The following is a 72,089-nucleotide window of genomic DNA, read 5'->3' as shown; positions in this document are numbered from 1 at the left end:
CTTTCATCGAAAATCAACCGATGAAAAGCCATGTCATGCTTTGTGTCCACCTCCACCACGCACTTGGTGTAAATATAGGCAAGCTGAATTTTCTGTCACCCTGCATGAATTCACACATAAACATTTTCTTCCTGTTGCAGTAATGGAGGCAATCAAACCTCTTTACAGAGATTTGGCAAATCCTGAGCTACTAAAAAAGTGTTTACATGGGAAGACCCTGTATGTGGATGAGTCCTTCGATAATGTTCTGTGGTGCTGTGTGCCTAAAAATGTATTTCTTGGATTATGCCTCTAAAGTTAGCAGTGTCTGATGCAGTAATAAATTTTAACAATGGGAACTATGAAAGACTTAAGGTTCTGGAGAAGTCAGGCGTAAGATTTGGACAGAACACAGCTAAAGGACTAAGGGAACTGGCTGAACTTCATGTACATGAAGCAGAGATAGCTGCTCAGCAAATGACAAAACAAGCAAGAAAGAGAAGGAGGTGGTAAGCAATGGGCTGTTGTGACACCGATGAAGACACAGACTAAGGGCCAAGACAATTCTAGTGCATAAAAGACATAGAAATGAAAGTCTGTGTAAGAATTTGTAATAAAAAGTTTTGAACTTCTATATCTCTGAACTACATTTTTTGCACTAAATGATCTGTTTTCTAGAAACGTACTGATGATACAGACATGAGATTTTCACAGCACGCCAAGTGTGAGAGTCAACACATATGGAACTAGAAGAATTAAAGTATCCTAAGCTGGTTTGTTTTTATGTTCATTTATTTACAAAGTTCTGTCAGAAAAGTGAATATTTGAAAAAAAAAAAGAGATATCACGCCCCACAATACAATTTTAGTAATAATTCTAGTTCAGTCTATCTAGAAAGGTGCACAAAATAATTATGGAAAATTGTAGGTTAATGTCTTAAAAAGTTTCCAAGATAATTTAACATTGGCAGCATAGGATATACAATGTCCCCTTAAAGGCTTCAGACTCCATCACCACGCAACAGATGGGGTGACATCAAGGATGTCATATATAATAAGGAGCAAGAAGTAGGAAATCACACAGTTTCATAGCATGTGACAAACAGAATGCATCGGTTGTTGATGTGATAATCTACTTGACTACCAGTAGAACTCGATATTCCTATAGAGGAGATATTGGCATGGGCAGTGTATTGCAGCATTAGTAGTTAATAAAATAATATGTGCAATGTCAAACTGGTTGCTACAATAAAATTTCAGCGAGCTATTAATGTTGCTCATTGTCCAACAAAACGTCAAGAGAGTGTGACAACATGTCTTCTCTCTCTCTCTGACAACAGTTAAACAAGTCATAAAGAAGAAAAAAGGAAAACACAAGTTAAATCACATCGGGTTCTACAAATAACTAAATCATCAATGGAGTGTTTCCCACAGCCAAACTTACGTTAGCAGGCCTTACAGCCTTAGCGTTTTTTGCATGGAGAGTCTCAGCAGTCGCTTGGACAGTTAAAATGCAAAAGGCGCAAGAGGGCGACTTGATAATCACCAGTCACCAGCACAGGACAAACAATTATACAGAAAGAACTTGTAAACCATTCCACAATGGAACCTTAAGGTTGCAGACACCTTAGTGTTTAGTGGCGAAAATTGTGAATTTACCACGAAAAACATTGCCTTCATGACATTTCGAACTGATGGGTGTTTTATTAAAACTTCTAATACGAATGTTGCACTGAAAAAGTAGTTCAGAGATGTTCAGTGTCACAAGACTAGTAGAAGTGCCATGTGGTTGATGAAAAACTGTCATGAATTGCACTAGTATGATACAGGAATAAATTACACTGATATTCTATACACACTTAGTAACTTTGAACATGTGAACACTATTATGTGTGTAAAGATGGTGAAAAAGTGACTCTGATGAGAGCAGTCCACAAAAATGTATCAACAAAAAACCTTGAACGAGAAGACTAAATTTATGAATTCATACGAAAATGTCTTGTTGTAATAAATTTGGATGATGAATAAATGATTTAGTCATTACTTGATATGCAATTTAATAAGGTCAAAGAAGAAATGTATTGTTGTTATTAGTGAATAAATTGTTTCAATATTATATGTATCTTTTTATTCAATGTTGTATACCTTACAGTTCAATATGGACTCTTTCCTTGTTCCATGATTGTTATTTTTGCAGCTAGGAATTCAATGACATCATATGAGGATGTATAAGCAAGCTGCAGAGGTGGCTATGGTCTCGTATTTTCAGCCAGCCGGATAGTGAGTCAATCCTTTTTGAAAAATTCACCATCAAGAAATTCTAAATGCAGCAATAGTAAGCTTGTGGGGTTACATCAGGATTTGTATTGTCAGTAATTGAAATATATTTTAAATATTATGTGTGGATGCGATTTGCTCATTGTTTGATGATTCTTTCCATGTATGTTACAGTTGAGATGCTGATGGACAGTGAGAATTCTTTTCAGTTTGTATTTGCAGATGTATTTGTGGGATCGTTTCCACTACAAACGACAGTGGTGCCTGAAGCCAAAATTTCCATTTCACATTAGTAATAAGACAGCTCTTTTATCTGAAACGAAGTGGACTGTAGTAGTATTTACAAACTGAAAAGTCTCTATTCATATCTTACATTTATAGCTATGGACAATGGCGAGGTCGCATGTCCATATCCGTTTGTGACCACATCCATTGATGAAGGGGTAATGTTCCTTAGAAGTACTGACAGCATTTTCTCAACTCATGTGTTTGTGGATGTTAATTATCTACTATTAATCCTATCTATGTTACAGTTGACATGGTGCATGGAGATGAGAATGAGGCTTTTGCTTCCAGTATCCCACTACTGCAAGCAGTTGTTGTTGAGCCCAATCAGAGCATCCGAAAGCCCAGTTCTGGTTGTTGGGGAGGATAGGTAGTTTTCTATGTAAGTATCAATAATATGTTTCTTCCATTCGTGTATGTGCATGTGTGTATGTATGTATGTGTGTGTGTGTGTGTGTGTGTGTGTGTGTGTGTGTGTGTGTGTGTCTGTCTCTGTGTGTGTGTGTGATTTGTCCGTTTTATGTTACAACTGAAATGCTGGAAGTGTTGATGAGGCTTTTGTGGCGATTGCTTCTCCACCACAACCAGTCACAATGAACAGTATATTGAGGGAAGCATTATTCCAAGTAAGATCTAGAAAACGGTCTGCTACTGTTGCATATATGGCTAAACAGAGCTCCATATAATCTAAGTATCAATTCTATATAGTTCATAGTGAAGAGCCACAAAATGGCCTCCTACTGTTGCATAGGCAGCTAAACAGGACTCTCAGCTCTCATTTGAATATAATTAGAGAAAACTTGGCAGTGGTGGGTGGTGAAAGGTGGTAAGTGATGGATAATAGTTTTTAAATTCATGTTCCATTTTTTATTTATAGTTTAAGAATTGTTTTCTCATACATCACAGATGCAAACTACAAGACATGAAGATCCAAACTCCAGGACCATTAATGGAGACATAATATTCTGTATTTATAACTCTAAAAGATGTTTTTCATTCACTACACCTACCTCACCATCTACAATTTATTCAATTTTATTTTTTCGGTTCATGTGTATGTAAAATTTACAGTCTAATACAATGAATCGTTTTGTAGATGTCAATGATCAGACGATTACTAAAGATGCATCTGCTGGTATCGAGTGACATGTAGAATCGCTGCAGTAAAAGCTACCTGAATTGAAAGACGATCACAATGTGTTAGAATTGTTATTTCGGTCATTGGAAATGGGAAAATACTCCTAAAGTACAGTTTGTATCAGACTATTTACTACTGCAGATTATAAGTTGGTATATTGCTCGGAGGTGGTGTGGACAGAGTGGATAGGACTTGATGCAGGGAGAGGTGGGGTACATGAAGTAACGGGCTCATCAGTTATTGATCAGAATGAGGAGTCTGTTTGCCAAGTTATAGTTCCTGTGTAGTACAAACGCAATGAATGTTGTTTATACAATACTATATTGCATACTTTTTTCCAGAGATGTCACAAGCAGTACAACAATCCAACTGACCAGCAGGCTGCTCAGTCTGGTCACCACTGCTGCTGTCACCTGCTGAGTCTCTAGTCCAGTGCCAATGCAACAACCTATAGGGAATCCAATTCAACACCCAAATGCTCGTTCTGGTCAACATCACCATCACCACGTATCAGTGTCTTCAAGGATGCTTAAATGCAAATCTTTTCAATCAGCCAGCAGCATCTTCTCAGCATGCTCTACTGAAAATAAGCATAACAATAAAGTAGACAAGTGTGATGCTACAGGCCTACCATTTCTAGTAATCTGGGGGGGATTTGAAAATAGCAGCAATGATGCACACTTCAAGAACTCGATTTGGATACAAATCTAATCATGGTCCTGAATGCATATCAAAGTGTTTGGGGTTTGACATTTCCTAAATCATTAATGATCTGTGATATCCCACTATAAAGAGCCACAATTCCCTTTCCTGTGAATTTATCGTGGAAAACAGGAATGGTGGCATTACTGCTGTCCACATACATTTGTGATGGAAAACTGATGTGATATTGTACGGCACCTCATTTGCTACATGATATATCAATCTTAAACAGCGATCCATTTCTCCCAATTTCAGGAGACACAGTCCAGAAAAGTGTTAGTTTGTATCCTATGGCACAACACATACGTGTATTTGATACTATGTGTGGAGGTTCTTCATATATCCATGTTTCAAGTGATATAGCTAGTAAAAAGGACATTATGAATGTGAAGAATAACGATAATGCATGCTTTTCTTGGTCCCTTCTGGCTTGTGAGAGAAATATTGGCAATACCCAGGGCATATCTGTAAATATCATGTGCATGATATTTATGAATTTTACAGCTTTACTAGTAATGATTACTCTGTAAAACTCCAGGACATTTCAAACTGAGAGGCAAAACCCCCAAGTTTCAGTTCACATGTACAGCCTGCAAAAACTAAATCTTGAAATGAAACTAAACATAAAATTGTTAGTCCACTCCATTTCTTCTTATGTGTATGTCAGCACATAAAACTTGCTAATCTGGTACTCACAGCTAACAGTTCCTTACAGCATTACTGGTGGATCAGAAGCATGTCTGAACTAATGTTCTCCCAACTGACTAAAGACATTCATCAGCAATGAATCTGAGCTAGGAGCCTCATCGAATTTTATCCTAGTGGTCAAATGACTGCACAGAGGATTTGATCTATCCAGGAGCTGGTACATGTTTATATCCCTACCAAAGCTAACAAGTTACTAGAATTTAGGAAAATTCAACACAAGGAGTGAGCAGCTTTTGTAGTTTATACTGATCTTGAACGTCTTCTCATTCCTGTAACGGGATGTGGGAATAGCGCCACCGTCACTCACATAATTCTCACAATTTGGCATGTACCTTTCGTCACAGCACCTCATGTTACCCTTGTGTGTAACTGTGATTGTAAATTGCATAGATCATATATCTGGGAAGACTGCAAAAGGGTACTCTCTGAGCTTAAATCGCTTCCAGAGGAAGGTGATGCGGCTTATCACTCCATGATTCCTCTAATGTAAACTCAAGAAGTTTTGGAACTGTATAACAATGACATAACTGGTCTTTTTGTGAGCTGCCACTATTTCAGCCTATCGAGACACTGGTGATGGATCAGTGCCATCTCACCAGCAAATTTCATGGGGCAGTGAACAATCCATACCACGTGAATTATCAACCCGTTCATTAAATATCAGTTTTCATCCATAATATAAATGGAGACTCCGCTTCAGAAACTTTTTGAATCTATATATTTGGAACCATGGACCTTGCCATTGGTTGGGAGCCTTGCGTGCCTCAGCGATACAGATAGCCGTACCGTAGGTGCAACCACATCGGAGGGGTATCTGTTGAGAGGCCAGACAAACGTGTGGTTCCTGAAGAGGGGCAGCAGCCTTTTCAGTAGTTGCAGGGGCAACAGTCTGGGTGATTGACTGATCTGGCCTTGTAACACTAACCAAAACGGCCTTGCTGTGCTGGTACTGCGAACGGTTGAAAGCAAGGGGAAATTACAGCCATTATTTTTCCCGAGGGCATGCAGCTTTACTGTATGGTTAAATGATAATGGCGTTCTCTTGGGTAAAATATTCTGAAGGTAAAATAGTCCCCCATTCGGATCTCCGGGCGGGGACTACTCAGGAGGAAGTCGTTGTCAGGAGAAAGAAAACTGGCGTTCTATGGATCAGAGCGTGAAATGTCAGATCCCTTATTTGGGCAGGTAGGTTAGAAAATTTAAAAAGGGAAATGGATAGGTTAAAGTTAGATATAGTGGGAATTAGTGAAGTTCAGTGGTGGGAGGAACAAGACTTTTGGTCAGGTGAATACAGGGTTATAAATACAAAGTCAAATAGGGGTAATGCAGGAGTAGGTTTAATAATGAATGAAAAAAGAGGAATGCAGGTAAGCTACTACAAACAGCATAGTGAACGCATTATTGTGGCCAAGATAGACACGAAGCCCACACCTACTACAGTAGTGCAAGTTTATATGCCAACTAGCTCTGCCAATGACGAAGAAATTGAAGAAATGTATGATGAAATAAAAGAAATTATTCAGATAGTGATGGGAGATAAAAATTTAATAGTCATGGGTGACTGGAATTCGGTAGTAGGAAAATGGAGAGAAGGAAACGTAGTAGGTGAATATGGATTGGGGGTAAGAAATGAAAGAGGAAGCCGCCTGGTAGAATTTTGCACAGAGCACAACTTAATCATAGCTAATACTTGGTTCAAGAACCATAAAAGAAGGTTGTATACATGGAAGAAGCCTGGAGATACTGACAGGTTTCAGATGGATTATATAATGGTAAGACAGAGATTTAGGAACCAGGTTTTAAATTGTAAGACATTTCCAGGGGCAGATGTGGACTCTGACCACAATCTATTAGTTATGAACTGTACATTAAAACTGAAGAAACTGCAAAAAGGTGGGAATTTGAGGAGATGGGACATGGATAAACTGACTAAACCAGAGGTTGTACAGAGTTTCAGGGAGAGCGTAAGGGAACAATTGACAGGAATGGGGAAAAGAAATACAGTAGAAGAACAATGGGTAGCTTTGAGGGATGAAGTAGTGAAGGCAGCAGAGGATCAAGTAGGTAAAAAGACGAGGTCTAGTAGAAATCTTTGGGTAACAGAAGAAATATTGAATTTAATTGATGAAAGGAGAAAATATAAAAACGCAGTAAATGAAGCAGGCAAAGTGAAATACAAACGTCTCAAAAATGAGATCGACAGGAAGTGCAAAATGGCTAAGCAGGGATGGCTAGAGGACAAATGTAAGGATGTAGAGGCTGATCTCAGTAGGGGTAAGATGGATACTGCCTACAGGAAAATTAAAGAGACCTTTGGAGATAAGAGAACCACTTGCGTGAACATCAAGAGCTCAGATGGTAACACAGTTCTAAGCAAAGAAGAGAAAGCAGAAAGGTGGAAGGAGTATATAGAGGGTCTATACAAGGGCGATGTACTTGAGGACAATATTATGGAAATGGAAGAGGATGTAGATGAAGATGAAATGGGAGATATGATTCTGCGTGAAGAGTTTGACAGAGCACTGAAAGACTTGAGTCGAAACAAGGCCCCGGGAGTAGACAGCATTTCATTGGAACTACTGACAGCATTGGGAGAGCCAGTCCTGACAAAACTCTACTATCTGGTGAGCAAGATGTATGAGGCAGGTGAAATACCCTCAGACTTCAAGAAGAATGTAATAATTCCAATCCCAAAAAAAGCAAGTGTTGACAGATGTGAAAATTACCGAACTATCAATTTAATAAGTCAGTGCTGCAAAATACTAACGCAAATTCTTTACAGACGAATGGAAAAACTAGTAGAGGCCGACCTCGGGGAAGATCAGTTTGGATTCCGTAAAAATATTGGAACACGTGAGGCAATACTGACCTTACGACTTATCTTAGAAGCTAGATTAAGGAAAGGCAAACCCACGTTTCTAGCATTTGTAGACTTACAGAAAGCTTTTGACAATGTTGACTGGAATACTCTCTTTCAAATTCTAAAGGTAGCAGGGTAAAATACAGGGAGCGAAAGGCTATTTACAATTTGTACACAAACGAGATGGCAGTTTTAAGAGTCGATTGGTATGAAAGGGAAGCAGTGGTTGGGAAGGGAGTGAGAAAGGGTTGTAGCCTCTCCCCGATGTTATTCAATCTGTATAATGAGCAAGCAGTGAAAGAAACAAAAGAAAAATTCGGAGTAGGAATTAAAATCCATGGAGAAGAAATAAAAACTTTGAGGTTCGCTGATGACATTGTAATTCTGTCAGAGACAGCAAAGGACTTGGAATAGCAGTTGAACGGAATGGATAGTGTCTTGAAGGGAGGATATAAAAATGGCTCTGAGCACTATGGGACTTAACATCTATGGTCATCAGTCCCCTAGAACTTAGAACTACAAGGATAGCACACAACACCCAGCCATCACGAGGCAGAGAAAATCCCTGACCCCGCCGGGAATCGAACCCGGGAACCCGGGGGAGGATATAAGATGAACATCAAAAAAAGCAAAACGAGGATAATGGAATGTAGTCGAATTAAGTCGGGTGATGCTGAGGGAATTAGATTAGGAAATGAGACACTTAAAGCAGTAAAGGAGTTTTCTTATTTGGGTAGAAAAAAAAACTGATGATGATCGAAGTAGAGAGGATATAAAATGTAGACTGGCAATGGCAAGGGAAGCCTTTCTGAAGAAGAGAACTATGTTAACATCGAGTATAGATTTAAGTGTCAGGAAGTCGTTTCTGAAAGTATTTGTATGGAGTGTAGCCATGTATGGAATTGAAACATGGGCGATAAATAGTTTAGAGAAGAAGACAATAGAAGCTTTCGAAATGTGGTGCTACAGAAGAATGCTGAAGATTAGATGGGTAGATCACATAACTAATGAGGAGGTATTGAATAGGATTGGGGAGAAGAGAAGTTTGTGGCACAACTCGACTAGAAGAAGGGATCGGTTAGTAGGACATGTTCTGAGGCATCAGGGGATCACAAATTTAGTATTGGAAGGTAGTGTGGAGGGTAAAAATCGTAGAGGGAGACCAAGAGATGAATACATCAAGCAGATTCAAAAGGATGTAGGTTGCAGTAGGTACTGGGAGATGAAGAAGCTTGCACAGGTCAGAGTAGCATGGAGAGCTGCATTAAACCAGTCTCAGGACTGAAGACAACAACAACAACATTTGGAGAATATGAATATGCAAGCTGCACAGCCTTATGATCGAAAGTTCCAGCTTATTATGGAGAAGTGAGTTTCTTCAACGAATATCTGGATTCGATGGAGAAACGCAATGAAACCACGCTGCCCAATGTATTTGCATTTACCTGTGATACCATAATGGAGGCAGGATGCAGGAATGTGGTGAGAGTTTGGTGGGAATTTGATTCTTGCAGCTTGGGTTAAAGGGCTATGCTTTACATGGACACAAAAGTACACTTCCTAGCTGATGTTTGAAAAATTACAGAGTATGCCTGGAAACGTACAACTTGAACCTGTTTTTACTACACCACACCTGAGTTGGTCTGGGATGCCATGCTTAAAGACACATATGAAACCTGAACTTTTAAATGATGTTTCTGTTCTATGGGTGAGGGTGTTACGTATAACTAGACACACTAAGCCAAATAATCTGCGAAGAAATCACCCATGTTTCAAGTTAAATCCTATACTTAGATGATAACAATATGTATGGACATACCATGAAACAGTGTTTACTTTAGAGGGTTTCGATCGCTGTCTGAAGATGAAATCGCCTGCTTACCTTATTTCTCAGCTCTGGAAGGTGATGATTGTGAAGGATATATCTTGGAGGCTATACCTGATGTGTCCCATTAGTTTCCATGACATGAACAGCAGTTTGCTACTATGTCCAGAGCATCAGATTCTGTGAAACTATTCCCACCACAAGCTGTAAACAATGAAGAATAAAAAAAAGAACTTCTGCACATGTAGTCAACACGCCTGAATATGAAGCTGATAATCCTCATTGCATAGATACAGCAAACAACAAAGTTATTGGCTGGGGGAAAGAAAAAAAATGGATGACAGGTTGTCGAGTTTGTGGGCCTCCAATCAAAAATGTATGCATATTGTGGACAAGTAGGTCAGACTCTATGACATGCTAAGTGTATGAGTCGTTCAGTTACATGGAGTCTTTCGACTGACAATTACCTGAAATGACAATGCAGGTGCACAACATATGATGTGACAGGTTAAGTTTCGATTTAAGAGTAATTTGGTTTATATAGTTTCAGAACTGAGAATTTATTTGTCATACTAAGAGGATAGAAGATTGATTTGTGAGGATGCAGTCAAAACCCTGCCATACTCACGCTATTCACTTGACAGTCATGATGAATGTATTCATTTTCCATGTCTGAGTGTGTGTTTGCAGAGTAGTATGAACCATTTATAACAATGTGTATAGATGCATTCATAAATTTGTGTTTGTGTGTATGTGTGTGTTGTACATGTGTGTGTGTGTGTGTGTGTGTGTGTGTGTGTGTGTGTGTGTGTGCAGATTAGCTTTTATAAAACTCTTGCACATAGGCTGCATAGAATATGTGCCAATGACTGGTCTTTATAAAGCTGTTGTATGTAGAATGCTACAATGAATGTGAACAGTTGGTGTTTAGAAAGTTATCCTATAAAAGTTTGCATGTGATCACTTTGCTTTCACATTTTTGCATACAAAGTATGCATCTCATAAATTTGAATGCTTCATATTTTCTACATACAGAGCATGTGTTTATGTATTTTTACACAAACGCTTCATGATCTAACTATGTACAGTTTTCCATACTGTGAATGTATTTTTCAGATCTTGTAGAACAGACTGTAGAAGTATTTATTATAACATCTATAGATGTGTGTGTAGTAGATTGCTTTTTTATTTAATTTATAGATTAAGATTCCTGCTGCTGGTTGAGTAAGTCAGCTGATTTTCAGGTGCCAATAATTAACTAGATAAATATGGTGTTACAATGAGTTTTTGGCAAGTTACACACTGTTCATGTTTGGTAATATTTGATATATTTAGGTATAGTAATGTATACTGACAAATATAATATATACTTAGGTGTGATAATATTTAAGATTTTTCAGATTTTTTCATATGGAGCAGTTGTTTATGATTTCAAAACGATATCATAATGATAGATGAACAATGTAATGTTATACATTATTAATATTTAGTTACAGTCCATACTACATATACTCATATTTACATCGATAAATGTAACATATAATAAGTTGTAGTAAGATACTGAGTTTTTGAAACTCTGACTTAAAAAAGAAATTACGGTTGTGTTTTCCATAATAACTCACCATGTATTAGAGAATGCATAATGTGGTTGTATAATTTTTTATAAAATTAATGTATGCATTTGTGCATGGTGAGCCGTTTTATTGAGAAAAAACGGTTTTTAAAAGTGTTTTCGAATTTTAATTTTAATTGTCTTTCATATGACATATGGTACTGCCTCATTGGCAAGACAGTGGCAGAGCCTGAGTCAGCATGGTACCAGATGTTTTGTGTAACACTCACCCTCAGTTCACGTGAACATTGTCTCAAGAATAGAGGCGCTATCTTGACTACCACTGACGGAGAAACACCCATTCAAGCGCCCTCTGCCCACAAACAGGACGACTGGGGGCATCAGGTGGTGTGCGCCAGACAGGTTGGTGAGAATGCGTCGGTACTGAGAACGCCGTCTCGTTTGCCAGCTCGGACCGCGACCGTACGTGTTTACTAGTTCCGCCCTTTGGGGCCCAATGCCTCTCATTTTAAATGCGTCAGCCTCCTGTTGCTGTAGCGAGTTTGAATTTAGTGTACCTCTTAGGCGTAGGCTTTCTGAGGAATAAAATCTCGACTGATGTCTGGAAACAGTCTTTTCTTTCGAAGGTTTTCTCCTAACACCACTGGACGACCCGCTTCCCGCTCATTTTGCCATCCGAACCAAGGTTTGCACGAACATAGGGTGTCAGCTGAAGTGGGGTTAGCTCTCCGTTAGGTCCGGTAGACACGTTTTCTTTCCAAATTACAGCCACTTTAATTTGATGGATACGAGTTGGCAGAGCCCCTAGCCTGGTAGTCATCTTGTAACCTGGCCAATGACAGAAAACTTTGGTGTCCTGTTTGGGCTCGAGACCGCGCCAAGCTGCTGTCGCAATCTTCTCGTCGTTGCGGGCGCAGTCTGGCGCGCGCTGCCGACCATGCTGCTCCTTCGTAGCCGCACCATCCTATAGCACCGCCGAGAGCGCATGCCGCCTCTCGCTGTATGTGGATGCTGCCGAAGCCGCCTTCGTCGTCTCGACGCCCGGCGCCGCAATACGGCTGACCCGTCGACACAGCCGTCTTCCCTACTGCCTCCGTCGACGCCGGATGTTAATGTAACTGCCGCTGCGATCCGCCCTTACTTTCCTTCATCGCCTGTGCTCCGAGCCTCTGCCGTGGGGACTCGTCGCTGCTTGTCTAGTATAGGTTACTGTTGAGACCCCTCTTTGGGAAAATCCTTCGTCTGCAGAAATGTTGTCCCTAATATTGCAACTATGCCTGATACACATCCGCGTACCTTACCAGAGCGGCCAGAAACAGCTTCTGCAGTTGCTGCTGCTTCAAATGCTGTGGCAGCTCGTTTCGCTCTCTTACAAAAGCAGCTTAATCAACTGGCACTTGACAAATTAAATTTATAGAGATAGCTTGATGAAGCTTTGTATGACTTCCGCCGTGAAACCCGGCAGGCATTAATAATGACTGCTGCAGAGCTCCTCCAAAGCCGCTACTTGGGATCCGTGTCATGTCATGTCAATGTTGCCAGTACTCTCACTGAAAATGTCACCACGACCCTCCTAAATGTCTGTGATGTAGGACAAACATGTTCCTGGGCGGATAACTTTCTCTGAAACAAAAAATTAAACCTTTCCTCCGATGCACACACGCATGAAGAGTCGATGAGTTACGTGACGCAGTCACTTTTGTCGTGGCGATGGAGTTAGCGGAGCGCTACTCCAACAAATGGCATGTAAGTTATTACTGAGATCGACTATCGACACCGCGACAGAAGAAAGGAAAGAATTTTGATGCATTTGCTGATCGCATCAGCACTATACTTGCCGCACTTATGCCTTAGCGAAGTACCAAACTCGTAATGACTAGCTAATCGAGGAGCCGAGGCTACAGCAGTTCATGTATTTATACGGGAAATTAATCCGTAGATCGGCAGTGAGATAAAACTAGTCTCCCCCACCTCTCTGCATAAGGCAGTTCGATTAGCCTTAATACGCGAAGAAGCATGGCGATTCGTTTCGACCCCTACACGCAGTAATGAATCGGGCCGAGAGTTTTCAGCGATGCGAAAAGTCAAAACACGTTGCAGAGCGTTGTCGCGCTTCTTGTTGCAGAAAATGCCGCACAGTCCGGCAACCAAGCGATAAATGTCTACAACACAAAAGACAAAGTTTTGAACAGAGGGATTCTCTGCAAATTGATAGAAGGAATGGGAGGCCTCAGTGGAACAATACATAATGGGGGAATGACCTAGAGGCAAGTCCTGCCATCCCCTGTCCCTCCTCCACCCCCCCCCCCCCCCACCCGCCCCCAGCCAGAGCTATCAATCCACCAATCCAGTAAAAAAGGGAAGGTGTAATGAGGTGGCGAATTTAATACCAGAAGTTAAGCTCAGAGGAAAGACTGTCCATATGTTAGTAGATGCCGGAGCTCACATAAGTGATTTATTTGTATCCCAACACGAAGGGCGTGCGTGTAATATAAGCGGATTAGGTGAGGAGATAATAATACCGGCTGGAACTCACTTTGTCGATTTGCAAATCGACGGCAAAAAAATACGGGTTTGACATGGAAGTAGTGAGGAGACACTGACGCGATTTTGATATCATTTTAGCGAATGACTTCCTGCACTGTTTTTAGGCGCTAATAGATTACAAGATGCAAACTGTTCAGTTCAGTGAAGCACCACACTGTTTTGGCAGTAAGCGCGTCTCAGTTGTGAGGAATATGAGGTACGAGGCCTCTTCCATAAGCTCCAATAGAACCGCGTACGTGAGCGTCAAAAGATACCACCCCTGTCAGACTCAGAGGAAGTACGGCAAAAAATCTCTGGATTGATGTGAAAACTCGTATACCGCCGAGATCTGACTTTCAGGTCGATCCGCTCAGCCAGAACGACGTTCTCCGCTGGTTGAAAATCAGTGTTAAGAGAGGCATAAGCAAACCGAAAGTTTTAGGCACAAAGTAAAGAGTACCAGTTTGTGTTGACAATTTCGGTCAACGAGACATCGAGATTCCACGTAGGACGATGTTGGTAGTTGGGGAAGAGGTTATGGAAACAGAAGTTCAATTTGAAGAACAGTTTAAGCAAGGTGGGAGGAATAATTCTGCCAGTAACAGAGGTTCATGCCATTACGCTTCTGTTAAGTTGCGATAGAAATTGGCTCGTTTGCCTAAGTCAGGCAGTTTTGGAGGAATATGCGTGGTTACTCGAGGGACGGCAGTATTTTCCAGCAACCGACCTTGTACAGCACACAATTTCCACGGGAGATGCTATACCGATCGCTCAGAAACCTTATGGATTATCGTATCATTTACAATCATTTGTTGAAGCAACAGCAGTTCGCTGCAGGGATAATCCAACCCTCTGCAAGCGCATGGTCATCACCTGTCGTCGTGATCCCAAAAGAAATGATTTAATGGAGAGAAATCCTATATTCGGTATGTCAATATGAGAGCGGTAAACAAAGTCACCACCCCTGACACTTACCATCTACTCCATATCGACGGAACATTGGACCTATTAGGGAATTGTAAGTATTTTACCACTATTGACATGCGCTCGCGGACCCACCAAATTCCTATTGCATCACAAGATCAACGCAGAATTGCTTTCTTGGTTGCTACTGGGCTATATGAGTTTCTCTGTATGCCTTTTGGTCTAAGGAATGCGCCTGCCACTTTTCAGAGTTTCGCAAACTTACTATTGAGAGCGGACCGGTGTGGCCGATCGGTTCTAGGCGCTACAGTCTGGAGCCGCGCGACTGCTACGGCCGCAGGTTCGAATCCTGCCTCGGGCATGGATGTGTGTGATGTCCTTAGGTTACTTAGGTTTAAGTAGTTCTAAGTTCTAGGGGACTCATGACCTCAGAAGTTGTCCCATAGTGTTCAGAGCCATTTGAACCATTTTTTTTTTTACTATTGAGAGGTTTGAAGCCTACTATGTGTCTCGTGTTTGTAGATGACATAATAATTTTTTTTGAGAACAACTGAGGAACACGCAGAGAGATTAAGGAGTGTGTTGTGTAGGTTGCAAAATCCACAACTATGTTTGAAGATAGGGCAGTGTTCATTTGGTAAGTCACAGGTCCAGTAGCTGCAGACGGAGTTGCAATCATTTCTGGGACTAGAAAATTATTATCGCCCTTTTGTGGAGGATTATGCTCTGATAGCCAAGCCACTGACGAAGTTGTTAAAAAGGGTATTGAATTTGAGTGGACAGATGTATGTGAAATAGCTATGAGAAAAATTAAGGGCGGTTTAACGAGTTCACCTTTATTAATCTACTCATATTTTGGAAAACCATTTATTCTTTCCACAGATGCGTCTGAATACACTTGGGGGGAATTCTTTCTCAGGAATACAGTGGTTCCGCCTCTAGGCAGATGAATTGAGCTGGGATTAATATTATAGCACAACCGAGAAGGACGATATCTGGAGAACCAGTCTGTTTTATTATTTGAATCGTGTATATAAACATGTATCAGACAAACAGATTCAATTGCAAAACAGATGCATGCTACCCCTCAAAATGAGAGAAGAAGATGCTTGCACCACTTTATCACACACAAGTGCGCTATGTTGCAGAATAAGTCATAGCGTTAAGGATTAGTAGCTAGAGCAGTGGAAAATGAAATGAGTTGTCTTAAAAGACAAAACGATTAAAGTGATGATCTATCGAACAGCAGAAGCTATTACAACTGTGGCAATTTGTGCTAAGCAGTCGGGGGCAAACTGTGAAGCTACTATTAGGCCTATGAGAAGATTATCCGTCGAGTCAAACGGATGGCAACTGTCAAGCTATGAATGACCTGGACTGTATTTAGCAAAACTCCGTACTAAGGAAGATGGGATATAGCAAGTTTTACTACGTTTTTTCCGTTCGATCTAAATGATTCTGAACTGAGCACAGTACAGTTTTGTGACAACCAAATATTAGAATTGATGAGTATAAGCAAAACGGATTAGCTGTTAAAATATTACGGAGTGCCTCTCATATACTTACCAATAATTAACTTCACAGCAACACTTACGGTCTATACGAGCCTCACTCAAGTGTCTGTGTGTATGCAAAGGATATGAATTACTTTCTAGTAGAAAGGTTACCAGTTTTATCTTTCCATGTGATTCACAGTGACGCTCAACGAATTCATTATAATGAGATGGTTGAATAATACTCATAGAAGAAGATATTCTACTGAGGTTTCACATTGTTTCTGCTGATATATAGAGAGCTTGACACTGTACCGCCACACAGTTATCCCTCCAGTCTCAGTCAATCTACTACATAGCTAAGCAATGACCTTTTGAATATACCAGATAGCCGATCACGACCACAGATAATGACCATGCGCTCGCAGAGGATTCATTGTTCATTTGGTGTGTTTCATTAATTGAATAATCAGACAGCCAGGTCTAAAAAGAAAAGCCAGTTACGAAGACTTATAATTAACTGAAGAACACTCACTGAAACAGCAAATGCTATGTAAGGTAACTGTATTTGTTCAAATTATTTAGAAAACCGACTCTGAAGTAGGTGGCATAATTCGCAACCATTTTGTACTCTTTTAATGAATTGTTTTGGAGGGAATTAGTCTTAATGAAATTTTCCACACGCTGTAATCCATGTCTTTGCAGTAATGTGAACCTGTTTCTGAACTACGGAGTCAACCAAAGGAAGTTTACTTTCGCCAGTGCCGAGATATGTAGTACACTACCATAAGGAATATTAGGAGAAACGTGTTGGCGCTTTGCAGCCGTGGATTACCTAGAGAACACCATAATGTTATCCCATTAGGACCCAAGAGTCTAGTTATAAACTGAGAATAACAATAAATTTTGTGATGTACGCCACATAGATACATCACAAGGAGCGTGAATTAGTGATCTCCCCTTCTCCATCGTGTGGCGGCCATCATAAAGAATGTAAACGTCACGCGGAACTTAGTCAATCCCGGCACAAAGGACGTCCCGCGTCTTCGTTCGGCCACGCCCTAAGCCGTACACTTGCAATTACGAGGAATGCAAACTGGAACGTAGCCTCCAACTCAACCTGTCGTACATTCCTAATACTATCACCCGATACGAAAAACACGGTTTCATTCCTATTACAGTTACATCGTAATGTCCTTCTTTGGAAATAATGGAAAAGAAAAGTGAAACGCAAAGATTTGATGATGAATCGATCGCTCATTTAGAGTAATGATCGACAAATTAATACCCTGTACCACTGTCGTATACCGAATAAACTATTCATGACTCCTTTCCTGGAATGTTCACTGCTCTTTCGTGGCTTTCTCGTAAGCCTTTTGAATAATAATGTCCACTAACCACGACTCTTTGAAAAGATTTTATTGGGTTATACAAGTAACATGACTTAGCCATTTAATTTCCACGAACTAATACTGTGGTAAATTTAGTTATTGGCTGAACATAATTTTGTCCACCCTGCTAAGACACCTCCTGTTGGCTTGGATTGCCTTATTTATCATCCTGTCCTAGTTGGTTAATGGAGGTCCATATACGAACAAGGGCCCTGCTACTGTATGCATATTATTGATTCGGCCGCTGCGAGGAAGATAAGCAAATATCCGAACCTGGCATGAAATATTTGAACCACAACAGCATTGCAAATAAAATTACGGTTATGATGAACTCTAATCCAAACAATCCCTGTTCCGGACTACCCTCACTATTTTTGCTATCAGACCAAGATGAAATAGGTTATTTATGTGTTAGTTTCTTAGGAAAAGTCTAAACTTTCTGAAGTGAGTTTGTGTAATCATTATACGAGATTCCTGAGGCTATTGATCTTCAAATTCAAAATTACTAAATATTGATTGAAATATTTCTATATTAGCATAAACAGGAATTCCATGGACGCCACCTGCGCGTACCACGAATCAGTGTAGGTTTTGATACTGCCTAATAAAACGGAATATTGCCGCCTACTAGTAGTGAATATTCTTCGTAACAGCTGCCTGTGGAGCCGAAGCGGGAAACCGCCACAGCCGCCAGGGCGGTTGCGCAACTCGGCGGCACTGAGATTGCACGTATCAAGCGCCGATAAGCAACACTGCGCCACGACCCATACGCTACAGAGTGCCCTAGCGACCCATCACAATCGACCTTATAAAGTTTGCTAATATACGCAGTTATACACAATTTAACACGCAAGTGACTCAATATTCCTTCTTAATATGCTTACCCTAGGCGCGTTGCAGTACATACACCGAAGTTGCTGGTAGAAACTGTGACTGAAGACGTTTTACAAACTTTGAGCCCGTAGCGGAACTACCTCCTAAGGCCGGAATTACGCAGTCCCTGCTAGACAATCACGTCAAGTTAAATCGACCTTTTGAACGAAATAACACTAGTACAACATGCGGCGGCGCGGTTCCTTCCGTCCCTTTGTAACGAACCTGCACCTACCTGTGAACATTGTCTCAGCGTATCATCAGTAGGGTGGCCGAGCGAAACCTACTGTACTTCGACGTGAACCAGGCTGCTGTTAAAGTCACAAATCTATGTTTCGGGAGAAAGTTTTCACACGAAATGAAAGGTTGGGGATTCTGTCCTTAATTAATATATTCTGAAACTTAGGTGAACAAGTATCACTGCCAAGCCCGTGCTAGTCTTAACACAGTCACTCACAATCCCTTTCACTCACGTTAGCAAGTTTATGGTGTTGCATTTCCCGAAAACGTAATAGCTACAAAAATACGGATTGTGTTTGATTGAGAAAGCTCGACAAATTTAAAGTCTGTCAGTACCTAATGCAGTCACAGTTTTTAGCCACCGACCAGCTCAATACGCCACGCGGAATTTATGTCTTTTCTTGTCACAAAATTCACTTAAAAATTCCGAAATTTCTACACACCCATCGGAATAATTATGCCGTCACTTTACAACACACCAGATCCGGCAACTTATCATTTCCATCGGAACTACTACTACACACGTTCTAACTGTTTGATGGATAGGCCCCGACTCCTCTCTAGAGTACTCTAATCTTCTCTACTAGCACAGAAAGGAGCGCGAAGAATATTGCTTTACCATTGGTCTGTTTACTCAACAGCCAATAGCAAAACAACATCCTCACGCGTCAGTCCGCACTTTTCATCAATAGCCAATCACAATACAGTAAATCTAACGATTGCACTTTTTACCGACGTAATTATCTAATATGCTGAAGTTTTGTTTATGCATAAAGTTTTTTAGCATAAATTTGCTTTACAAATCTATTCTACAAAAATCCCCTTTGTCCACATCCATACTTCTTCGAAATGTTCCCACACTAAATCCCACTACGTAACTCCTTTAACAATTATCTTCATATTAACCTTAAACCACACTCACGCATCATTCATACTCCTAAAACACGTTCATGACATTTTACATACACAAAAAGACATAATAACACTTTATGAAAATACTAGAACAGTTTATGAAAAACATTCTATTACTTTAGTGCACTCTAGTGGGCACAATCGAAACTAAATCACAGTCCCCGATGCAATACTGTCCTCTATCGGCTGATACATAACGTGCGCGTCCAGTCTCGCGTCACCATCTGCCACTCTCCGGCTCTGAGACACATCTCCCACTTAACCGCCTCCAAGGCGGGATCGGTATACGGCGCTACGCCGTAAACACACTGGAATAACGTATTTCGAGACATAATCGACCTTTACTGATCAAACTCAGTACCAAAGCTGTTACAGATTTTTGATGATTAGTACTGGTCCCACGACACTGGAGATACTCTTTGCATCTGTATGTTCTGCCCTATTGTATCGTAAAATCTCACATTGGAAGACTGAGGTAACTGGTGCGCCCAGTCGCCGCGTGGTTAGAGGCGCCATGTCACGGATTGCGCGGCCCCTTCCGCCGGAGTTCGAGCCCTCGGGTATGGGTGTGCGTGTTGTTCTTAGTATAAGTTAGTTTAAGCAGTGTGTAAGTTTAGGGACCGATGACCTCAGCACCCTGGTCTCTTGGGTAATCACATACACACACTGATCTAACTACGGCAAACGCTGAGGATGAATCACATGGGGCAGTACTACAAGTAAGCCCAATAGTGAAAATCTGATTATTATATTATTATGATTAGTGTCATGATACACTTTACACTTGAACACCAACTACATATTCTTGAGACAAGTTAATTTCATGTGTCGGTCTAAAGCCAGACACAACTTACGTGTTTCAAACCAAGTCAGTCCAGTGCTACTTTAAGAAGCCACATTGCGTTTATTACTGAACTTCGTAAGTTGAGAACATAGTGACTGAAGTGCGAAAACGCACGAGAATTCAAATTTTAGACGTAGGTACTCCGAATCAGTAACATTAACGATGACAGGAGGTTCCATAAGGAAGCATATGAGAGAGCCAGTGACAATTTAAACAAATACGAGGAAATAGTTTTTATTTATCAATGAGACTCAAGGAGCAATGATGACACGAGGTGTAAGGATGTCACGCAGTGCCCTCATGGGAGCAGATATTTTCAAAGTACCTTCACAAGTTCGAGAGTTTCGGAATTGGAAATGAAATGAGCGTATGGCATCGTTGGCCGGGAGGCCCATCCGGAAAAGCTGGGCCGCCAAGTGCAAGTCTTATTTCAGTCGACGCCACATCGGGCGACTTGTGCGCCGCTGATGAGGATGATGATGATGATGATGATGACAACACAACACCCAGTCCCCGAGAGGAGAACATCTCCAACCCGGCCGGGAATCGAACCCGGCCCCGCTTGCATGGGAAGCGAGCACTTTACCTCGCAGCTAAGCAGGCGGACAGTTCGGGAAATAAAAGACAAGAGCAAACTGCATCAGAATTACTAATGGAAGTGTTGACTACGTCCACTGCTGCTCTAGCTACTAGTAATGGTTATTGAGTTTAGCCTAAGTTTATTCAGCTCCGCCTTGCTACTTTTGCATTTGTGTACATCAGATTTTATTACATTTTTATACAAAGAGTGACAGTTTTACCCTCCCTCTGAGCTTGGCCGTGGACCTAAGTCCATTTTGAGTCATGTGTACACCGAAAATTAATGAAAGGAACTGTCTTAATGCAGCTAGGTGTTACTTAATACGAGCGAACATGTTTTGATAAAAGTAGGTAGTGTGTGTCACTTTTTATTTGCTCATTTACAAATAACACTGCTAGGGAAAAGATTCCCTCTAACTTTAACGTCACTTCCTCTGCTGTGACTTATTAAGTGATTTGCTATTTTCCCTTGTGGGAGTGCATACATTCTTAGGGTGTTCGGTTTGAAGTAGTACACGAGCACCCTAAAGAAAATTGCTTTATTGCCCAATGATTGCGGTTACGGGACACAAATAAAAGTGACCTGCTTAACTCTCTTGACAGAACACCGGAACCTACGAACGATACGATTACAGGATGGTACAAACGCAATTATATGCCTGGTTTTCCTACAAGAAAGGGATAACTAAGTCTAATTAAAGGAAAGGGTATCATGATGACGAACGAATCAATTTATTTTCACACAGTGCGTATGCCATTGTCTCGCGTAATTCCTGTACGTTATCTTATAAATTATTGCAGTCTTTTTAAAACATCAGGCCTTTTACGGCACTTCAAGGCGCATCCAAGGAATGAGCAACGGAGAAAACACCGACACTGCACCTTCTGTTTTCCATGGAAGATGACATCATTATTGCATTTGAGTCAGGCGCCTCAGGGCAGAGAAGCTTTTGAATTAGGAAATTTGCTGAAACTCCTCAAGTTATACACAGAAGAAAAGTAAAACATGTAAATGTGAAACTTTCCTCCGGTCGCCATTCGTCATCTACAAATGAGAAGCTCATTTCCAAAAGGTAGCAAATCCATAAATATGTAACTTAACAGGAGATACAGAAAACGTTTCAAAACCACAGTATCTTGGGAATATGTTTCACAGCTTCGTTTTTATTTTTATATACAGACAGATGTCGAGAAGCTCTACGCCAAATAGCTCTGTTAAATGTTTATTTGTTTAACTATTACTGCATAAATAAAAATGAGTTTGGTACCCTCTGGCAGAAAATTGTAAGTTTCATATAATATATCAGACTCCATAAATTAATCAAAAACTCACAATGAACATGAAAAGCGCCAGACACATCCTTATAACATACAGTGTCATGAAAAAATGTCGGCTATATTGTTTGTGACGTCATTACCAACAACGATTAGCTGCTGGGATTTGGTACTCCTTGGAAACGAAATAAGACTGAATTTGGTACTCTTCATCATGAACAGCAACTCTTAGGGGGAAATATATAACGGATACGTTATGTTTTGGCATAAATAACAGGTTTTTAATACATAGGTAATGTTTCTGAGTAGTACTGCCACATGTTATTACATTTTTCAATTTTTCGGATTTGGTACCTTCTGGAAAGGAGCTTGTCAAATTTTATATGACGATAAGAGGCGTGAATTCATGGGGGAGCTGAAATATAATATCCATTTGTTGCCGTATTGAGAGCTCGCAGTGACCATTTATAAAAGGAACCGCGGACTGTCGTTCGAAACCAAGGTCGGTCACAGAAGCGAATCTAGGCCTCAGACGCCCATGTTTGATGTTTTATCACCAAAGAATATCCGAATAAACTTGATTACTGAAACGATCATTTTAAATTGATGTAAAGGCGAAAGATAGCGCAGCCAAAGGAGGGAAACGTGTTGTCGGAAAGCGGGACCTGTGTTATCACCAGCGTCATTCAGTGGCTGTAGCCATGTGTACGTCCGCTAGATATCAGCCACTTCCGCTCGTTTAGGAAGGCAGTCAGTCAGGCTGCAGCTCTCGGCTGATATACTACAACTACAGAGCGGCAAGTTAAGTGTTTACCTTTCTGTGTTTTCCTTGTAACATACTTATTAAATTTCGTTCGTGTTTTTCTTTTTAAGGGGTTTAATTTCGAGTTTTTGTATTCGTAAATTCATTTAGTCTGAAGTGCAATAGTTGCTCACTGAACCGCCAGCTACACATCTCATTAGTGCATCAGCGTCCATTGGTGACACATCGGGAGTGTAGCAAGTTGCATATCTAGAACTCTGTCTTCTTTTATTGCTCACTTCTTCAGTTAGTCTTACTAGGATGGCTAAGATGAGTGCATGCTTTTTGCGGACGCAGGAGGAGCTGGCCGCAGTTTGCGAACAGCTGAATGTGTTTTGGCTACGGTCAATCACCTTCAGGCCGCTCCTTTAGAGTGTAGTGGTGGCGGAGAATCTGGCGCGTCGCGTGGGTCACCACAGGTGTCGTTTATTTTGTCCACGGGCTACGCTTCCGTGGTACCTCCTAGTGTCCCCGACATTGGATCCGTCCTCAACAGCAAGGTGAGTGGCGGGTGGTAACGCGTTCGCGTCGCTCGAGTTGGAAGGCCCATTCACCCCTTGAGTGCACAGGTGACCGGTCCTTCAGCAGGGTGCAAGCAGGAACACGTGGGCAGGGATTTGTTAATTATTGGGAGTTTCAATGCTGGCGCGTTATGGAGCCCCTTAGGAAGATATCACTCAGGACTAGGAAAAAAGCCAATGTGCACTCAGTATGTCTGCCGGTAGTTCTCATGCGAGCTGTGGCAGCGGCCTGGTCTGAGGCTATCGAGCGAGCAGGGTGCAGTCCTCTGCAAATTGTGGCTCACGTCGGCATCAGTGACGCCCACCGCATAGGTTCTGAGGCGGTCCTAAGTTCGTACAGGCGGCTGGCGGAGGTGGTGAAGGCTGCCGGCCTCGCGCAGGGGGTGCCAGCAGAGCTCGCAGTTTGCAGCGTCGTTCCCAGAATTATCGGTGTTCTTTGGATTGGAACCAAGTGGATGGTCTCAACCAAAGGCTTCGTCGACTCTGTGACGGTCTTGGCAGCTGATTTCTAGACCCTGTGTTATCGTCTGGGGATTTGTAGGACCCCCTTTGATAGGACAGGGGTGCACTACACAAAGAAAGCAACTACTCGGGTAGAAGAGTACTGTAAAGTGCACAGAGGTTTTTTTTAGGCTAGGCAGTAGTTTGCGGTGCTCTGATGAACACAATCCGCTCGATATGCAGCAAGGGAAACCGAACGGCTTTCAGAATAAAGACACCTCAGCTGTCATAATTTTATCAGTAAACTGTCGAAGTATTCAAATTCCCGAATTTACTGCCCTCCAGGGAAGTTCTCAAGCTCAAATTATTCTTGGGACCGACCTGGCTGAAACCCGAAGTGGAAAACTCTGAGATATTTAGCGAGTATATCGGAAAGGGGAGTGTTCATTGAACTTCACAAAAATTTTGTCTATATTGAGGTCGAAGTTGAGTGTAAAACTGAAGACATTTGGTCATTTGTAACAGGTGTAGGCGAAACCAATTTAATTGTTGGATGTTTTTACCGGGCAACCGATTCTGCCATGAAAGTTCTAGAGTCATTGAAATAGCACGTAAATAACCAGATCATGCAATACTAGCTGGAGGCGACTTTCAAAAATGGTTCAAATGGCTCTGAGCACTATGGGACTTAACATCAATGGTCATCAGTCCCCTAGAACTTAGAACTAGATAAACGTAACTAACCTAAGGACATCACACAACACCCAGTCATCACGAGGCAGAGAAAATCCCTGACCCCGCCGGGAATCGAACCCGGGAACCCGGGCATGGGAAACGAGAACGCTACCGCACGACCACGAGCTGCGGACGGAGGCGACTTTAATCTACTGAGTATAGACTGGGGTGTCTCTGGATTTTTTGCGTTGGGGGGGGGGGGGGGGAGGGTACAGACACACAGTCATGCGAAATATGTTCGACTACGTTTTCTAAAAACTGTCTTGTCTTGAAAAGCTAGCTCGGCAGCTCACACACAGTGGACATATCCTAGACCTTTCGGCTACAAATAAGCCGGACCTTATCGAAAATGTCTGTATAAGAAGAGGATAAGCGATCGTGATGTCATTGCAGTATTTATGATTACGAAAGTTAATAAATCAGTCTGGAGATCCGTACCACAATTGTTTTATTGCTGGTAACTGTATGGCAGGTATTTCAGTATGTTCCACAGTTCAACGTCTTAAACTGTTGTAAATGATTGCAGCTACAGTGTACCACTTTTGACTGAGCTGCAGTTACCAAGAAGTGGTTTTGGTTTCTACAAGTGTGGCCAGTCAGTTCACAGTCCTATGTTCCGTTGGTCCACAGGATAGTATATGTCATTATAAGACATACTGTAAGTGAAAGCTCTTAAACCAACTGCAATAAGTTAACATAATTAATATTTTACATGACAGGCTTGTTTTGGCTTAATTGCCATTATAAAGCACCCTACAAAAATAAGATTATCTATATGTAAATCGTGGCTGTTCAATATTGATATTTGCTTTGCTACTTTCATCTATTTGGAAGCTATGACCATACTGCATCTGTAGTAAATTTTATCTGTCAAGCAGCAGTATGTAAAATTTATGTAATACATCTTCTCTTAACCAGTGCTCATTCAGAACACAACAGAGAAGAATCAATCTGAAATGACCATTTCCAGTTCTATTCACTTTTTGCATGGTGACCGAACATTCTGGTAAAATAGCATAAAATCATTTTTCTGGATTGCTTTGTTGAGAATTTATTACTACTTTGCTTTCAGATTCCTGTTTCTCATTAAACCTTTCTACTCGCTGGTCTGATCTATCATCTTTTCTATTTTTTAAAATTATCACCACATTAACTAAAAATCCATTTGGATTTTTTTAATTTATTTTTTTAAACACAGCTGTCAATATTTTCTGCAATCTTTAGAGCCTAACTACCCAAGTGAAATTTGTCTGGTTTTAAGTTATTACTGGTAATGCATTTATTATGATTTAGAAATACTGCCCCTAAAGTGTCACCTGATATAGCACATAGTCAATTATCCTGTATGTATAGATATTGCTCACTGATTTGATGTGCATAACTGCACTTATTACCGTCTTGAATTCGCAATGGATGTTCTCGGCTTTTCTAATTGCATTTCTTGTTTCGTTTATGGCGTCGTTTTCACTCTGCTAGGAAGAGAATTCGTCCCCAAATTCGCAAAGAAACCTCTATAATTTTCTTTGCAGACATTGGAACCTCCTTTGAGGTTTGTTTGGTACTTCAAACGTTTTTCAAGTGTTTATTCATCTGATGCATCCTAATGCTATGTAGAACATGGGTTTAACAGTTTGGGGCATCGATATTTTTCGGAATAGAATTGCCAGTTTAAAGGAATTCGTTTTGTTACACTCAGTTCTGTTCATGAGCATAGGTTTTACTTACATTTCTTACATTAATCTGTTTGTACATGTCTGTCAATTTCACGTGTTCTGTATATATCTGTCGAATCCTTTTTCACTTAATTTTGATCATTTCTCTCACTTTGTATTGTCTTTTGAGAATGAGTGACGTTGTGTGCATATTTAACAGCTTGAGAATACGATCACTTTTCACAAGGAAGTTTCTCCTTTCCTTCTGTCAATGATAGAAATCCTATCTTTAGAGTTTCCATGTCACTGTTATGTTGCTTTATAATTTGGACTTTCGAGTTCACAGTTTTTATCAGATCCACTTTTTCTTCAGGTACACAAACACGACAAGACCACGGAAAATTGTCATTTATAAATTTTAGATTAGCTTGCTGGCATCTTTCATGCCACCTGAAGTTAAATGTTACGCTGGTGATGACTTTCAGAAAACATTTTTCACATGCTGAAGTATCGTCGACTGGCTCTTCTCTGGATATCGAAGTGTTACTTCACTGATGTGTTGGCACCATCCTTCAGCTGCTATTCCAGAAAGCCCAGTAAATTATCTGGTATATCTGTGACAGTGTCTCCTACATTACTTGAATATCTTTGTTTCATATTTCATAGCCCTACTTTTTTCTTGTGATAATTTTTCCTTGTCTTTATTTCTACTACAATTTAGACTTAGTTCATTTGTTTAATCGCTTTCTCTGCCCATCCTAAAACAACCTTGGTTTGTGTGCAGGATGAGCAGAAGCAGTGTAGAAAGCTTGTAAGGATGTTGTAGGGGAAGCTGTGCTGAGAAATAAATAGTAAGGAAAAAATCGATACTTTGCGTCATTTCCCAGTTATTTAACATTGAAGTTAGCCAATGAGATCGTCACGCGCCCAAATTCAAGCAGCCTGCCAGAGACAGTGCTGCCAAACTTGACCTTCGTTTGGTTTCCTCAAAGCGAAAACACTTAGTTTTTGCTCATGTAGCTTAAATTTATGTCTTCCAAAAAAGGCGTATTTTAACTGATAATGAACATTTCAACAATGTATCTCCCAGATTAACAGGTAATTATGTCTTGAAGCATTTTAACGTGTAAAAGTGCTTGAATTTGCGCGCGCAACGACCTGATTAGCTAACTTCAGTGCTAAGTAACACTGAAATTGCACAACGTATGGAATGTTTTTCTTAACAATTATTTCTCACCACACTCGTCCCTGCAACACCCTCCCGATCTTTTCAGACTGTTTCTGACCAACCAGTATTGCGGGACTTACAGCACAGTGAGTTTAGCCATCAACGTTACATGGTGACGTCGTGGCATACGTCAGTAACACCGGAACGATATTCTGGCCTTAACTTGAAGCAGTACAGCGGAAGGCGGGAGCTATGTTAGCTGAAACCAAAGTGCAAGAGATGACTGTCCTGTGATTGTAAAAGACAGGGGCAATCTAAATCTATCTGAAGGAAAAGATTCGATCTGTAGAAGTGTTTCTAGTTGTTGTCGAACGTCTTTTAAGCACTGTAGCAACATATATCTCAGGTATGTACAAACTACAACAATTCAGCACGCTCAAAATGATTTTGTAAATGTACTACTACGCATCTTACTTGTTGTGAACTTCTAAGTTTGATTACCCCTGCAACACTATTAAGACTTTAGGTTAGGTTAGGTTAATCTTGACATTGGCTTGAATTTGGCTTACTGACTACATGTATAGGACTAATTATTCTTTACTTATCGGAGTGCAAATTGCAATACCCTTTTGTCTTAAATAATTTATTAGTTCTGTGAATCAAGGACTCTGCAGTGTAAAAAAGATTCTGAATCTTGCCTTAATAACTAAACGCAATTTCTGAAATTTTTCCCACACATCTTGTCAACAACAGTGATATCACACAATACTGTACGCCTCTTATAAATTTAAGAAATTCAATTTTAATTCATGTTACAGTTTTATTTTTTGGATACTCCATTACTGCATTGAATCAGTGCTCAATCAAGTAACCCTTCAAGACTCATTTAAAACTGTTTATGTCCGTTATTACTTTTGTTGAAGTGGGTAATGCATTATACAGTTTGATGCCAGGATGAGGAATGCGATAGTGCTGTATTTGTCCTTTGTATATGTGGATAGCTTATTTCTCATGTTTAGTAGCTATTTACAGATGAATTATGGGTGCCATGTGGAGTGCTACTGTTTAGTTTTTCTTTTACAATTACAGCATTATCTGGTAGGTATATACAAAGAAGTGGTAGTATTTTATATTTCCTCAACAGCTGCCTGCATGATGACATTTGGTCCACTATTTCCATTAATTCTGTACTCAAAATGGTTTAAAACTTGTACTACTGTTTTCCAAAATACTACATGATATTTGAATACTGAGAGAGCATAAGCAAAATATGTGGGCTGGAAGTCTTCACACACAATAGAAAATGGCACATATTCACCTACAGTATCAAAAACGTCCACAGAATAGGCTATATATTGAAGAAAGAGGGACTTCAAACAGCATATAGGACAGACAATACAGCACAGAAAAAACTCAGAACATAGGAGACACCCACAGATAAGCTCAACAGATCAGGAAAATATCAACTCACATGCATCACTTTTCAATCAGTATTCGTAGGACAAACATAGTGCTCTCCGCGTTTTACGTAATAAAAAGGCGTTTATAAAGAAAGAAATTACGCAAAGTACATTAACATGTGCGCACAGTGCTCTTGGAACACAAAAGAAAAAGGATCAGTCACAACAAAACGTTAATAGTAACACATATATACACGAAACATTTGACATGCAAAAATCAAGTTTTTCAAAAATCAGGGGATGCGTTAACTCACCCAGACTTTCATCTTTTGGTTTGCAGATGACAAGCTATCAGTGCAGGAAACCATACTAGTGGTCCTGCAAAACCATAAGAAGCAAAACGAAGAAAAACTTCCTTTAGACTCACTTTGTTAAATTACTTACAACCTAAAATACGTTCACTTTTCACAGTTTTTCAATAAACAAAAACCCACTGATGATGGCCCAGACGTGCTCTAACATTTTTGGGTCAAAAAAAAACCAGTGTGTTGGCAAAAAGGCGGAACCCATAACCTATAAAGTGTGTGTTCTGTTTTTCAGAGAGTTGAAAATGAGTGACCAGGGAAGTGTAAACGACACAGACATTGAAGCTGATTTGGATGAGATGGCATCAGATTCTGCTCGTGTACACGACGAGTCAGTTGATGAGATGCACACAGCGGCCAATTCATCTGGGGCACATGTTCCCATTGTAACACGCCAGCCTTCCCATATCAGTGAAATGCTGGAGGACCTGCCATTGGGCTATCGAGACTCGTCACTTGTAAGTCTCCCTATCTATTATTTAGGTAAATTACTGGTTCTGAATACTGAATTCTATTAGTTTACTGTATTTTTAATGTTGCATTAGGCTATCGACTTTTTGCACGGTACTGAAGGATAACTTACTCCAAAAGGTCACATTTGACAGTTACTGAGTTCCTAACGAGGTACCTTTGTGACACATACCCTATCAAACTTCTTTTCTCACTCCTCCACATAACCTGATGCTGTTAATACATAGTTAGTCAGTTTCATGTTCTGCTGATCGTTTGCACATCAAACTGCAATATGTGGACTGAGTAATTTTACATATACTTCACAACTTAATTTTTAAATATGGCTACATGGTGAACATTTATAAAGTCCCTTCTTAACTATGTTTACCATTGTAAGTTAGTAATTCTTACCAACAAACTTTTACACAATACAGTAATAGAAATGTTTTTCAATGAGAAACTTTTTTAGTTTGCTTGCAAATTTTACTTTGATCAAATATTTTTATTCCACAACCGTGCACCCCTTTTTGTGTAAAGACAGCCTTAATAGGAAACACGCAATGGTATTTTTCCTTCAGGTATGGTACTTATATGCACAATTGTTTTTTGAACTGCATTGGATTATTTACAATATGCAACATGAGGAACTTCTGGGAAATGATGTCAGCATGTAGTTACTGACATCTCTCCTATCATATTTCTTAAAGAGGGGTTTGTCAATGGTATATTTCAGTCTCACTGGAGAAATGCCTTGTATTAGTGATGCATTATGTATTGAATATAAGATAGTGCTTTTTATAAGGGAACAAATCTTTAGTACTCTATAAGAACCACCATCAAAACCAGATGAACTTTTATTTTCGAGAGAATGTATAATTTCCTTAATTCATATGAGTGAATATTATGAAAGTTACATTTTCGATGTACTGCAGTGATTTTGTTCTTGAACTGTTTGTTCTGATGTTTTCTGTTATATTTAAGAAAACTATTAAATATATTTGCTACTTATGAATCATCATATATCGTCCCTCATTCAGTTCGGTAGTGATGTTATCCTGTGGCCGATTTCCCTGTCTCTCGTCTCACTAAATTTCATGTAGCCTTCAGCATGTTGTCAGAATTACTGATTTCTTACACATACGCAAATTTCTGAATTTTTAATAAATTTTCACGGTAGTTTTGAGTGGCTTTTGTAGTGTTTAACTACTGCAGAATCTCTGCTCCTTCTAGCCGAATACATTTAACATCTTCTTTCAAAAGATATGTTGATCCAGCTTGTAATCCATGCGTTTTTTCCATGGTTGTTTAAAGTTCTTTTTGATTAACTTTTTCAAAAATGCATTGAAATGATGAGAAATGTTTCTTCTAATCAGCAACAGTTTATATTAAACTCCAACTGAATTGTACTTAATGTTTAGACAAGAAAGCCCCCACACTGTCTAATGTTTGTCCACACATCAGTGCAAAGGAACAAAGGAAGTTTAGGGTTTAACATCCTGTCAAAATCGAGGTCATTAGATATAGAGCATAAGTACAGGTTTTTTTGAGGATGAGAAAGGAAATGAGCCATGCCGTTTTGAAGGAATCATCCTGGTATTTGCCTCAAAGGAATTGGGCAAATCACAGATAAATCTAAGTCAGGGTGGTCTCATCCATATTTTAAACGCTATCCTTTCAAATTGAGTCTAGTGTGATTACCACTGATGTACCATGCTCGGTGTCCTCTGTGCATCCATTGCTTTCAGTTTTCACAAGGTCACCACAAAAAATTGTCTGTTGTCTCATTTAATATAAAAATACTCATAAATCAATCATAAATGTTTGCACATATTTTCCACTCGCCAAATACGTGATTAAGCACACCTCACTCAAGTTGGGCTCACTCTGCTGACATGCAAATCATACAAAACTGACATGAGTGTACAAATATTACTGTTCTCGCCTATTCTCCATACCTCAGTGTTAGATACCAACATTATGCACCCCATGACCTGCTTGGTAGGCTAGACTCACTTATTCACACAAGGCAGATTCTGCATGTGCCAAAGCCACACCTACCTCAGATGACAGGTATCTTTGCACCAGCTGTGGGCAAATCCTCGATAAGCAATAAGTAAACTGGAAACTTAGTTAAAAGGATCCTAAAAGTGAAAATCCCAAATTCTTTCTGCTAATGATAAATAACAGCAACAGAGCTGTGTCAAATTAATTGTAGCTCCGATAATTTTAACATTTTACTGCATTTTCTTTTACAGGTTCTTTATTTACCACATAAATTACCGAAAAAAATGAAAAATCAAAACTATGAAATTGTGTAGAGTTCTATTTAACTTAAACATTCCTTAACAGATATAGCAAAACACATTGATAACATCATGACATTAAGCGCTTTTGTTAGTGTCGAATCTAAAATGAGCAAAATGTGTAAAATACCATGAAATAGGTTACATACTTGTCTGAAAGACATTCTAAGGAATTAATCTATTCACTGAAAAGAAAGACTTTATTTATTGTGAAATTAGCAGATTTGATCAACTATGTGCATAAGAATACAATAAAATTTCAAAAATTCCGTCTGCTATTAGAAAAGCATATCAATCTGTTCTCTTTTATAGCAATTGCTACAAGTATGAAAAAGATTAATGCACACAGGGGACAATGTTTCCTTTTAGGGGTTGCATACATGCATGCTTGAAAGCTGTAACATGCCACAATGTAATGCTTCTGAACGTTGTCATGTTTCTCATAATGCAGTGTCTGAGCAGGTCCCTTGTTGCTTACCTGGCACCTACTCCGTATACCTGGTTGGTGGTTTATGATATGTCAGGCAGAATTAGATCACTTGAAATTTGAACTAGCTGGCTCAAGTAGGTAAATGATCTTTGGAACTGAGTAAAGGTAACAAGCAATAGATAAAAGGAGAATAGCTCTTCACCATAATCAACGAAATAAATCTGACTTGTTACCTGACATGGGAGGGGAAGAGTGTCATCCAGCTGTAGGCCACATTAGGGTGCAGCTGACTTCTAGCAAAGAAACTTAGTGGAGAGAGTTAATTAGTTAGTTACTTGCATGTTCCATTGATCAATCTCATGCTAACAGTTATGATGTGGAATGTGTCAAGTGCATAAGAAATGCGCACATGAATGAAGGTCTTTTTTTAAAAAAATGCTTAAAATCTTTGTTACCTACCTCATGCACTTAAATGGCACAAAATACATGTATTATACCTATAGATTTATTTATTCTTATTCAAAAATTCATCTATGGAACAGAAGGAGTTGTCAAGGAGATATGATTTCAATTTATTTTTAAAACTGTTACTGCTGTCTGCAAGACATTTTATTTCATCTGGTAATGCATCGAAAAGTTGTACTGCGACACATTTTACCCATTTCTGTGCCAAAGATAAGTTAAGTAGAGAATAGTGTATTTATTTCTTCAGGTATTATAATCATGAATGTCAATGTTGTTTTTACACTGGTCCATGTTGTCGAGAACAAATTTCATTACTGAGTAAACGTACTGTGAGACTGTTGTAAGAATTCCTTATGCTTTAAAGAGATGCCTACAAGATGTGCGACTATGAGCCCCACACATTATTCTAACCACTTTCTTTTGAGCAGTGAATACTTTTTGTCTAAGTGTTGAGTTACCTCAAAATAGTATTCCGTATGACATCAGAGAGTGAAAGTATTCAAAGTATGCTAGCTTGCTAATTTCTATATCCTCAAAATTATCAATTACTCTGATTGCAAAAGTTGCTGAACCTAGTCGCTTTAGGACATTCAAATGATGAATTTTCCAATTGAGATTCTCAACTATATGTACACCCAAAAACATAGTATGCTCTGCCCCATCTATTGACTTCTGCTGATGTGTTATATTTATTGAAGGAACTGTACTCCTTGCATTAGAAAATTGTATGTACAGTATTTCTTCAAAGTTCAGAGCAAGCCCATTAAAAAAAAAACTAATCAATAACTTTCCCAAAGACATTATTTGTATCATTTTCTATTGGAGTTCCTTTAACTGGATTATTAATGATGCTTGTATCATCAGCAAACAGTGTCAGTTTAGCTTCTTCTTTCAAGTAAGAAGGGACGTCGTTCACATATATCAAAAACAGAAGGGGACCCTTGATCGAACCCTGTGGAACATCTTGTGTAATTTCACACCAGTTATATAAAGTGATAAACTTCCTTAAATTACTTAAACCATATAAAGAAACTTTTTGCTTGCTGTTAGGTAGATATGACTTTGACGACTCACATGCTATACCATTTATACCATACAATTGTAATTTCTGTAACATAATGTCATGGTTCACACAATCTAACACTTTGAGTAAGTGACAGAAAATTCCTGTTGGTGACATTTAACTTTTTAAAGGATCCATTAAGTGGGCAGTAAAATTGTATATTGCTCTCTGAGTGGGAAAGAATTTTTGAAATCCAAACTGTGATTTACTAAGTATCCCATTACTGAAACTTCCTGGCAGATTAAAACTGTGTGCCCATCGAGACTCGAACTAGGGACCTTTGCCTTTCGCAAGCAAGTGCTCTACCATCTGAGCCTCCGAAGCACGACTCACGCCCGGTCCATACAGCTTTACTTCTGCCAGTATCTCGTCTCCTACCTTCCAAACTTTACAGAAGCTCTCCTGCGAAACTTGCAGAACTAGCACTCCTGAAAGAAAGGATACTGCAGAGACATGGCTTAGCCACAGCCTGGGGGATGTTTCCAGAAAGAGATTTTCACTCTGCAGCGGAGTGTGCAGTGATATGAAACTTCCTGGCAGAAGCGTCGTGCTTCGGAAGCTCAGATGGTAGAGCACTTGCCCGCGAAAGGCAAAGGTCCCGAGTTCGAGTCTCGGTCGGGCACACAGTTTTAATCTGCTAGGAAGTTTCATATCAGCGCACACTCCACTGCAGAGTGAAAATCTCATTCTGGAAACATCCCCCTGGCTGTGGCTAAGCCATGTCTCCGCAGTATCCTATCTTTCAGGAGTGCTACTTCTGCAAGGTTCGCAGGAGAGCTTCTGTAAAGTTTGGAAGGTAGGAGATGAGATACTGGCAGAAGTAAAGCTGTGCGGACCGGGCGTGAGTCGTGCTTCGGTAGCTCAGATGGTAGAGCACTTGTCTGCGAAAGGCAAAGGTCCCGAGTTCGAGTCTCGGTCGGGCACACAGTTTTAATCTGCCAGGAAGTTTCATATCAGCGCACACTCCGCTGCAGAGTGAAAATCTCATTCTGGAAATATCCCATTACTACTGGGATGGCTAGCCACTCTTGAGCACATTACTTTCTCAACAGTTTTTTGAAATTGCAGTGAGAAAGTATGTTGTTGTTGTTGTGGTCTTCAGTCCTGAGACTGGTTTAATGCAGCTCTCCATGCTACTCTATCCTGTGCAAGCTTCTTCATCTCCCAGTACCTACTACAACCTACATCCTTCTGAATCTGCTTAGTGTATTCATCTCTTGGTCTCCCCCTACGATTTTTACCCTCCACGCTGCAATCCAAAACTAAATTGGTGATCCCTTGATGCCTCAGAACATGTCCTACCAACCGATCCCTTCTTCTGGTCAAGTTGTGCCACAAACTTCTCTTCTCCCCAATCCTATTCAATACTTCCTCATTAGTTATGTGATCTATCCATCTAATCTTCAGCATTCTTCTGTAGCACCACATTTCGAAAGCTTCTATTCTCTTCTTGTCCAAACTATTTACCGTCCATGTTTCACTTCCATACATGGCTACACTCCATACAAATACTTTCAGAAATGACATCCTGACACTTAAATCTATACTCGATGTTAACAAATTTCTCTTCTTCAGAAACGCTTTCCTTGCCATTGCCAGTCTACGTTTTATATCCTCTCTACTTCGACCATCATCAGTTATTTTGCTCCCCAAATAGCAAAACTCCTTTACTACTTTAAGTGTCTCATTTCCTAATCTAATTCCCTCAGCATCACCCGACTTAATTCGACTACATTCCATTATCCTTGTTTTGCTTTTGTTGATGTTCATCTTATATCCTCCTTTCAAGACACTGTCCATTCCGTTCAACTGCTCTTCCAGGTCCTTTGCTATCTCTGACAGAATTACAGTGTCATCGGCAAACCTCAAGGTTTTTATTTCTTCTCCATGGATTTTAATACCTACTCCGAATTTTTCTTTTGTTTCCTTTACTGCTTGCTCAATATACAGATTGAATAACATCGGAGAGAGGCTACAACCCTGTATTACTCCCTTCCCAACCACTGCTTCCCTTTCATGTCCCTCGACCCTTATAACTGCCATCTGGTTTCTGTACAAATTGTAAATAGCCTTTCGCTCCCTGTATTTTACCCCTGCTACCTTTAGAATTTGAAAGAGAGTATTCCAGTCAACATTGTCAAAAGGTTTCTCTAACTCTACAAATGCTAGAGACGTAGGTTTGCCTTTCCTTAATCTTTCTTCTAAGATAAGTCGTAAAGTCAGTATTGCCTCACGTGTTCCAGTATTTCTACGGACTCCAAACTGATCTACCCCAAGGTCGGCTTCTACTAGTTTTTCCATTCGTCTGTAAAGATTTCATGTTAGTATTTTGCAGCTGTGGCTTATTAAACTGATTGTTCGGTAATTTTCACATCTGTCAACACCTGCTTTCTTTGGGTTTGGAATTATGATATTCTGCTTGAAGTCTGAGGATATTTCGCCTGTTTCATACATCTTGCTCACCAGATGGTAGAGTTTTGTCAGGACTGGCTCTCCCAAGGCCGTCAGTAGTTCCAATGGAATGTTGTCTACTCAGGGGGCCTTGTTTCGACTCACGTCTTTCAGTGCTCTGTCAAACTCTTCACGCAGTATCGTATCTCCCATTTCATCTTCATCTACATCCTCTTCCATTTCCATAATATTGTCCTCAAGTACATCGCCCTTGTATAGACCCTCTATATACTCCTTCCACCTTACTGCTTTCCCTTCTTTGCTTAGTACTGGGTTTCCATCTGAGCTCTTGATGTTCATACAAGTGGTTCTCTTATCTCCAAAGATCTCTTTAATTTTTCTGTAGGCAGTATCTATCTTACCCCTAGTGAGATAAGCCTCTACATCCTTACATTTGTCCTCTAGCCATCCCTGCTTAGCCATTTTGCACTTCCTGTCGATCTCATTTTTGAGACGTTTGTATTTCACTTTGCCTGCTTCATTAACTGCATTTTTATATTTTCTCCTTTCATCAATTAAATTCAATATTTCTTCTGTTACCCAAGGATTTCTAAGAGCCCTGGTCTTTTTACCTACTTGATCCTCTGCTACCTTCACTACTTCATCCCTCAAAGCTACTCATTCTTCTTCTACTGTATTTCTTTCCCCCATTCCTGTCAATTGTTCCCTTATGCTCTCCCTAAAACTCTTTACAACCTCTGGTTCTTTCAGTTTATCCAGGTCCCATCTCCTTAAATTCCCACCTTTTTGCAGTTTCTTCAGTTTTAATCTACAGGTCATAACCAATAGATTGTGGCCAGAGTCCACATCTGCCCCTGGAAATGTCTTACAATGAGAAAGTATATTGGTCGGTAATTATTGACATCAGTGGTGTCCCCTATTAGTAGAGAGGTTTGACAATGGCGTATTTTGACCTGTTTGGGAAAATATCTTGAGTTAGTGATGCATTCAGATGTGACTCAGAACGTCAGCTGTAACTGCTTCACATTGTTTTAATATCTTCTTAGAGATGTCATCTACTGCAACAGAACATTTATTTTTCAAAGATTTAATGATTTTCCTTATTTAACAAGTAGTTGTTAATCGAAAATTAATCTGACCAGGGTTTCTCAAAACTGACTCTTCCATGTAATGCATGGCTTTTTCTTTTGAACTATTCTCACCAATTTATTTACCTACACTTAAGAAATGGTTGTTCAGTACATTAGCTACTTGTGTGCTCTTGGTGAAGATGCTATCATTTTCTTTAATAGTAATACTATCTACCCCAGTGGTTACTTTTCCTGTCTCTCTTCTAACAAAATTCCATACTGATTTCATTTTATTGCCCGAGTTGTTAATTTCAACTCTAATATAAATAATTTTTGATTTTCTGACAACTTTTCTCAGTACGTTGCAATAATATTTATAGCGTAAATTTACTTCTGGGTCTTTACTAATTCTTGCTGCCTCATACAATTTTCTTTTCCTTTCTAAAGACACTTTAATATCTGTAGTGATCCAAGGTTTCTTTGAAAACTGTTTGGTTTCACATTTAGTAATTTTTTGAGGCAACAGTGTTCAAAAAGGAATATAAATTTATCAAGAAATATGTTGCACTTATCATTGGCATTTGTCTCACTATGTGCAGCTCACCAATTAACATTCCTCAAACTTTCTCTGAAGTGCTCTATGATACTGGGCTGAGCAGCCTTACACTTTTACTTAATAGTTTCTGAACTGTACATCCTGCTAAGCTATGTAAGTTAATCAGTTGTGCATCATGGTCTGATAATACATTTATCACAGGGAAAACATGAGTTAGTTTTACATCCTCTTGCTGTACAAATACATTATCTTTTAGAGCTATATGTGTAGGGAAATTGATCACTGATTCTAAGTTATATGTCATTAATAATACTTCTACTAATTTTTCCTATCAGAAATGCTTAGAATGTTTACATTGAAATCACCACAGATTAATAACTTCTTCTTTTTGTCTGACAAACAAGGGAGTCAAACCTCTTTTTTTAATGAATAGCTCCCCATCTCATAATAGGGACCTGTACACTGTTGCTAATATCACACTACATTATCTAGCTGTAGTTCACATACAGAAACTTCGAAGTTCTGATTGACACAAAATTTGCTTGTACTTATACCTTTGTTTCGTGTAAAATGTAACTCCTCCTTTTCCATGCAATGTCTACAAGTGTAAGATTATACTCATTTATACTGACATCTTCCATCACCACAGATACATATTGTTAAGGCAGACAAAGTATATCAATCTCATTCTTATTTTTGAGATCATCTAAACACAGTATCAGCTCATCTACTTTATTTTTTATTCCTCTGATATTTTGATGAAGTAAATTGATACTATCCTTAGCTTTATCTCTATTTACTGTACATGAAGCTTCTTTTATTCTATTTTTCTTGATTATTGTGTGTCTTAACCATGGATTTAATCTAACAAACCTGTCTGCCTGGTCCCAGTAACCATAGGGATCATCCCTTGTGTGACTGTGCCCCCCCTTACAGTATCTGCTAATAGAGAAGCTAATTTATATTTCCCCTTCCTATTTAGGTACAGGTCATGTGTAATGTGCTCCCACCTACCAGCAGCATCAACTGGAACAACAATTATGTGAGATTTTGTGATTGTGTGGAGCATCCAGTTCGGCTCAGTCTTAACATGCCATACAGCAGTGTTACCCATGGCTGATAATGCTGCTGAGAGACCTCCACAAACCCCTCATTCATGTGTCCACTTTCTGCTCCTATTTTGTCCAGGTCACTCCTAATACTATATCTTGGATTCATAGCCAGGCTGTTTCCTGCTCTCCCAACTATAATTACCTGATCTACATCCTCAAAGTCCCTGCATAGCGTAGCATGGAGTTGGAACAAAACAGTCTTGTTCCTAGGTAGTAGTCATAGAAGGAGTGTAGCCCAGATGGTACAGGACAAAAATGAAGCTCATAGCAAGGAAATAACTGTTTACCCAGTAAGAAATACTTTTTCTGATCATGATGCGCAGTTAGGATAAATAACATAGTGCCTTACAGCATGGATACTCCTTTGTGGAAATCAGTTAGAACAACTAATGACTTCAGGACCAACTTTCTGAGAATAGTTTACAGAAGATGACATGGGACATAATTTACAATGAAATCTGAATAACTGAACATCTCCTATTCAGATATTCTGTGAACTCTCTAAAGCTTTTAACTGTATTAATCATGAAATTCTTCTAGATAACTTAAGTATTATGGTACAAGTGTGACAGTGCAGAAAGATTTGATTCATATTTAACTGGAAGAATGCAGAAGGTTTAAATTAACAGTACAGATTATCTACAAAAATCAGAAGAGTCCTCTAACTGCAGATGTATCAAGAAAGACAGGGGTCAGACTTGGGCTCATATTGTTCTTAAAGTATGATAATAATGCAAAGGCAGTTCTCTTTGCTGATGATACAAGTATAGTAATCACACTCTACAAACAAGAATCAGGTGGGGAAATTGTAAGGAATGTCTTTAAGAAAATTGACTCTGTAAATGGGTCTCTGCAAATGGACTCTGACCAAATTTCACAGAAAAGAGTGAATTATGCTGCCACAAAAATCTTCAGTCTTTTGCCAAATTGCATTAATATCTGATTGATAGCTAAACAACATTTAAAAACAAATTAAAAGAATTTCTGAATGACAACTGTTTCTACTCAGTAGATGAATTTTTAAATATGAAGTAGTAACTGCAAAAATAAATAAATAAAATAAAATAAAAAACATTCTGTAAAGGAAATATGTTAATCTGACATGTTCCATATCATTAAGAAAAATCATATTCATGATCTATGGAACAAATATTAATGTATTCTATTGTATGTACCAAATGATAACATATAATTTATTCTATTCCACAATAAATGCATACTGGTATTTCAAAAAAGATTTCTGCACAAGCTAACCAGAAAAGAGAATAAACAATCAGGTAAAAAACTGTGGATCACTAGAGGGATTGAAGCATCTCATGAAAGGGAAAGGGAAATTTACCTTTTGGTTAGAAGGAGTAGAGATCCTGCAGTAGTTGTACACTGCAAAAGGTACTCATAATTACTTTAAAAAGTTATTAAAAAATTAAAAAACATGCATATATGTAACAAATCAGTAATTCTGGCAGCGTGCTTAAGGCTATATGACATTTCGTGAAATGAGAGACAGGGCAACTGGCCACAAAACAGGATAACATCTCTACCAAACTGAATGGTAAGACAATATGTGATGATTCATAAGTAGCAAATATATTTAATAACCCTTTCTTAAATATAGTAGAAAACATCAGAATAAACAGTTCAAGAGCAAAATAACAGCAGTATGTTGAAAATGTAACTTCCATCATTGAGTGAATGTATCACGCACCATGTTGTCCGTCTGAAATTAAGGAAATTATACAATCTCTCAAAAATAAGAGCTCATCTGGTTTTGATGGTGGTTCTTATAGAGCACTAAAGATTTTCCCTTATAATAAGCATTATCTTATTTTCAATACATAATGCATCATTAATGCAAGACATTTTTTGAGAGCCTGAAACATGCCATTGACAAACCCCTCCTTAAGAAAAGTGATAGGAGAGATGTCAGTAACTACATGCTGACATCAATTTCCAAAATTTTTGAGAAAGCGATGTAGTGTAGAATAATACCATACCTGAAACACAATAACATACTCAGCAAATCACAGCTTCTATTTCTGAAGAGTTTCTCTACTGAAAATGCTATTTACATATTCCCTCAGCAAATTTTACAATAATAAAACAACAGCAGTTAGTATTTTCTGCAAACTATGAAAGCATTTCAATGCGTGAATCACAACACTCTCCTAGATAAATTGAAGTTTTATGGGATTGATAATACAGTCAACCAGTGGATAGTGTTATATCCAACAAATAGCCTCAGAAAGTTATACTTATCAGTTTAAGCAATATGGTCCAGGAACATAATTTTGACTTGGGAGAAACCATTTATGTAGGTCAACTGCTGTTTCTCATATGTGTCAACAATCTTACATTTAGTATACAACAAGCAGAATTAGTTCCTACTGCAGATGAAACTAGTATTGCCATCAATCCCAGAACATGTGCAGAAACAAAAGAAATAGTAAACAAAGTTTCTGAAAGTATCACTGACAAGTTCCTTGTATGATCACACCCTCAATATTAAAACGACACAATATATTCAGTTCCATCTAGAGCTACTACACCAATAATAAGTGTAACACCTGGTGAGGAAATAATAAATAGGGTGGACACTTCTAAATTCTCAGGTGTCCATACTGATGAGAATTTAAATTGGAAAAAAACGTAATTTGGAAATGCCAAGACAAATTAGTTCAGCCACACTTGCGTTTAGAATGATTGCAAACCTTCCTGAGAGACAAGTCAGTAAGTCGATATATTTTACATGTTTTCATTCAATAATGTCATATGGATAAACATTATGGAACAACTCATCTTGAAGGAAGCAAGTCTTCATTGCGCAAAACATGCTGCAAGTATAATATTTGGTGCTCGCCCATTGTCATCTTGTGCACAAGTGTTTGAGGTGGGCATTCTGACTATTTTTTTACCATATATTTATTCCCTCATGAAGTTTGTTATAATTAATGCACTACAATTCAAATTGAATATTGAGGTACATATTTATAATACCAGAAGGAAAAATGACATTCATTACACCGCATTAAGGTTGTCTTTAGCATGAAATAATGTGCATACTGCTGCAGAAAAAAATTTTGAACACTTGTCAGGTGATATAAAGTGTCTGGCAGACAGCAAAATAAAATTTGGTAACAAACTGAGAAACTTTCTCATTGAAAACTCCATCCATTCTGTAGAAGACTTTCTATTACTGAATTGTGTAAAAGATGGTGGGTTGGAATTACTAACTCACATCTGTATATCTGTTCCCTTTTAGTGAAAAAAGTTACTAAACTTCAGAATGTAACTGTATATACAAGTTCATTTGTGATGTGAATGTAAAATGACTTGTTCCACATCATTACAATATATCGTGCAAAATGTTCTGTGGAACATGTAAGTAACTATCTACTCACAGTGACAAATCCTTGTAAGGGCAGAGTATGCTACTCTGAGTTTGTTCATGAACTTATTTGTGTGTTGATTCCTCTTGACTTTGTTATCCACTGGAAACCTCATCAAGCTTTACATGCTGTACTTCATTTTGGGTATAATCGTTAAAGTCTGCTTCTGCAGATACCATTACTAGTTTCAGATTTGTACAACATGAGTGTTTGAGAGACTGAGACAAAATGCCTGCTATGGATTAGATCTAGACTTGATCAGCTATCATCTGAGCTGTGTCTGTTAACACTGAGTTTGGACCCTTGATTAGTAGTGGCATGCTTATGTCATCAAAAAATTAGTGCTGAAGAGGTCTATAAAGTCATTGAAAGCATGTTTGTGTAAGTTTAGAATAAGCATGGATTTAATGCAAATCTTTTAGAACCCCACTTTTTGTGATTATGCACTCTTAGGCTAGTTTCATACCTGTGGCATTCTGTCAATGAGACACTGTCTTTTGTAATGAGGGTAAGAATCCGTTCATGCAAAAACTAATGCCATAATACCTTAGTTTGCCAAGTATCATATTGTGATTTACTCAATCAAAGTCTGTAGAAACATCACAAACTATAATAACTGAAAACATTTTTTGTTTAGTTCTGCCCATAACTAATATATGAGATCATGTATTGTTTTCGTTAAGGAGAATCCTTTAAAATGGTCAAACTAAGAAGCGATTAACAAGTTATGCACAGTTAAACACGATAACTTCCTACACACATTTTAGTAGACTTTTGAGAATGAAACAGGTTCAAAGTCTGTAGAAACATCACAAACTATAATAACTGAAAAAAATTTTTTGTTTAGTTCTGTCAGTAACTAATATATGAGCTCATGTATTGTTTTCTCTAAGGAGAATCCTTTAAAATGGCCAAACTAAGAAGTGATTAGCAAGTTATGCACAGTTAAACATGATAACTACCTCAAACTCATTTTGGAAGACTTGGGAGAATGAAATAGGTCCAAAGTCTGTAGAAACATCACAAACTATAATAACTGAAAACATTTTTTGTTTAGTTGTGCCAGTAACTAATATATGAGATCATGTATTGTTTTCTCTAAGGAGAATCCTTTAAAACGGCCAAACTAAGAAGCGATTAGCAAGTTATGCATAGTTAAACACGGTAACTTCCTCAAACACATTTTAGAAGACTTGGGAGAATGAAATAGGTCCATAATTAGTGGTAGTTTCCTCATCTCCAACTAAATAGATGGGTGTTACCAAAGCATATTAATCTCAACTGGAAAATATCCCACCGAATCAGCAACAGATTTTTAAAATTGTGCTGAGATCATCATCATGTTGTCATGGTCTTCAGTCTAAAGACTGGTTTGAAGCATATCTCCATCTTATTCTATCCTGTGGAAGTACTTCATAATCAAATTACTGCAATATTGAATCTGCTTACTATATTCATCTGATCTACGATTTTTACCTCTCATATTTCGATCTATTACTTAATAGATGATTCCTTGATTTCTTATAATGTCTCCTATCAGCCGATGGCTTCTTATAGTCAATTTGTCCAACAAATATCTTTTCTCACCAATTGTATATAGTATGTCCTCATTAGTTATGCTGTCCATCCATCTTCTCTTCAACATTCTCCTGTAGCACCAAATTTTAGAAGCTTCTATTTCCATTTTGTTTGAACTGCTTATTGTCCACATTTCCCTTCTATACAAGGCTACACTCCAAACAAATACTTTCGGAAAAGTCTCCCTAAAACTTAAATTATATTCGATGTTAACAAGTTTCTGTTTCTCAAAAATGCTTTTCTTACCATGGTCAGTTTTTATTTTACACCCTTCCATTTCTCACATCATCAGTTACTTTACTGTCCAGATTGCAAATCTCATCTACTGCCTTTAATGCCTCATTTTTTAATCCAATTACCTCAGCAATGCCTGACTTAATTCGATTACATTCTATTGCCCTTGTTTTGATTTCCTTGATTTTTTCTTCCTTTTACTTTACTGTTAGCTCAATGTACAGATTCAATAATGGTGGGGGTAGGTTACAACCATGTCCCACATTCTTCCCGGCCAGTCCTTCCCTTTTATGCCCTTCAACTCATATAATTGCCATTTGGTTTCCATATAAGCTGTAAATAACTCTTCACTCCCTGTATTTTCCCCCTGCTACCTTCAGATTTTCAAAGAATGTATTTCAGTCAACAGTGACTAGGTCTAGAAACGGTATAAACGTAGGCTTGTCTTTCCTTAATCTGTTTCCTAAGAGAAGTTACAGAGCTAGCATTGCCTCGTGTGTTCCTACATTTCTCCAAAGTCCAAAATTGGTCTTCCCTAAGATCGTCTTCTACCACTTTTTCTACTCTTCTGCAAGTAATTCACATCAATATTTTGACTTATTAAACTAATAGTTTAGTAATATTTACACCCATCAACATCTACTTTTTTGGAATTGGAATTCTTGCATTCTTGAACTCTGAGCATGTTTGACCAGTCGCAAATACCTTGCACATTAGGTGGAATAATTTTGTAATGGCTGGCCCTCCCAAGGATATCAGTAGTTCTGAGGGAATTTCGTCTATGCCAGGACCCTTGTTTCGACTTAGGTCTTTCAGTGCTCTGTCAGATTCTTTTTGCACTAACATGTCTCCCATATCATCTTCATCTACCTTCTCTTTTGTTTTCTATGAAATTGTCTTCAAGTTCATTTCCCTTGTATAGCCCCTCTGTATATTGTTTCTAACTTTCAATGCTCCCCTCCTTGCTTAGTAGTGGTTTTCCATCTGAACTCTTGGCATTCATAGGTATCTTTAATTTTTCTGTAGGTGGTTTCAATCTATCCTCCAAATATATGTGCTTCTGTAACCTTGCATCTGTTCTCTAACGATTCCTGCTTAACCATTATACATTTTGCACTAGTCTGATTTTTTAGACGTTTATATTCCTTTTTGCCTGGTTCTTTTACTGCATTTTTATATTTTCTTCTTTCACAATAAAGTCAATATCTTACTGATATAGTTGTGGGGTTACAATAGTTTCAGATAGTTGAAGTTGTCCACCTGTTACGAAATTGATGAGGGAAGGTCGAAAGTTGAATGAATGTTCCATTGTTTCCTCGACCATTGGGGTTTTTGACAGCTGGCATATTATTGTTTAGGTGCAGGGAGAAGAGGTAGCTGTGGAGATATGGCCGCCCAGTGTCACAGAGCACTCAGGACTGGAGCAGCTTCTCTCACCCTGTGACACCAGCAGACCATCACATGTGTATTTCAATGACTGTGATAATGACATTTCATATAATGATGGTGACAATCACAGTGATACTGATAATTGTGACTGTACTGATATTGACATCAATGAAAGCAATATTTGTTTATTTCATTTCCACGATTTTTATATTGGTAACTATAACAGAAATAACGAAACATTATCAGTTATTGACATAGGGAATTATTCATTTTTTAGTTATAACATTCATGACCAAAACTTTTGGTTTCTTAGGTATAGTGGCTCAAACAGTATCCCATCATTGCTACCAACAGTTCATGATATTGTATTTAATATATTTTATATGTGTAGAGACACTGATAATAGCGATTATACTAATACTGTCGTCAATGAAAATGTTTGTTTACTTCATTTCCGTGATTTTTATATTGGTAGCTATAACAGAAATAATCAAATATTATCAATTCTTGACATAGGCAACTATTCATTTTTTAGTTATAACTTTCGTAACCGAAATTTTCATTTTGTTAGGTATAATGGCTCAAACAGTATTTTGCCATTGTTATCAATAATACGTGATATTGTATTTAGTATATTTTATATATATCACGACAATACTAATATTGGCACCAATGGAAACAATATTTGTTTACTAAATTTTCAAGATTTTCGTATCGGTAACTATAACAGTAATAATGAAACATTATCAGTTTTTGACATAGGCAACTATTCATTTTTTAGTTATAACTTTCGTAACCGAAATTTTCATTTTGTTAGGTATAATGGCTCAAACAGTATTTTGCCATTGTTATCAATAATACGTGATATTGTATTTAGTATATTTTATATATATCACGATAATACTAATATTGCCACCAATGGAAACAATATTTGTTTACTAAATTTTCAAGATTTTCGTATCGGTAACTATAACAGTAATAATGAAACATTATCATTCCTTGACACAGGCAATTATTCATTTTTTAGTTATAATATTCATAATCGAAATTTTGGTTTCATTAGGTTTAATGGGTCATACAGTATATCTTCATTGTTGTCAACAGAATTCGATATTGTATTTAATAGATTTGGTATGTATATTACTTACATATGTTACAATGAAATCAATATTATGTTAGTGTTACAGTTAGTATTGCTATTGTATATTTTATATATAATCCATATGCACTATTAAACTGAAAATAAAGCGATTTTTTGTTATAATGTTCGTAACCGAAATCTAGGTTTTGTTAGGTTTGATGGTTCATACAGTATCTCTTCTTTGTTGTCAATAGAATTCGATATTGTATTTAATAGATCAGGTATGTATATTTCTTATATATGTAATAATGAAATCAATATTATGTTAGTATTGCTATTGTATATTTTATAAATAATCCATATGCACTATTAAAATGAAAATAAAACGATAACCTACGGAATGAAGACAACCCTACAATATATTTTCTTTTACTGTGCAACTGCCTGTATGAGTGTCCTGAGCAAACTGCAGTTCTCTTCATGCTCCAGATGAGACTTACTTGAAGTGTAAGTAACATAACGTGCATCTATGACTATTACAAATTTCACTAGAGTCCAACAATTAAATGTAAGCATAAAATGAGAGCACATTTACAGAAGAACTTGATGGACGGATTGCAGAACAAATAAAAATATATTAGGAAGTCACCATCTCTTGAACATACAGGACAAATCAGCTAAGGTGTTCACCTCTTATACTTCTGGATCCGTACACGGTAATTCTGATTATGGCTGAATTAACTGTGAGAAAGTTCTTATTAAACAATGTATAGCCTCTTTTCATAGTTATACTAATTACAGAGATATCGGTATCAATTTCAATTTTTCATATGGAAATGTGGTCATTTCTGCTGCTCATATAGTAGTTTTAAAGAAGGTGTATTCAACGAAGATTTGTTTTACAAAATACGATTACTAGTCTTGTAGAACTAAGGATTTACTTGTTTTGAAGAAGAAACGATTTGCTGTCTTATGCGGAAAGTCGTGATTTCATACCCAAATATGGAAATAAGTCACATCAGATAAGAACACGATACTGCTCCTGTACCAGCATAAAAGGGGCAGAGAGAAATGGGTCTTTCATTCTGTCTGTGTCGTTCAGGTGTATCGAGTGAGGTTAGCCTCAAAAACCAAATTGTCTACCACAATCCAAGAGAAACTAAATGTGCTTCTTCTTTACACAGAATGAAAAAGGAACATGACTCGAACTGTTGAACTGTAGACACAAAAGTGTCCCGACAGATGTTGGAGTAGATGGTCTCCAATAAGAATGAAAATTCGACAAATTAGGAAGAAAAAGTTACTGGAATGGTTCAAAAATGGCTCTGAGCACTATGGGACTTAACATCTATGGTCATCAGTCCCCTAGAACTTAGAACAACTTAAACCTAACTAACCTAAGGACAGCACACAACACCCAGCCATCACGAGGCAGAGAAAATCCCTGACCCCACCGGTAATCGAACCCGGGAACCCGGGCGTGGGAAGCGAGAACGCTACCGCACGACCACGAGATGCGGGCATACTGGAATGGTACTGGAATACAACAAAGAGAGTAACGAAGAAGCCTGCAACAAGGCAAGTGAACGAAATAAATGTTCTGGCCTCTGTTGCTCATAAACCAGATGTACCTCAGATAAAGAGGTATACCTCTGGAAAAATCAGTCCAACATTGTTCGCATATTGCGCGCAAACAGCTTCCATCCGTAATGTGTGTCCCTTCACCTACAGATTAACCAGAGGTGATGCAGCAGACGTGTGGAATTCTGTCGCTCAATTCTGATAAGGCATCGCATCACATCACAATATACATATATAAATGACCTAGTAGATAAGTGTCGGAAGTTCCATGCGGCTTTTCGCGGATGATGCTGTAGTATACAGAGAAGTTGCAGCTTTAGAAAATTGTAGCGAAATGAAGGAAGATCTGCAGCGGATAGGCACTTGGTGCAGGGAGTGGCAACTGACCCTTAACATAGACAAATATAATGTATTGCGAATACATAGAAAGAAGGATGCTTTATTGTATGATTATATGATAGCAGAAAAAACACTGGTAGCAGTTAATTCTGTAAAATAGCTGGGAGTATGCGTACGGAGCAATTTGAAGCGGAATAATCATATAAAATTAATTGTTGGTAAGGCGGGTGCCAGGTTGAGATTCATTGGGAGAGTCCTTAGAAAACGTAGTCCATCAACAAAGGAGGTGGCTTACAAAACACTCGTTCGACCTATACTTGAGTATTGCTCATCAGTGTGGTATCCGTACCAGGTCGGGTTGACAGAGGAGATAGAAAAGATCCAAAGAAGAGCGGCGCGTTTCGTCACAGAGTTATTTGGTAAGCGTGATAGCGTTACGGAGATGTTTAGCAAACTCAAGTGGCAAACTCTGCAAGAGAGGCGTTCTGCATCGCGGTGTAGCTTGATGTCAAGGTTTCGAGAGGGTGCGTTTCTGGATGAGGTATCGAATATTTTGCTTCCCCCTACTTATACCTCCCGAGGAGATCACGAATGTAAAATTAGAGAGATTCGAGAGCGCACGGAGGCTTTCCGGCAGTCGTTCTTCCCGCGAACCATACGCGACTGGAACAGAAAAGGGAGGTAATGACAGTGGCACGTCAAGTGCCCTCCGCCACACGCCGTTGGGTAGCTTGCGGAGTATAAATGTAGATTTAGATGTAGAATATGTTCTTTCTTTAAAGGATTCCCTTCACCTTTACGAATTATGGGACGATGTATATAAGTAATATGTATTGTTGAGCCGCCGAGAATAATCACTGGCCGAGACAGCTTGAACATCAGGAGGCAGTGAAATGTGAACGTTTGGAACGGGATAATAAAAAACTACTTGATTGGTCCTTACTTCGTTGAAGAAACCTTAATAGGTAAAAGACATGCACAGTTTCTAATAGAAGTTCCAGTGCTCTCTTAGAGCAAGTATCACTTGAAATACGAGTATGTGGTACCAGCGCGATGGATGCGCAGCTCACTAGTTGCTCGTAGCTAGTGAAACGCTCATCAAGGGATTTCCTAGTCTCTGGATAGGATGTGATAGCATTATCAGTTGGCCTGCACCTTTACCTTATTCGACACTACTGGACTTATTTCCCTTGTGAAAATTCAAAGATGAATCTTATGCATCAGTTCCAATGACCCAAGGAAATCTAAGACAATACATTGTTGTTGGAACATGTTCACCGATATCAGTCTGTGTCGAAGTCTGTCAGATACTGTCAACATGTTGCATAGACACTGGTCATTTCGAACACTTGATGACAAAAATGGAATTTTTAGAATGTTTTTATGATCACATTCCTCTGCGGTCTCCATTTTATACTGTTGCAGATCTTAGTTTTCAATGTAACTGTATATCTTGAGTTTAAACTCATGAAACGATGTTATTATATGTAATTACCTTTGTGCATACGGGCATTTCCCTACTTTACAACTCCATTCAGTTTTTTACGTGCGCCTTGGAAGTTACAGTTTTATTTTTCGCCCACAATATTTTTACTTTTCACAACTCGTGAGATTATCTTCGCAATGCTTTGCGTGTTTGTCCTATAGTCAGCTTCGATTAGTCGAAACGAGTTCTTTGAGGTAACTCTTTGTGACTTCACTGACACATTTTGTACCTTTGGACGTCAGTTTAGGCAATTAGTGAATGGGAAATATTTTCGGGTGTGGAACCACAAGGTGATGTAGTTTCAAATGAGATTTCGCCATTCCGTTCCTGGTTTCAAATGGTTCAAATGGCTCTGAGCTCTATGGGACTTAACTTCTGAGGTCATCAGTCCCCTAGAACTAAGAAGTACTTAAACCTAACTAACCTAAGGACATCACACACATTCATGTCTGAGGCAGGATTGGAACCTGCGACCGCAGCGGTCGCGCGGCTCCAGACCGCAACGCCTAGAACCTCTCGGCCACCCCGGCCGGCGTTCCTGGTTTCCCGTTTGGGATACCGTCTGGTCTATTCTGCTTCTCGCTTGTCTGGGAGAATGCTAACTGTTTCCGAGCTTCTACGACTTTGAAGATCATGGGTGAGACTTTTCAGTTACTTGCTGTGGTGTCTAATAATATACTCTTATAGGTATTCTAAATAGTCCTGCAGTTACCTTGCGATCGGTCGTGCACAGCATTTTCAATGGTATCCTTTTACACATAGGAACGATGATTCATGGTGTTTTCCCTTTTCGTGAAATGAGAGTTGATTATAGAATCGAGTAATATCTTTTCAAACCACAGTTTTGTAGATACAAACTTATCATTCTCTCCTGTATTATAAATTATTTATACTCTTGCTATAAGTCGTGTGCTGCGAATATGTAACTTTGCTACTCTGTTGAAGCTCTGTTAGAGTGCTTTTGGGGTCTGTGGATCATCTATGGTGTTTTGAAAACAATATATACGGGATGTCTCACTTAACTCTGCCACCTCAAATATCTCTGGAACAACAGTAGATATTCAAAAACGGTTTTCACCAGAATGAACGTACGACAGGGGCTTAGGAAACCAAATACCATGCGAAGATTTAATACGTAAACAAATATTATTTTTAACAGAAACGTCTGTATTTTTAAATAGACACCCCCTATTATTTCATATGGAATCAATAGAATGAAAAATCACAGAAAGAATTGCGTTGGTTGCATGGCAATAAGTCTAATACCTCCCGAGAAATTGCGAAGTGAAGTTGACACTTGAAATAAATGAAGCGCATAGCTAGCGCACGTCTTGAGACTAAATCGTGCACCTCACGCTGCCTGTGTCAGGGTCTCACACAATGGGTAGGTATGCACAACCCACAAAAATAAACAAGTAACACGTCGAATGAAAAGTTACGTTTTTCAAATTGTAAATGTATGTTTATTCTAGCGAAATGACAACTAGAGCTACAATTAGAAATAACACACTTGAAATCACTTTCCTAAACACATTAGCTAGTGCTCTGTCGCCCACAGAAACTGTATTCTTGTGCATTACACCCAGCATAGAAAACACACCCACATTTTGGCCAATGAAACCTTTCACGTCAACATATATTCGAAGTGCCCTCAATTTGAATCAATACACATTTGCAGAAGGGTAACGAGAAAGTGTTGCACAGATTGTTGAGTTTCTACAGATATTGCCGCACACGCTGCTGTAATACGATGTTGCGTACTACTGTTCTTGGTGGTTCTCTGTTTCTCACTGCGCCCCAGAGGAAGAACTCTAATGTCATCAAGACGGGGGACCGTGCAGGCCATCGCACAGTACCTCCCCGCCCCATCCACCTATTTGGAAATGTCGCATGTAGAACGTCTCTGGCAACTTTTGCATTGTATGCGGGACACTGGAACACTGAATATGTATCTTTACAGTTCATCCATTCCAGGAAATGAGAATGTCGACCATTTTTGCCTTTTACCGGCATTGATACTAGCAAGACATCACTCCCAGGGATTCAAAGATTTTAGAGAATGTTTTGATTTCAGTGATATAAATGTGACAAAGATTTGTAGGAGGCAGACTAGTCTGCGAATGTTTGTTTCATTTGCAGCTTGAAACGCTATACCTACATGCAGTAATCACTCCTGGGTATCCAGTGATTGAAAAAATTCCGAAACGCGTGATATGAGCAATAAAGTAATTCCGTGCCAGGTGTCTGACTTTCACCACTGTGACCCACACTGCGTAAATACAGAAGGACTGATGGTTTTAATTTCAAGTCTGACGTCGGATAACAAATGACAAGAAATATTTTTTCATGTGATATAATCACAAATTTATAGTTTTCGTATTTTTTACTTTTGTTTTACTGTGAAACTTTCCTTTTTGCCAGATTTCATGATTCTAAGCCAGTTGGAAGTACCCTTGTGATGACTGAGGTTGCACCTATCAAAATATGTTAAATAAATTGTAAGGTGGCAGAATAAATGAAGACCAATTTCGCACCTTACATAAGAGTTCATACATAGTAACAGGAAAGTGAATGTGACATCTCATTTACTTCGGTGGTAAGGACCAGATTTGCTTATATGTATGTTGGAAGCACAGTGATAGATGAGTTTCCAGTCCTAGATCTTCTATGACGAGCTCTAGTGTGTGCTGAAGAAATGATGCATATCGTTGTCCATTCAATGTTCCACGGTAAAAATAGGGACCTACAATACAGTTAGCAATCATACCACATCAAACATTGACACTCCACTGTCGCAACTTAGCGAGTCCAGTGGGGATTTTGCACGGAACAGTAGAGCATGTTCCACAGATTCACATTACCATGATTTGTAAAAGAAGCCTCATCCGTAAACAGTTAGCCATCTGCAGCCGAGCAGTGCGTCAGCAGTGCGCAAGTAGCAGCATTCCTGCATTTACTAGGCAGTCTTGTATTTTAATAACCATTTAAATTATGTGTCGAATTGTTTGTGCTCTCTGTAGATAGGTTTGATGTTCTTTGCACAACAGTATTTAGCATGGACTGCGACTGCTGTGTTCGGATGTGGGCTGAGTTGGCACCCCTTCGCTCCCAGCTTCAGGCAGTGTTGGCTTCAGTCACACAGCTTGAGGCTGTTGTCAATGGGCATCACTGTGGGGGCCTGGACGGGGGTTTGTCAGGGACTGCCAGCTCGTCCCACGCATCAAAAGTGGTTCAAATGGCTCTGAGTACTATGGGACTTAACATCTGAGGTCATCAATCCCCTAGAACTTAGAACTACTTAAACCTATCTAACTTAAGGACATCACACACATCCATGCCCGAGGCAGGATTCGAACCTGCCACCGTAGCGGTCACGCGGTTCCAGACTGAAGCACCTAGAATCGCTCGGTCACACCGGCTGGCTCCCACGCATCCCCCGATCGGACAACGGCTGTGGCTGCCTGGGATACTGCGCACATTGAGGCTGACCTCTCACCCGTGGTAGAGTGGGAGCTCGTCTCGAGGTGTGGCAGGGGGCGAAAGACATTCCGGAGGGCTGAACGAAAGGCCTCTCCATTTTGTCTGACGAACCAGTTTGAGGATCTGTCTCTGGCTGATACTGATCTTCAGCCAGACATGGCTGCTTGTCCTGTTCCAGAGATTGCACCTCAGTCTGCAAGATCCAGGCGGTCGCAGAGGGTGGGCTTATTGGTATTTGGGAGCTCCAACGTCAGGCGCGTAATGGCGCCCCTTATAGATATGGTTGCAAGGGAGGGGAAGAAAACCAATGTGCACTCCATGTGCATACTGGGGGGGGGGGGGGAGTCATTCCAGATGTGGAAAGGGTCCTTCCGGATACCATGAAGGGTACCCATCTGCAGGTGGTTGCTCATGTCGGCACCAATGATGTGTGTCGCCTATGGATCAGAGGAAATCCTCTCTGGCTTCTGGCGGCTATCTAATTTGGTGAAGACTGCCAGTCTCGCTAGCGGGATGAAAGCAGAGCTCACCATTTGCAGCATCGTCGACAGGACTGACTGCGGACATTTGGTAGAGAGCCGAGTGGAGGGTTTGAATCAGAGGCTGAGACGATTCCTGCGACCGTGTGGGCTGCTGATTCCTCGACTAGCGCCATAAGGTCGTGGGTTTTCGGGTTCCGCTGGATAGGTCAGGAGTCCACTACACGCAGCAGGCGGCTACACGGGTAGCAGCGGTTGTGTGGCATGGACTGGGCGGTTTTTTAGGTTAGATGGCCTCGGGCAAGTACAGAAAGGGCAACAGCCTCAAAGGGTGCGGGGTAAAGTCAGGACATGCGGGGACCAAGCAGCAGTCGGTATTGTAATTGTAAACTGTCGAAGCTGCGTTGGTAAAGTACCGGAACTTTAAGCGCTGATAGAAAGCACCGAAGCTAAAATCGTTATAGGTACGGAAAGCTGGTTGAAGCCAGAAATAAATTCTGCCGAAATTTTCACAAAGACACAGATGGTGTTTAGAAAGGATAGACTGCATGCAACCGGTGGTGGCGTGTTTGTCACTGTTAGTAGTAGTTTATCCTGTTGTGAAATAGAAGTGGATAGTTCCTGTGAACTACTATGGGTGGAGGTTACACTCAACAACCGAGCTAGCTTAATAATTTGCTCCTTTTACCGACCTCCCGACTCAGCAGCATTAGTGGCAGAACAACTGAGAGAAAATCTGGAATACATTTCACATAAATTTCCTCAGTATGTTAGTCTCAGCATACAATGTCACAACTGCAGTTACATTTTTGTGAAATTCGCCAAAAATTAAAAAAAAATATCTAGTTTTTTTCATTACTGCCGGCTGGCATATCGACTAGATGACGGCAAATGTAACAACCACAAGAAAACATGTTTTAATGTGGCAATGTATGTGAATTACGTTCCAGTGTGAGAGCAGTTCAGCAGACCAGACTAGGAGACATTTGTACACTGAAGGTAGAGCGTGGCGTGGTGATATTGGTATGTTTATGGCAGCAAACAGGCGCCAGTGCAGGCAACCCCACCTCTGAACATAGTACTACAAGCGATGCATTACGTCAGAAACTGTGACGCCGTTGTTATCCTTTACAAGCCAGAACTTATGAGTTCACGTGATCAAATGCATCACTAGTTTTGTATGTATCCCTCTGGCATTCCGAAATGCAGATTTATAAAGCTTGTTTCTGTCCTTCTTCTGGTGGTCCGTTACTCTCCCTGCAGTATGTGTCACCTGTCCGCTCACTGACTCGCTGCGGGACGTGCTTCTTTAAGAGCTTTCTGTAGTGCCTCCTGGGCTGCATCCTCTGACCATTCTGGCTTCCACACAAAATGTTCCCTCTCGCTGCTTGTTTCACCCTCTGCTCATTGGAATGCATTATATAGGAGTGGTGTGTTAGTACTGTCGATCGAGTATCATCCCTTTTTCGTTACATACTTAACAGCAAATCTGCTCCTTACCACCGAAATAAATTAGATGTCATATTAACTTTCCTGTTACGACGTATGAACTCTTATGTAAGGTGCGAAATTGGTCTTCATTTATTCTGCCACCTTACAATTTATTTAACATATTTTGATAGGTGCAACCTCAGTCATCACAAGGGTACTTCCAACTGGCCTAGAATCATGAAATCTGGCAAAAAGGAAAGTTTCACAGTAAACCAAAAGTAAAAAATATGAAAACTATAAATTTGTGATTATATCTCACAAAAAAATATTTCTTGTCATTTGTTATCCGACGTCAGACTTGAAATTAAAACAATCAGTCCTGTATTTACGCAGTGTGGGTCACAGTAGTGAAAGTCAGACACCATGCAAGGAATTACTTTATTGCTCATATCACGCGTTTCGGAATTTGTCAATCATTGGATACCCAGGAGTGACTACTGCATGTAGGCATAGCGTTTCAAGCTGCAAATGAAACAAACATTCGCAAACTAGTCTGCCTCCTACATGACTTTGTCACATTTGTATCACTGAAATCAAAACATTCTCTAAAATCTTTGAATCCCTGGAAGTGATGTCCTGCTAGAATCAATGCCGATAAAAGGCAGAAATGGTCGACATTCTCAATTCCTGGAATAGATGAACTGTAAAGATACATATTCAGTGTTCCAGTCCTATTAGAACCTGACAAATTCATACACAACAAACCACTTATACCTGGACGATCCTGTTGTGGTGTATAACATGGGTTTTCCTAATTGCTTCAGTAATAATTAGTTTTTATCCTGATTCTTGAAATCATCTTCTCTGCAGTGGTTTTCAGTTTTGGCATATTTTACTATATGGAATCACAACCTGTACTGAGAGCACACAACATTACACACTTTTATTAGACGTTTTTGCAAGTAACAATACTGGTCATTAGTTATATACTCGTATAGAGTTTATGGGATTTAGTGCAATTTGGATGCATGACTTCAGAAATAGCTTACAACATTGAAAAGTGAATATATGAACGTGGCTGACTTGGGAGTTGAAAGTTCGAACACGCATGTGTGTTTTAAGGGATCATAATAAGCTTGAAGAGTGAGTGTGTTAAAGGAAGTAAAGATTACAAGTTTTATATGTGAAGGTTGATTGGTTGGTTGGGTGATTCGGGGGAGGAGACCAACCAGCGAGGTCATCGGTCCCATCAGATTATGGAATGATCGGGAAGGAAGTCGGCCGTGCCCTTTCAAAGGAACCAGCCCGGCATTTGCCAGAAGCAATTGAGGGAAATCATGGAAAACCGAAATCAGGATGGTCGGACGCGAGTTTGAACTGTACTTCCCCCGAAAGCGAGTCTAGTGAGCTAACCATTGCACTTATATGCGACGAATTATGGACAGTAATGACATTTTGGAGGATAAAGTTCCTCTTGCTTGATGTCATATTCTGAATTTGTCCGATTTTGTAAAGAAAGTACAAAATTAATTTGGGTTGAAATAGTAGTCTTACATTTTCAGCTGTACTTCAGGAATGGTAGTGGACAGTGTGGTTACGATGATTTTGTGGAATACTTTGGGTGCATATCATACGTCGACAAATGCGTATTCAACAGTCACAGGCCCTGCAGATCACGTGTTGCTTCAACAAACTGCCTACATTCTTTTCTGTTTTGTGTTCAGTCCCCGCAGGTGTTTTCAGTTCTCAGGGCTGCTAGGTCCATTGCCAGGTCGCCCACCCAACGCTGCCTTGGTCGTCCTAGGGGGCATCTAATGTTTGGTTTTCCAACAAATGCTTTCTTCACCCGTCTTTCTTCTGGCACATGGACTATATATCCCGTCCACTGGATTCTTTTGCTCTTCAGCTTCTGTAGTACTGTTAATTCTTGCATCAAGAGGTAGATTCCCTCATTCTTCCTCCTTCTCCATTCTACTTTATCTAAGATTGGTCTCTGTATCTTCCTCATTACTTTTCTCTAAAATATTAATAGCTTTCCCTATTCACATTTTGTCATGTTCCAGTTTCTGACAGCTGGGCAAATCACTGTGTTATATATTCTGGTCTTAGTATTCGCTGATATTGTGATTTGAATGTCTCCCTGAGGGAGTACATGCAATTGCCACTCTGTCATTGTTGCCCGTTTCTAAGCTGTTGTTGCCAGTAAACAAAGTATTTGAACTGGTGAACTCTCTCGAACCTCATGCTATATAAGTGCAGTGGTTAGCACACTGGACTCGCTTTCGGGGGAAGTACAGTTCAAACTCGCGTCCGGCCAGCCTGATTTCGGTTTTCCGTGATTTCCACCAATTGCTTCTGACAAATGCCGGGCTGGTTCCTTTTAAAGGGCACAGCCAACTTCCTTCCCTATCATACCATAATCTGATGGGACCGATGACCTCGCTGGTTGGTCTCCTCCCCCGAATCACCCAACCAACCAATCAGCCTTCACATATAAAACTTGTAATGTTTACTTCCTGTAACACACTCACTCTTCAAGCATATTATGATCCCTTAAAACACACATGCGTGTTCGAACTTTCAATTCCAAAGTCAGCCATGTTCATATATTCACTTTTCAGTGTTGTAAGTTATTTCTGAAGTCGTGCACTCAAATTCCACTAAATCTCATGAACTCTATACGAGTATGTAATTATTGACCAGTATTGTTACTTGCAAAAACGTCTAATAAAAGTGTACAATTTTGCGATGTATACCGCCACACTCGAAAATGGACTCTAAAATGATCGCGGAACCTCCCTGAGACACTCCACACGCTTTTGTGGGAAACAGATCCTGAAACCAATATCAGCTGCAATATCTGATTTTACACGCCAAAACAATGATATTTGGAAGTCAAAATAAATGTCTCTGTAACTCTAAACGGCAAGCTCATGACTTGTCTGAAGTCACTGCCAGAGAGAGAGAAAAAATTCTAAATCCTACAGCTGCTGGGGTGTTCATCACTTTTCTGAAATGGTGAGTGGGCTTAGTGTTATATTTGCTGCTGCTGGAGTCAGGAACATTGTTTTCCTCACTTCTCGAAGCACTGTCTAAGCACAGAGGGGAAAATCAGGACAATTTCACAAACAGAATTCGAAGACTGTCCTACAGCCGAGAAAAATGGCTGGAATTTTCGGTGAATTTTCGATATCTTACAGCTGCTGGTCTGGAGATGCTCTAAAACCACAATGATGGGGTGAGGGACAGCATTTTGCAAGAGATGGATGGTCTCCTTGGGCATGTCTCTGAACACTCGAACAAAGAAGACATCATGTTACACTCAGACGTCACAGCACTTTCTGAAGATAACTTGCTCCGCACTTGTTCGAACTAGTGTGTAGAGGCTCCTATGCCCCACACGAAGGATATCTTGGAAATAGAGGATTTTGATTAGTCCTTCCTGAATTTACCTGCCAAACTGCTGCTGCTACTGGTGTTGGAGCGCTGACCTCCCTTTTCTGAAGACGAGACTTTCAGCGGATAAACTATTTTGTACAGATCGAAAGGAAAGAAAAAAACATACAGCAGTCATAGTGCACTGACACTTAAACTCTGCAGAAGTCCTCTACAGATAATAAATTACGTAAAGTATTGCCAAAGACACTTCCTCAATTACACTGCTCTGGTACTGTCGAGGAATTCTTGAGTATTTCAGCATGAAACCGATCTCCAACTGGGCTATATCACCACATACCATGTTGATGTACTAAATACACAAATCATATCCTGCACCATACAAAATCATAACTTTTGCATCCTGCATGTAGCTATCGACCACCAGACTCATGTACAAATACCACGAAGACAGACATATCTAAAAAAAAGCACATTAACTGCATATAATCCTCACAACACTAGATGTTTCCTGTGAGGCCGGTAGATCATCCACGGCATCCAATGGTCACGACTCAAATGCCCTGCTCACATTCTAGCCCACCTGCATCCAATGGTCATGAGTCAAATGCCCTGTTCACATGCTAGCACAACGTGTGATCAGATCCACAGACAGCAATCACTGTCCAAACCGTTGTACAAAATCTGGGCTGGTTCCCATCGGCACAAAGGCGTTAGTGTTTCTGGCCCTGATCTGCTTGCTTGTTTGCTACTGCCATGCTTTCCACACACATCTCAGTACTCTGGGATTACAAGAACTCATATATTTTCGCAAGATTTGCCAGAATAGTTCTCGATATTAAGCACATAGCAATATCAACTGCATAGCAATATCGCATGCACAGTATAATTCCGAAGATAAAGAGAGGAAATTATTTTTCTAGAAACAAGAAACTTTAGCGAGGTGTAGTGAGGTGGAATGTGCTGCAAACCCCTCAGTAACTAAAAACTTATTTCGTCTACAAAGACCTTTAGGTGAGAACTGGAAAAAAATAAAGGGTACTGGTAGTTCCACTCGCGAATACCGATTTAAGTGATATAACAGATTCCAAGTCATCCACCTACTTTACAAAGTCAACTAACGTGTTTCTCATGTCTAGAGAATCAACAAACGTGTCTTCCATCTGTCTTTCACCATGTAAAGATGGGAAATATGTAGAAACAATCAACTGGACAATTTATTTGGAAGAGAATAATGGTCCAGCTTAAACACATGTCCATATAGAAGCTTGTCAAATCTCCACAGAGACAGGATCACGAAGGCTGCCCAACACATACTGAGTACTAGTTCGCTATTCATCTGCCTAGAGGGCGACAGGGTTAGGTCAGCTACATTCCTGTACCCCAACCCAATTCTACAGTTGGACGACTCTCACCGTAAGCCGGAAATGTCAATCGTTCCGGTGACAGAATTGTTCTAGGAAACCACCCACGCACATTTTATCACTGTACTTAAAGATTACGATTGCAGCCTCAATCTGATGACATTCGACAAGTATCAGAAATAGCCCCTCCTGATGGCTGCGCCTCTGGAAATAATATCTGTACTATTGTATCCCACATTAAAAATGTTTCATTCCCCTGATGGCTATTCAGTTTTCCACGTCAAATCCATACCTTCTCTATGACGCGACATAGTAATTTTCTTTGCACACGTTGTAACACACGTACGCACTTTATAAACGCTCTGATCACAGTGAATCTATCACACATGCTGCACTAAGTGTAATACTTCACCAAAAATTGAATGCTGGTGACGCCAAACAGTACTGAACAAAAATTCGCGATGGATGGATATATCTTATTTTTCTTGCGAGTGGTACTGGTTGTGTCCTAGGAAGAGAGACATAATAGTTTTATAAGCGACCAGCTATTTAAAAAACGCGATCGCAATAACTATGTGACCGTGACAAGCAGTCTGGTTCTACCGGCGCATAGAAGTATCGCTAAGAAGATCCATGTTAAAAACTATACATGCTTTAGAACTAGAGATACGGTATTGCTTCAGAATGAAGTGGTTTTCCTCACAAGTCCCGAGACATTGAATATAGACAGTGATCTGTATTAACAGACCGAAAGAGCGGGTGCACGTCACCAGCGATGTAAGCTCGCAATAAAATCACCGAATTTAGAGAGTGAATAGACAGTGAAGAGAATAGAAGTTTTTGAAACATGGGACCACAGAGCAATGTTAGAGATTAGATGAGTAGATCATGTAACTAATGAGAAAATACTCAATAGAATTGGGGAGGAATTGTGGCGCATCCTGACTAGAAGATGGAGCCACTTGATAGTACACATTCTGAGACACTAGGGGTAACAAATCTAGTATTGGAAGGAAGTTTGAGGGGGTGGGGGGGGTAAAAATCGTAGAGGAAGACCAGTTGATTACAATAAGCAGATTCAGAACGATTTAATTTGCAGTAGTTATTCGGAGATGAAGAGCACAGGATACAGTAGCATGAAGAGCCGCGTCTAAACAGTCTTCAGAAAAAAAAGTTATGTGTGAATTCCTAAGGGACCAAACTGCTGAGGTCATCTGTCCGTAGACTTACACACTAATTAAACCAACTTATGTGGAGGACTCGAACCTCCGGCGATAGGAGCCGTGCAATCCGTGACATGGTGCCTCAAACTGTGCTGCCACACCGCGCGGCCCAGTCTTCAGACTTAAGACCACAACAACATGTCCGATTTGTGTTAATCGTCGTTTTCTTCGAGATGTTTCCTAGTGTTGGTGCATACTTGATTCCCATACTGTTGGCAGACCTGGCCAGCAAAGAGAATCGCTTGAGCGCCATCAGCAGCCCTTCAAACCAGAGCCACCTGTTAGGGACTTCCCCGTACTTCCCGCCTGCTGCTCTAATGACGGAGGGGGGGATTGCGGGGGCTGGTCCAGTGCAGCCCCTCCGGGCTGCAGCTGCTCTGGTAATGAGCGGACGGGCAGCAAGCTTTGACGCGCTGCAACGCCTAAACCGGCGTCCCTCGCAGCTCTTTCATTCGGGGCGCTTTCGCCTTTTAGCGGCGCACCTGGGGTCGGCTAATGGCCTTGCCGCCCCCGCCTTAATAGACAAGCCGCAGGCGCCTAGCTCGCTCCTCTCCAACGCGAGCGCTGCACTCCTTCTCAACACACACACACTCACTCACACACTGCTCCCTGCACCATCTGCTTAATTGACTGTACCCCCAGAAGAAAGTGGAAAAACGTCGAGGAGCTGTTAATGAGGTGTTGCGGTTCTGTAGACAGAATTAATTACAACTAGAGTGCGCTGCGGGAAAAGTGGAAAGACCTGGTCTGACAAAGTGTCGGCGCTGGATCTACATCTACGTAAATATACATCGAAGTACAACGTCAGCAGGGCACTGTAAACTGCATGCACGTAGTGCCATTACTAACCATTTTCTTTCCTGTTCCACTCGAACATGGAGTGAACAGAGTTGTAACCAGCGCGTGGCACGTGACACCAGTTGCCACACCAGCTCCTAGGCCAAAAAAATTTTTCTCACACAGAACTCACACCCTCCTTTGCGAAACCGAAGAACAGATCAGTTTTGTTATAGTTCGAATGAAGCCAGACGTTGTAATGGATTGTAGTGGTTTTGCAAGTCAGAATGCTGCGTGGAGCGTTCTCTGCGAACAGGGACGGGGCGTCGGCAGTGTGCCCTCTATCTCTGACCCACACCACGGGCTGCTGCCTTTGTCTACTCTGGTGACAAGTAACGCCAAAAGTGAACGCCACATGGAATAACTGCCTCTCCCTGCCGCTTCTCATCGTAATACTTGTTGCGGATTTGCCTTATGCCAGCCATAACGTACGCTGTGGTGGCCAAGCAACCACGCAATAAAAAAAGCATTACTGAACAGTTAAAGTGGTCACTGTGTCCAAGTTGCCTATCTAAGTCAACCATCGGAGAGACGCGGCAAGTGGAGTGACACGCGGCGTGACGAAGGGTATGCACCTGTGTTACAGCTTCAGATGGAGCGCACAGACGGTCTATACTCGCTTAAAAATTATTTTGTGACTGACAAACCGAAGAGGCGAGGGCAGTGTTGCTGACGTGCAGCTAGCCATGCTAGAAAAAGCGGCACGTATCTGCAAAACTTGCAACACAGTAAGCTCATGGCACTCGAGAAAGCAATACGATTGATGGCGGCTGGTTCCTACCACTCGACTCGCTGAGACGCCAAACACACAAACATATTCAGTCATCACAGGCCCAGCAGACGATATGCTGCTACCACAGACTACCTCCTTTCCCATCTGTTTTGTGCTCCGTTCCTCCAGGTGATTTTAGTCCCCAAGGCCCCAGCTTCTTTGCCACGTTTCCATCCAGCGCTGCCTTGGTCCTCCTATGGAGCCTCAGCTGTTTGGTTTCCCCTCAAGTGTTTTCTTCATCTTTGTTCTTTCTTACTGCTGCATGGCCAACCTAGTGCGTTCTTTTGCTCTTCAGCTTCTATACGATTGTCGGTTGTTGCATCAAGAGGTAGATTTACTCATTTACCCTTCTCCCCATTCTCCTAAAAGATCAGTCCCCAAATCTTCCTCATAATTCTTCTTTCAAATATTAATACTCTTTCATTTTCTCGTTTAGCCATTTTCCATGTTTCCGAACGTCAATCACAAAGTAATTTAAATCTGATTATAATAGAGAAGAACCTACCGGACCATGCAATCAAGCTGAGTCGTGTGACAAGCCAAAAAATGGTTCATATGGCTCTGAGTACTATGGGACTAGAACTTAGAAGTACTTAAACCTAACTAAACTAAGGAAGTCACACACATCCATGTCCGAGGCAGGATTCGAACCTGCGACCGTAGCTGTCACGCGGTTCCAGACTGTAGCATGACAAGCCACGCCACTGCCAATTGAATGCAGCCTGCTCCACATTTTGCCACGCACCACGCCTGTGATACTTATATTTCATGAACTTTTCTACTTTAGCTATGCGATTGTCTTCGTACCTAGGAAAATTAGAAACGCAGAGTGGGTTAGCCGCGCGGACTAGGCGTCCTGTCAAGACATGCGTGGCTCCCCCGTCGGAGATCCGAGTCCTTCCTCGGGCTTGGGTATGTGTGTTGTCCTTAGCGTAAGTTTGTTTAAGTTAGGTTAAGTAGTGCGTAACTTTAGGGACCGATGAACTCCACAGTTTGGTCCCATAAGACCTTACCACAAATTTCCAAAATTATAAGCGCTTCTAAGTTCAATATTAATTTTTTGTTGGGTTGGGTTATTTTGGGGAAGAGACCAAACAGCGAGGTCATCGGTCTCATTGGATTTTGGTCTAGTGAAGAGTACCCATGGATTTACGATCACAATAGTGCTGAATACAGCCATAGGAAAGAACATAATAAAGTGTGGAAAAGGTTCTGTAATAATTAGCAATAAAGTAATTTGGAATTCACGTAATTTGTTTGTGTAAAAGAATAAGGATATATTACTAAATAGAATTACATGAGGTGATTTTCTACAAAACATATTTGAAAGTCTCTTCACTGATTTGCTGGATATAGCGTTATGTTAGAGCCTTTCGGCACGTAGCTACTTATGTAATTTGTTTTGAAAGACAATGCTACATTTCGGAACAGTTGTCAGTTTCATATCATTGTTTGAAGGTTGTTTTCGGCTCTTGACAGTTTAGTCTGCATTGCGCCAAAGAGATGACTTACAATATTAGACCACCATGAATCTGTGTTACGAAACAAACGAATAGCTTGAAATATCACCTCGATTTCATCCATGTCATAACTAACTCAAGCACCAGCCGTTCAAGACAACACGTTGCTGTGGCTCAGTCTGGTTAAATGGAAAAGAAACAAAAGAGAGCGCACACGTTTCTAATGTGTAGGGAAATTGGAGATACATCCTAACATGCTTCTCTCCTTGTCTCTGTCTTATCTGCTTCTTCCTCTCTCTTTGTCCATCTATTTCTCTTTCCCCCTCTCTCTTTCCATCATCTTCTCACCCTTTCTCCATCAACCTTTTCCTATCTAATCCCTCTCCATCGCCTCCTCCCCCTTTCCCCCTCCATTCCCTGTCCATCACCTCCTGCCTCTTTCTCGTCCATCTTGTCCTTAACCCCCTCTCTCCATCTCCTTCTGCCACCTCTCTCTCCACCTCTCTCTGTCCATCACCTGCTTTCCGCTTGCTATGTTCATTTCCTAACACTGTTTTGTCCATCTCTTCTTCTCCCCTCTCTCGATGGGCCTTGTTTATTGTTACTGCAAATTTATAAGCCGATGAGCCATAAATTTAATTTTCCTGTTTGCTAGTCATGTTTCATTATCATATATTGTATATATATATTTATGTACAGTATAGGTTAAAAAAGTACAGCGTTTGCCCGTCCGAGTGTCCATAGTGTACTTTGTAGAAATTTGAAGCAGATAGCTCAATAAATTTTCGAAATTTTTGGTAATAACGTATCCATTTTATGTGATACACATTTATTTGTGTATTATATATATATTTAAGAAATAGTTACCGGTATATGAAGATACGGGTGTAGTCGAATGCAACTTTGTGGCAAAATATCAAAGCAATCAGTAAAGAACTGTCGGAGATTTAAGATTTTTATGTAGATTACTTCCATAATTATTACGTATATGCATATGTATAATATGTGAGGTATATAAAAACACGAGCGTGTTCAAATGCAACGCTGTGTCAAAATTTCAAAGCAATAAGAATCTTTATATCTTTATTTATATAGATGCAAATGTTCGTTTGTTCAAAATCGTGTATCCCCCAAAAGGTCCTCACAGATTGCTTTGAAAGGTTGCATCTATATAGGCACCTGTTTTTATACAGAGTGAATCACCTAAAATTTATACCGCAGATATTATGGAACTGGGAAGTACTACTGATGTGCGCTTTTCACAGAATGCATTGGTAGCCAGGGGGTCAGCAGATTTTAATAATAAATAGTATATTTTTGTCTAATCATACATTCTTTTAAAGAGAACAATGCTCATTGTCATTAACAAACTGAACGCAGGGTAAATCAGAATGCCAGTGGTGTTTGTTGCAGGATTCTGGAACAAGTAGTTTACTAGATATCATATTTTGAAAAGTTTCCACACCGACACTTTTTTGTGCCATTCAATACGTGTAGTTCCTAGATACGAGTGCTGTTATGTTTGCTTACAGTGTGCTTGTGTTTTCCTTGAGGACATTGCGACTTGGTAGTCAGTGTGTGACAGTCCAAGCAGTAGGTCGTGAGTGGACGATGGGATTTACCAATGCAGAAAAAGCCGAGATGCTCATTGTATGTGGGGAGTGTAGGAAAAACGTTGTTTGCTCTTGTACGGTGTACACAGCAAGATATCCTAGTAGCCGTCAACCACCTCGCCAGTAACTTACCAGCCTCTTCAAGCAGTCACTTGAAAGTGTTTGTGTAACGCGTAGACGACCTAACTGAAGGAAACAAGCGACATCAGAAGAGGGGGGAAATTAATGTTCTTGCTGCTGTTGCAATTGATTCAATTGCCTGAGGAGGTGGCATGAGTCAGGCAAGTGTTCTACGAACCCTCCATCGACATAGGGTCCATTCCTGTCACATATCTCGCCATCGAGACCTGCACGGGAACTATTATGGAATCGTGTTAACTTCTGTACATGGGCATTAAGACAGGATACTCCAGATCATGTATCTTGTTTAGTGATGAAGCCACATTTACCGATCATGGCCAGGTAAACCTCCGAAACATGCGCTACGATAATCCCCGTTAACTTCGTCATATGGAAAGTCAGCGTCCATGGAGTGTAAACGTGTGGAGTGGATTAGTGATCCATCAGCTCATAGTCCCATTTTCATAGATGGAAAATTGAACGCCCACAAGTATCACATCCTCCTTACAGACCATCTTCCACGGATGCTGGAAGACTTTCCTCTCTGGACGAGGATGAATCTGTAGTATCAGCTGTTCAGCCCATAATGGACGAACTACTACTGATTTTTTTCACGAATTTTTACCAAATCGTTGGTAAGCAGCTAAAGAGGTGTTTCGCGAAACCTGCCGCGCTCTGACGAGAACTAAGGCAACGAAGTCGAACATTACCAGAAGAGAGAGGGCGGCTATTCGGGACTTGAGAGAGTGCCCTGAGATTGTTGTCTTACCTGCAGACATATGCTAGTCTACTGTTCTTCTTCCCCAAATGGACTACATTGAGAAGATGCAGAGACGGCTAGATGGCGACTCCTACAGATAGATCAACGCAGGGTCCACAATGAAAGTGGGAAAGAAGACTGGGGCTCTTCTCAAGGAAGCGGTTTTACCACAGGATTCAGCCAAAAAATTGTTACCTCAAGGAGCTGTACTGCAAAGACGTTATGGACTCTAAAGTTCACAAAGATTGGGTGCCGTTGAGCTCCATTGTCAGTAACATTAGGTCATCGACATAATTGTTGGAAAAATACTGATGGAAATATTAATCCTTTATGTTGGAAAAGGCACTCATCATAGCCGCAATTCTGTAGATATTGTAAAACGTCTCGACAACTTCAGGGTGGAAGGCTCAGGTATCCTGGTGAGTTTTGACTCCATTTCGTAATTCACTGGGAAACAGAGTCAATAGAGCTTATTGGTCAGAAATTTGACGATACGACCATCGACCTTGTTAGGCATATCCTGAGCTCCAAGTACCTTCTGTTTAATGGAGAATACTGTGAACAAGCGGAAGGAATCGGAATGTGCAGCCCACTTCCGACTGTGGGCGAGAATTTGTAGATGGAGTATTTCGAGGAGGAAGCTCTGGCATCATACAAATGAAAACCTATGTGTTTTTTCCATTATGTGAATGAAACGTACGTCATCTGGCCCCATGGAGGGATTAAATACTTGACTTTCTGAAACATTTGAGTTCCATACCTCCCAACATCAAATTCACTATGGAGACCGAAGCAGAAGGAAGATTACCATTCCTCCACGTTATGGTCAAGAGAAGAGATGATGGTACCCAGGACCACGACGTGTATCGGAAGAAAACGCACGCAGATCTGTATTTGCATGCAGACAGCTGCCGCAGACGAATGGGTTACTAAAAACAGTAGTACATAGGGCACGCATCATTTCAGACGCAGAGAATCTGCCGCATGAACTGGAACACTTCAGAACTTTCTTCCGAAAAAATGATACCCAGAATCGCGGATTAAGCGCGCTCTCCGACTCACAACAACATTAAAATCTGTGGAGGTGGAAGAAATCAAGGCGTAAGTGGCAGCCACTGCCTTTTTACCGTACACTGGCGCACTACAGGGAAAAATCGGACACATGTTTAAGAAGCACCGAGTAAAAGCCGTCTTTTGCCCGTCCAATGAAATACGAACTTGATTGGGAAGCGTCAAAAATGATCTCGTTTGCGAAAGGCCGGCGTATATCAGATTCCATGTCAATGTGTACAAACACATACTGGACAGACTGTGCGCAGCGTCGAAGATCATTGCCGAAAACACCAGAGGCACACTCAGCTGATGTATCCCAACAAGCCGGCCGAAGTGGCCGTGAGGTTAAAGGCGCTGCAGTCTGGAACCGCAAGACCGCTACGGTCGCAGGTTCGAATCCTGCCTCGGGCATGGATGTTTGTGATGTGCTTAGGTTAGTTAGGTTTAACTAGTTCTAAGTTCTAGGGGACTAATGACCTCAGCAGTTGAGTCCCATAGTGCTCAGAGCCACTTGAACCATTTTTTTATCCCAACAAATCGCGGTCGCAGAGCACTGTTTGTCCGAGAATCATGCGATGGAGTACGAACGTAACAGGAGCTTCACGCATACTTCCAAATACTGCGACAGTGTCGTTAGAGGCGCCATAGAAATTCGCACCATGGATGATGTAATCAACCGAGATAACCGCTATAATCTTAGCAAGGCTTGAGCACCAGCCTGAGTTTAATTAAGAAGACTCTCAGCAAACAAAACCATCTGGCGATCAGGGCGGACAGAGAACTTACATCAACGCTATAATCAGGAGACTGGGGAAGCCATTCCATGTATTTCACAATTCTGTGAACCTCTGGAGACTTACACTGCTCTGACACAAGCAGGGTATTTGTTTCGTGTAGTTGTCTTTCTGCAAGACGGATCTTTCCCCAATCGGATGCAAACCAGATGTCTTGACATGTCACTGGAAAATGACACGACAACCCTTTTGGATCAGTTTTTCATCTACGTTCGTCAAATCTTTGCTTAATTTTCTCCAAAAGCTATCCCATACTATCAGGCAATTCCCTCCACGCTATACAGTTGGAATTACGCTCTGAGGATTCCACCGTTCATTGGTTGAACAGATTACGAATTGACTGCGTTTACTTCCTAATATTTCGAACTTGGATTCATCACTGATTAAGAGTCTTTCCCAGTCACCTGCCGTTCCTTCTTTACAGCGCTCAACAATGGATTCGTTGCCGCCACATAAACCAGGAAGTTGTTTTCTGTCGGGCGCCGTCTCACTGTTGACTCGCCCACTGTTGTAGCCCTAGTTGTGTTTAGTTCAGCGGTCAGCTCACCGACAATTTTCAGTCTGTTACGGTTACCGGTCACTAATAAATACTTTTCCTTGCGTTCTGATATGTTTCTGTTTGCTCATGAACTAGGACAATCGTCTTAGGAGCCTGTATCTCTATGCAGGTGTATGGGCTTGACAACATCGCTGATGGAAATCTTAAATTTCTCCGATATTTATCGGCTACTATATGTTTTCATTTCCAATTACTGTTAATAATATAAAGTTACATGGATAAGATTTGTGATGATAAGAACTGTTTTAATGACATTTAAAAGACTTACTACTTGTGCCAATAATTCCATCGAATTAACGATGACACAAAATCACTGATATCCTTTTGTAACAACAAAAGACGAAGATAATAACCACGAGAGATTGGGTTTGAACAGGGGAACTAAAAGGCAGACCTGCGTCGTTAACCATTACGCTATTCATTATTTTGATTTGACGCCACTTCGGCGACTTGCGCGTCGATGGGGATGAAATGATGATGATAACACAATAGCCACTCCCAGAGAGGAAAAAAAATCTCCGACCCAGCAGGGAATTTTTTTGAGCTGCAGGGGCTGGACGCTAAGTGATAGTGTAATCATGATTTATTCGGATTGTTAGCCCAGGTACCTTTGTTTTCACTTTCACAACACTGAAGAGGGCTATACTATGCAATCATCAAATTAAACATGGAACAATCTGGTTTCTCGTAGGCGGTGTGTGTAAATGCAAAAGTGCTGTGGCGTGGCTACCGTCGCTAGTTTAAAAACACAACACACCTTAGGTGTAAACATATAGCATCATTGAACCATCAAAAAGTAACAAGAGACTTCATTATTATTCTTCTATAAAAAGTAATAAGTTACCTATGTTAAGAAGACGGCATATAAAAGAACTTACGTTCCGAGGTGACTGACGCGCGCCACTCCATCTAGACATAAATATAATATAAGATAAACTGTCACAGTATTATTACATAGACGTAGAATAGAATGATATATAAATGTAATATAAACAGGAACACTCGATAGTGGCACATATGGCGAAACAGGTTTATCGTGAACTTCTACAATCAACAAGAAATAAACAATTTGCAGTTAATTTTATCAAAAGTATAAATAATATTTCATATTAACGGCCTTAAGCAAGGTTCGGGTCCAGCAGAGAAGAATATACGTAAAAAAATCCACTACAATAAACAGCAACACAAATTGGTTAATTGAAACGGTTAAGAAATTTAATCATATTGGACCATCGATGGAACAGACCAGATTATAGAGGCCTTCGATAGATGTAACAGCTAATAAAAAGGGTAAGAAAATATGATTTATCTAAAAATTGCACCTACAGAAGTATAAATGTACAACACTGTATTAGAGTGCAGCGTAAGAAAGTTTACGTGGCATATAAGCTCTTAACACTGTACTTCGAGTCAGATAGCTTACTGATACTTGAAAGACTCCTAGAAAAATAACATGTGCGATTCAAACAAGACAAGCAAAGGAGACGTGTAACGAAATATACGCAAAATATCAAACGTAATGGCGATAGGAACACCTCTCGTTCGTGCGTCTCTACCGAGTCAAAAACAAGAAAAGAAAACGAATACTCCTCCATTTCTGGAAAAGTAAGTCATCGGTAGCCTAGATAATAGAACTCAGAAAATAACTGAAAAGAAGCCACATCAAAGCTTATGAAATATTGGATAAAGACTTTGTTAGAAGTGCGAATCTCAATTTCTAGGCTATTAGGGCTGAAAAAAAAAGAATAAGAACTAAAAAGTCAACATGTCGAGAAGATGAAGGAGCACTGGAAAGATGGGAAACAAGGAAACTAGAGCAAATGAAGGTATTACATGATCACAGTTAGTCAGTTGAAGATAAAAGAAATGTTATTAAGAGATAAGTAATAACAAGCTGCTTCATGGCAACAGTTGGGACAAAAAAATTAAAAGCAAAATTTCCAAAAACATGTTGTGGCAGACCGTAATTACAGGCGTCTGCTTATTTTACTTTAATTAATTTCATTAATAATGAAATAATTTATCAGAAAAACATATGAAATTCTTTATTAATGAAAAGACAACACAATAATTATTTAAACTCTGTGCATGAGGCAACAATAATTAATTTAATTTTAAAAGAGTAATCACTAACAAAGGCATTAAAAGAGTTAATGTTTTCGTATACAAAGTTAGTTTCCACCATCAGAGAAAAGGCTATTGTTGTTGTGGTCTTCAGTCCTAAGACTGGTCTGATACAGTTCTCCATGCTACTCTACCATGTGCAAGCCCTTTTATCTCTGACTAACTACTGCAACCTACGTCGTTCTGAAACTGATTAGTG

General features: G+C 40.0%; 1 protein-coding gene across 5 annotated transcripts; it reads left to right on the top strand.

Moving 5' to 3' along the window:
• The first annotated feature begins 23,163 nt into the window (after window positions 1–23,163).
• Window positions 23,164–47,409, top strand: LOC126416807 (putative uncharacterized protein DDB_G0289263). Of its 5 annotated transcripts, XM_050084682.1 has the most exons (5): window positions 23,164–23,705; window positions 25,429–25,560; window positions 27,865–28,128; window positions 29,723–29,945; window positions 45,908–47,409. In XM_050084682.1, exons 4-5 carry the CDS (start codon window positions 29,733–29,735, stop codon window positions 47,171–47,173), a joined length of 1,479 nt encoding a protein of 492 aa, XP_049940639.1. In that variant the 5' UTR covers window positions 23,164–23,705; window positions 25,429–25,560; window positions 27,865–28,128; window positions 29,723–29,732; the 3' UTR covers window positions 47,174–47,409. The 5 variants fall into 5 exon arrangements, with proteins under 5 accessions (XP_049940639.1, XP_049940640.1, XP_049940641.1 ...); XM_050084683.1 differs by lacking the exon at window positions 25,429–25,560; XM_050084684.1 differs by lacking the exons at window positions 25,429–25,560; window positions 27,865–28,128.
• The last annotated feature ends 24,680 nt before the right edge of the window (window positions 47,410–72,089 follow it).

This window comes from Schistocerca serialis, chromosome 8 (genome assembly GCF_023864345.2).
Source record: "Schistocerca serialis cubense isolate TAMUIC-IGC-003099 chromosome 8, iqSchSeri2.2, whole genome shotgun sequence".
NCBI lineage: Eukaryota > Metazoa > Arthropoda > Insecta > Orthoptera > Acrididae > Schistocerca > Schistocerca serialis.
The sequence above is the reverse complement of the archived record's forward strand: the minus strand, read 5'-3'. Positions and strand labels throughout refer to the sequence as shown.

Bases quoted from the DNA above. Each gene is read 5' to 3' on its own strand.
- LOC126416807 (XM_050084684.1), top strand. From the start codon at position 29,733: ATGAGTGACCAGGGAAGTGTAAACGACACAGACATTGAAGCTGATTTG. The intron at 29,946-45,907 runs GTAAGTCTCCCT...ATTATTGTTTAG, and splicing joins GCTATCGAGACTCGTCACTT to GTGCAGGGAGAAGAGGTAGC.